Source organism: Eriocheir sinensis, chromosome 18, assembly GCF_024679095.1.
Source record: "Eriocheir sinensis breed Jianghai 21 chromosome 18, ASM2467909v1, whole genome shotgun sequence".
NCBI classification, from domain to species: Eukaryota; Metazoa; Arthropoda; class Malacostraca; order Decapoda; family Varunidae; genus Eriocheir; species Eriocheir sinensis.
This window is the reverse complement of record NC_066526.1, coordinates 17,142,142-17,202,141: the sequence shown is the minus strand read 5'-3', so window position 1 is coordinate 17,202,141 and position 60,000 is coordinate 17,142,142. Positions and strand designations below refer to the sequence as shown.

At 40.6% G+C, this 60,000-nt stretch overlaps 5 protein-coding genes across 19 annotated transcripts; 3 read left to right on the top strand and 2 right to left on the bottom strand.

The window, feature by feature from the left end:
* Positions 1–4,843: 4,843 nt before the first annotated feature.
* LOC127000387 (endonuclease G, mitochondrial-like) lies at positions 4,844–12,167 on the bottom strand. 5 transcript variants are annotated; one of them, XM_050864065.1, is made up of 8 exons: positions 12,021–12,167; positions 11,024–11,317; positions 10,012–10,205; positions 9,403–9,526; positions 8,789–8,901; positions 7,896–7,977; positions 7,380–7,478; positions 4,844–6,212 (listed from the first exon to the last, which is right to left on the bottom strand). In XM_050864065.1, exons 2-8 carry the CDS (start codon positions 11,252–11,254, stop codon positions 6,108–6,110), a joined length of 948 nt encoding a protein of 315 aa, XP_050720022.1. In that variant the 5' UTR covers positions 11,255–11,317; positions 12,021–12,167; the 3' UTR covers positions 4,844–6,107. The 5 variants fall into 5 exon arrangements, with proteins under 5 accessions (XP_050720022.1, XP_050720021.1, XP_050720023.1 ...); XM_050864064.1 differs by having other exon boundaries at positions 11,024–11,624; positions 12,021–12,164; XM_050864066.1 differs by having other exon boundaries at positions 11,024–11,276; positions 12,021–12,162.
* A 1,912-nt stretch (positions 12,168–14,079) lies between these two features.
* Positions 14,080–30,498, bottom strand: LOC127000386 (protein phtf-like). Of its 4 annotated transcripts, none has more exons than XM_050864058.1 (15): positions 30,260–30,498; positions 28,471–28,637; positions 28,105–28,313; positions 27,575–27,773; positions 26,455–26,563; positions 25,038–25,617; positions 23,362–23,556; positions 22,476–22,677; positions 21,898–22,020; positions 19,947–20,118; positions 19,611–19,760; positions 18,940–19,018; positions 18,364–18,509; positions 17,975–18,167; positions 14,080–17,402 (listed from the first exon to the last, which is right to left on the bottom strand). In XM_050864058.1, the coding sequence occupies exons 2-15, from the start codon at positions 28,634–28,636 to the stop codon at positions 17,253–17,255; spliced, it is 2,673 nt and encodes an 890-aa protein (XP_050720015.1). In that variant the 5' UTR covers position 28,637; positions 30,260–30,498; the 3' UTR covers positions 14,080–17,252. The 4 variants fall into 4 exon arrangements, with proteins under 4 accessions (XP_050720015.1, XP_050720018.1, XP_050720014.1 ...); XM_050864061.1 differs by lacking the exon at positions 30,260–30,498 and adding an exon at positions 29,320–29,809 and having other exon boundaries at positions 25,287–25,617; XM_050864057.1 differs by lacking the exon at positions 30,260–30,498 and adding an exon at positions 29,320–29,804.
* A 2,062-nt stretch (positions 30,499–32,560) lies between these two features.
* Positions 32,561–37,012, top strand: LOC127000384 (DNA-directed RNA polymerase I subunit RPA43-like). Of its 4 annotated transcripts, none has more exons than XM_050864051.1 (5): positions 32,614–32,957; positions 34,080–34,222; positions 35,122–35,329; positions 35,597–36,074; positions 36,327–37,012. In XM_050864051.1, exons 1-5 carry the CDS (start codon positions 32,776–32,778, stop codon positions 36,939–36,941), a joined length of 1,626 nt encoding a protein of 541 aa, XP_050720008.1. In that variant the 5' UTR covers positions 32,614–32,775; the 3' UTR covers positions 36,942–37,012. The 4 variants fall into 4 exon arrangements, with proteins under 4 accessions (XP_050720009.1, XP_050720006.1, XP_050720008.1 ...); XM_050864050.1 differs by having other exon boundaries at positions 32,617–32,957; positions 35,597–36,160; positions 36,413–37,012; XM_050864049.1 differs by having other exon boundaries at positions 32,610–32,957; positions 35,597–37,012.
* Positions 37,013–37,810: 798 nt separating this feature from the next.
* Positions 37,811–48,921, top strand: LOC127000385 (uncharacterized). Of its 3 annotated transcripts, none has more exons than XM_050864054.1 (5): positions 37,811–37,951; positions 39,215–39,374; positions 40,748–40,945; positions 43,130–43,336; positions 46,137–48,921. In XM_050864054.1, the coding sequence occupies exons 1-5, from the start codon at positions 37,854–37,856 to the stop codon at positions 46,599–46,601; spliced, it is 1,128 nt and encodes a 375-aa protein (XP_050720011.1). In that variant the 5' UTR covers positions 37,811–37,853; the 3' UTR covers positions 46,602–48,921. The 3 variants fall into 3 exon arrangements, with proteins under 3 accessions (XP_050720011.1, XP_050720012.1, XP_050720013.1); XM_050864055.1 differs by having other exon boundaries at positions 37,887–38,069; XM_050864056.1 differs by lacking the exon at positions 37,811–37,951 and adding an exon at positions 38,059–38,207.
* Positions 48,922–51,437: 2,516 nt separating this feature from the next.
* LOC127000383 (uncharacterized) lies at positions 51,438–56,927 on the top strand. Of its 3 annotated transcripts, none has more exons than XM_050864047.1 (3): positions 51,438–51,544; positions 51,962–52,069; positions 54,187–56,927. In XM_050864047.1, exons 2-3 carry the CDS (start codon positions 52,009–52,011, stop codon positions 56,139–56,141), a joined length of 2,016 nt encoding a protein of 671 aa, XP_050720004.1. In that variant the 5' UTR covers positions 51,438–51,544; positions 51,962–52,008; the 3' UTR covers positions 56,142–56,927. The 3 variants fall into 3 exon arrangements, with proteins under 3 accessions (XP_050720004.1, XP_050720003.1, XP_050720005.1); XM_050864046.1 differs by lacking the exon at positions 51,438–51,544 and adding an exon at positions 51,548–51,691; XM_050864048.1 differs by lacking the exon at positions 51,438–51,544 and adding an exon at positions 51,743–51,789.
* The last annotated feature ends 3,073 nt before the right edge of the window (positions 56,928–60,000 follow it).

Here is a 60,000-nt window from a genome sequence, read left to right as displayed (position 1 = left end):
TTACCCTTCCTCTCTGTTATTTCTTATCATCACTTGTAGACGCAGTATATGTATGATGCGCCGGTAAAACTAGAAAAGTACAACAGTATGTGAGACCTTGGAAAGGTTACTATTCTCGTGGGGGCAATATTGGAGGCGCGTAACGATTCTCCATATTTACCAATAAAAAATATAAACCCAAGCAGTCCCTTCGATGAGCATGTATTGCCAGAAGGTCAGTAGAACCATGGCCTTGGTATAACCCCATGTGTTAAGGACGGAATCTTTACATAGGTTGGAAAACAGTAAATTATACCACGATCTATAATATTTCCTGTTTTCCAACCTATGTAAAGATTCCATCCTTAACTTAACATGTGTCATTATGCTGGTCTACTGGCAATACAAACAGACATGGATATGAAAAATAAAACGAGACAGTGACAGAAACGTAAAAAGCATAAAACAGCCCTAACTAACTCTGCAACAAATTAAGTAACCTTACTGTAACGGTCCGAATGTGAGTGAGCGAGAGGGTATGCAAGTCAGTGAGTAACAGAGTGAGTAAGTGTAAGCGAGTGCGTGAATGAACGAGAATGTGAGTGAGTCAGTGAGTGACAGTAAGTAAGTGTGAGCGAGTGGGAGCGTGGATGAGTGAAAGAGTGAATGAGTGAAAGAGTGAATGGGTGGCTAAGGAATGTAAGTGCGTAAAAGGTTATGAGAAGATAACTCGGCGAGCGAATGAGCGAATATATGAACGAGAGTTACTGAAATCCCTCATCTCAAAGCCTCGAACCCCCCCAAGAAACCAATAACTAGTTAGGTAGGTAGGGTTTGATTGTAATGCCGAGAGGGAGTCACGTGAAGAAGGGGGAGGAGCTTAGCGAGGAGCAGAGGCGAGAAGGCGAGGGCAAGGAGACCCACAGGCCAGTGAGGAAGAGCACCAGAACCTTGGGAGACGTGAGGAGACAAGCACCACTGCAGCGAGAGACAAGCTTGGGAGACGTGAGGAGACGAGCACCCCTACAGCAAGGAGCGGCAGTGAGAAATCACAGAGAAGCGGGCTGGTCTGAGAGGTGTCCATCTCTCCACTCAGCCCCCCGAAGAACCACCCACGGCCTGCTGTGTGAGACGGACTACTGGATGGGAACTGGTGGGGTAACCTGCCCCTCGATTGCCCGAGTGGCCGTCCTACCACTCCCCTGGTGGCCGATATACCACTGCCCCAAGCTGCTCCCTACATCACGACGAGCGCCCGCCTCTTCACACCACCCGAGCTGCTCCCTCTCCACATCAAGCGGCGCCCATCTGTCCATCACCAGGACCGCCCCTTTCCCATCGTGGACGTCCCCTGCCGAGCCAGACGCTCACGCCAGCTCCTGCTTCTCCTCTTCCAGCAACCAGAGCTAAGCATTATGTGTATTCCCCCAAATCTCCCTTGTGCCCGTAGCTAGTTAGATTAGAGGCATACAGCCTGTCAGTCATTTTCTTGTACTCCGCTAACCTTTGAAAAATGAAACTAAATACATATTTATATACAACCTTACTGTGAGTGTTACCATTTGGAGCCTGTTTTGAGTTTACTAAACCCTTACACACGCCCTTCCCCCATAGTACATTATCACCATCCAGTTTCTTAACGCTGTCTCACAAGTGGTTCACACGGAAATCCTCCCACCTTCCATAATCAATCTCAAGTAACGCCCTTCTGGTCACAAACCTCGGAACGAGTGTTCACTTGTCCTGAGGCCTTACCATCCGGGACCAGCGCTCGGGAATGTAGACTACTACCACGCTACCACATACCATCCCAACCATAGTGGTCGTCAAAAAGGGATGTAGCGACACACAACAAGGAGACATGGATATGAAAAATAAAATGAGTGACAGAAACGTAGAAAGCCTAAAACAGCCCTAACTAACTCTGCAACAAATTAAGTAACCTTACCGTTTAACATTAAGTGCCATGATGGGCCAGGCGACGACCATTGTTACATCTGACGCTCGAGTCGACAAATCTCTGGACCTTGACCTGGAATAACTTCCACTCTGTGTTCTAGTGGCACAATAGTCTAGTCAACGCGGGGTTCGTGGCGGTGGCCGTAGCAAATTCAAACGCCGCGCCGTCAGCGTTGCCAGACTGCCCTACTCAGCCTGTTAATATTTACCGATTTCCGACCCAAAAAGTGTCTCCTGGGCCCCAACAACGATATTCATTTAGTTATCGTTAAAATCGTTAATCCTGATGTTTTGGCAATGGTTAAGGGCCAGACACCGGAAAATACAATATGCTGAGTACGACAATCTGGCACCGTTCCTTTGTTTACATGGGCTGCCATTTGACACTCCAAGATTTGACAGGGGGGGATGATAGTTGCCAAGCGCCTAATATGTATATTGATATTTCTACAAATTTAGCGTTACAAAAAAGTAGATCAACTCAGCCACTTTAAAGTGTTATATTTGGTTATTTTATATATAACTTTGTAAGTATAAGTAACTGTCCTACCTCAGTTTGCTTGCCAAATCTAACTTAAACTAGGATAGTCTCCCTCCCATTGAGTGTCACCTTGGCTCAACTCAACTTATGCGGTGCTGCTATTTTCAGGTGTCGATAACTCATTTCTGCCTCACTGTCTCCATTTACATCTATCACAGAGGTCATTTCCACTCCCCGCGTGACTTCTTGGGTCACTCATCACTGTTCTGAAGCCAAAGATGAAAATGTTGCAGGCTGATAAAAATTACCCTCGCGGACCCGCCTCCCCTACCCGCGCCGCCCTTCCTGATGCACGTGTTACCTTGCTTTGTGTTGCTGCTAAGGGAAAATATCGATTATCCATTTTTGCTTCACCTCATCATTCGTATTTATTGCACTGAGATCATTTCCACTCCCCGCGCAACGCCCTGGCTCACTCATCACTGTTCTGAGGTTAAAAATGAAAATGTTACAAGCCGATGAAAAAAGTATCCTCGCCTCCCTCCCCGGGGCACGTCACCCTGGCTTATGTGTTGCTGCAAGGAAAATATCGGTTATTCATTTCTGTATTACGTTATTCACTTGTATCCATCACTGAGATCATTTCCACTCCCCGGGCGATACCTTGGCTCACTCATCACTACTCTGAGGCCAAGGATGAAAATGTTACGAGCCGATGAAAAAGGTATCCTCGTCTCCCTCCCTGCACCCCATGTCCCTTTGGTTTTAGCGTTGCTGGTAGGAAAATATCGATCATTCATTTCTACCTCACGTTATCCATTCGTATCCATCACTGGGATCATTTCCACTTTCCGCGTGACGCCTTGGCTCACTCCTCAATCTTCCAAGGCCAAAGATGAAAATGTTGCAGACCGATTAAAATTGTATGCTCACCTCCCTTCGTGGAGCCTACATGTCGCTTTGGCTTATGTGTTGCTGTTTAGAAAATGTCGTTTATTCATTCTCCGTTCATACCTATTCATCATCGAGGCAGGTTTGTTTGTTTTTTTAACCATGGCACGATTTTACTTACCGGCTCAAAAATTCTACTTCTAAATATGTCTTACAGGACGATAACACCTCCCTCCCTTCCCGGCAGCAAGGTTAGGCAGCAGGTAACCTTGAAAAATCCACCTTTCCTCGCCTAAATCCACCTATCCTCGTCTAAATCCATATCCCCGCCGAAACATATGGCATCCCAGAGGTGACCCACGGTAAATTTCACTCCACGGTCCAGAGAGGTTGAAAAAAGCTACTTACCGGAACGAAGCCCCGAGACGTAGCCTGCTCTGAACACTGACACACACAGACTGATGCCCGTGATGACGTAGCGGATTTTTTTTACTACGTAGCTACAAAATATTAGTTCCTCTCCTTTTGCTTACACAGGCTAATTTCTTCCAGCCTTCCAGCATCAGTTACAATACACAAAATATGCCCCAGTGAAGACGTAATGAATCTTCTGAGGAATGTAATAGTTTTTCTTCTTAATACTGAAACTGAGTTAAATCCTTTGTACGTTTTTGATAGTGTAATAGTTTTTTCTTCTAAATACTGATACTGAGTTAAATCCTTTGTACGTTTTTACTGAGGGTTTTTTTCAGCTATGACTCGTTGCTATGCCCATGACTTTAGCTATGACTATGTTAAGCAACCTGTCTGCCTTAAGTAGCTTCAAAATAATAATTACTGTCCTATTGCTTACACAGGCAAATGGTTTCCTTCCAGCCACCTACAATCACAAACAGATGTATCATTTATAATACACAAAATTTCGTGTAGCTCAAGATATAATGCTGGTACAGGGTGTGAGGAGGCTGGAGAAGGGAGATGGGGGGAAGGCAGAGGGAAAGGAAGGAAGGAGAGGAGGAAGGAAGGAAGGATGGAGGGGAAGGAGGGAAGGAAGGAGGGCCTGTCAGTATCAGGTGGCGGTCAGGGGAGGGGAATCAGGTAGCCATTAGTTCTCTCCCTTCCACTGACCTCTCTCTCTCTCTCTCTCTCTCTCTCTCTCTCTCCTACTACTACTACTTCTTCTTTGAGTTTATGTCCATGGTGCCATAGTAGATGAGCACAGGCAGATATTATTTACAGTGGTGCTGTTACATATTTCTTGCTTGACTCGTGCTGCTCCCTGGTGCTGCTCTTACACACATAGCATTGAAATTCAGGTTTAGTGGTTAGCTAGACAGCATATGAGCAGTTTTTTGCCACTTTGTGCTGGCTTTGTTTGCTGGTGGCAGGACTCGAACCTTGGCCTCTAGATTCAACATGTCAGCCCAGTAGCCACTCAGCCATCATCTACTGTTACCTTTTCACACTTCCATGGCACTTTTTTTTTTTTTGACAGAGCTTAAGTGAATCATTAGTGAATTATATCCAACCACAGTCTTTTCAAATTATTTTTAATGATTATGGTATAAACCTTCAACAATATGTACATTTTTTTACATATCAGTTTCACTCTACAACAAGACTTTATACATGACACAGCCACACATACCGCATATTATATTTAGGCAGGTCAAATATTTTTTGGCTATATTTTAGGGGCTAAATGTAGAGCATCAACCTCTACACAGCTGCTATTTTTCTCATACTGAATTCATTACTCAATTGAACATTTCACTACCTTGGGGGAATTAACTTACATGGGAATTACTTTGACATGAGAATTCATAATACTTTAAATTGTATCTTAACACCTTGGACAAGTGAAGCCCTGCAACCCTGAAGACAGTGACCATATCTTACCAAGCACCACAAGCGACAATCTTTCTCTATTATGCAACACTTTGAACCTCCTTCAGATGCACTGACTTTTCCACATCTGCCAAGGACAGCACAAGATCATGTATTCCTAAGGGTGCTCTGTTGTACACAAGACTTTTCCAATGAATGACAAGACAACCTGAAGCTGTGTCCTTCAATTAATTTGGCTCTTGATAGTCATGGAGACTCATGCTCATTGGTTGTTTTAGTACTATTTTGCAGTATGTATTTTCACCACAGAAGTCAGCCTGTCTGAACACATAAATAGTGCTGAGCACTTCTTACTCCGTTGGTGTCATAAACATGTGTAACTGAAAAGGAGAGCTGTGGTTACAACGGCGGTCATGAACACAGTTTTATTGTGGTCGGTGTATGTGAAAGAGCTCAATGATGCCAATGGTTATTTGAAGGCATGAAATTGTGCCATCCATGGTGAACAGAAAAGTCTATGCTTTTAAAAAAAAAACTTGGAAAATATCAATACACATATTGACTGTGTCACAAGATGCATCCACAACTCTATATTGCACTTTGTGAAATGTTCACAGCTACAAATTATGCATGAGATAAAATCAAAATACAGTAGCATTCACTGGAAATGCAATATACCCATCACATTAAGACAATTCATCACATAAAATTCAATATCACCTGAGGAAAATCATGTCATCAGCCTCTTGTGCAAGATTTTAAGTGCAGCACGATGCAAACATACTTAAATATTTATACACATGTAGTTGTGCATACTGTCACATAAAAGCACCTCACACTACAGTATGTGGCTTCTGGAAAATTCTTTGACATTTTTGGGGGACCTTGCCGCTACCTGGACAAAAAAAGTAAAAAGAGAAATTTGCATGTAAATAGAAGAGCATCCACTTTAGAGCCAGCCCATCTTCTTGCCATTGATCTTCTTGAAACTCTTTTTGCTTAATTTGTCAAAGAAGAGGAGACCTGACGCTCGCTCCACCACCTCCGTCGGGACCTGCGGACAGAGACAGACAGACACAGGTAAATAAAAAATTGGACAGATAGAGGTACACAAAATAAAACTGCTGACAGCTACACTAGATATATTGCTAAAAAAAAAAATTCTTCATAAACAAACAGGCAGACAGGTAGAAATTAAAGAATAGAGGAACAGACTAAGAGATCACCTGGCATGACCTCAGAACATTTACAGCCGTAGAAAGTTACATAGACAAAGGTACAAGCCATGGATCATCTCTATTAAAACCTGAACAGAATGACAGGGAAACAGACAAGCACACTAAGCACAGGCAACAGATCACCTCACAAACACACTTCAAACTCTTCAAGAACGCAATATAAACGAACCTATCAATGTTAGCTCCAAACAGATGGACTTCACTCTCTTGTGACTACTACCATCATTTTAATATTGATGTATGCTAAGTTGTCCTTCATGGACTTTACTGTATTTAGATTTGAATTCTAGTGTCTCCCAGCATTTGGATGTCTTTTCAGGTGTTTTTTTATGTATCAAAACTCTGGTATTTGGCTGCATTACAAAGCCCAGTATGAAAAAAAAAGGTATCACTATCATTAGCAATAGTTTCACTTTTTAAATCCAACATGGTTCAAGTCTCACCTCATGAAAAAGAAAGTGAAACAGTTTCCCTTTCGAAATTACAAAAGTATCAAAATCTTAAAAAAAAAAATCAGAATGGAATTCCTCCTAAAATTAAGGGAAAGCAACAAAATTTTAAAATCAGTCAGTATTATGAAGGCCATGGCACAAACTATCCTTTACTGACTTTTATTATCAGCTCATAAAACTTCAACTGCTTAAAACTGTCTATTGTCTTTGTTGAATTACCTATATTATTCACTTCAGCTTACTTTTTTCTTGGCATACTTGAGCTTACTTTTTTCTTGGCATACTTGAGCCAAACTACTACTAAAAGAGAATATTTACATAAAAGTGGTTCACAGAAAGAGCAAAAGGTTCAAGGCCTGGCACAATGATAGTCGGAACTGATCTCAAGGGATGGCCAAGGAAGAGTTTGCAATATGGGTGAAAGTATTCAATGGATTCATATACTCTTGCAATCCTGTAACATATGAACCCAATTCTCACAGTATCCTACAGCAGCTGGCCACAGACTAGAGTAGAAGAGACAAAACTCACAAGGAAGGTGGAGAGGGGCGTGCTGTCATTTATCACGGCATTGGGAAGCATGAAGGTCTCCAGCTCTAGGTCACCTGTATGGGTCTCACTAACCACAACCTGTAAAAGAATTAAATATTTCACATGAAAACTACTTATTAGGTGGCAATGGCAAAAGAATGGATTATGGAGTGGATGAACAGGTGAAATGTTTTACCCTTAGATGGTTTGGACGAGCAACGAGAATAAATGACATGACTGCGTGGTTTTGTGCTAGTTATCAAATAAGATGGTGCTATTAATATTGCCTACTCTTTTTATATGAACAATCACATGGACAAAACTAAAATATATGAAAGAAATTGAAAGTCCAATAAATGTATTACTTCAATCATCCATTTTGCCTCAAAGAAGTGGGTTGGAGAGTCTCCGTGGTTCTAATTCAGTCACTAAATAAACATAACTAACACTGTTACAAAGTTAAAATGAGACAACTTAAAAATCACACACAAGTGTTACTCAGGTTATTAATTTTACCTTGAAGAAGTGTGTTGGGACAGCTACGTGGTTTTGGCCCAAGACTTGATACTTGACATACAGCTTCCCATCCTCCTCCTCCCTACAACCAACACAAGGGAAACACTCCACATTAGTAGTGAAGGGCTGACTGCACTGATGGCTTACGATACTTTCAGTGAACATTGTTGCTGCTAATCAACTAGTCCACTATGCCCCACTCCATCCCCCACCCTAAAACCAGAGTGGAGGTCAATAATATGATCTCAAATTTAACTTCAACCTCTTTTCACATTAGTTAATATGCTATAGCATAATTTGTAAATCTCCTATAACTAATACTAAAGGTGGAAGTGCAAGAGAACAACCCACCATAAAAAAACAGGGTGGTACAATACTTTAACCCGGTAGCAGCGATGGGCCACATTTGTGGCTTTACCATGTAGCAGTGACAGGCCAAATTTGTGCCATGATATAAACCCCAAAAAATAGATGATGCATAATCTGATCACAAATGCTTTGATATATATTATGAAATGGTTTGTGTGAGGGGTGATTTTTTTTCTCTTTTTTCTCGCTTGGAGGGACCATTAAGAAACACAATCCCCGCTGCTACCAGGTTAAAGACGTAACAGAAGAAATGCGAGGACTGTAGTATGCAAGGATAGAGTAAATGGATAGATGCAAATGGAGACTCTTCTGCCATGGACGCTGCCGAGAAATCTCCAGGTAGATATATGGATAGTAAACGATTTATGTGATCATGACATTGTTATAGTTTAGGTAATTTTCCATATCAGAGACAACAAAAACAGCCTCAGCCAATCTCAGCTGATCCCAGAAAGAGGGTGGGGCTTATGTGATTATAGCTGCTCTGCTCAGTGTATCAAGTTTCCTCATCCTCTAACCCCCACCTGGGCAGGTACAGCGGGCCGGTGCACACATAAACATTAGCATTGTTACGGGCGAGCTTCCTGCAATACGACTCCAACTCATTCCACTTGTCTCTGTTGAACCCCTTCCCTACCTGCAAAGAAGGTAGCCATCATATTACAATAATAATAATAATAATAATAATAATAATAATAATAATAATAATAATAATAATAATAGTGAGTAATAATAATAATACAAGCCTCTCTCACTCCTAAGAAGTTGATTATAAGTGACTGACCATACACTACCAATACCATAACATGGGGTTAGCAGTTATAAGTTCCTAACAACTCAAAAATAATTAATCAATCACAAAAACAACCCAATAAAACTATAGAGCATTTACTTTCAATATAATTATGTAAATGATATATAATGAAATTGTTTAAGGAAGATGAATGAAAAAAAAAATCCACTTTGCTTAGCTGTCATTATAATTATAAATGTAACAATAACAAGCCATGGACTGAACAAAAAATACTTTACAGAAACACTGGAAAAACATATAGATATATAAAATGAGTTTAGAGTACTTGCTTAAGCCCTTCCACACTATCAGTGCTGGGAACAGAGTTAGTGATGATGTCTGTACCTGGGGAGCCATGTTGGACAACAGGAAGGTTTCATGACAGTCTTTCTGAGACAGCTTGTGGTTGCCTGCTGCTGCCATGTGTCCTCGGTCAAAGCCACTGCCCTTGTAGTCACGGTTTTCAGACCTGATCAAGGAGAGTGAGTGATGAACAAACCAACACTGAGCTGAGTAACACCACTTAGCTATACACGGAGATAGTTTACATTAGTAATTATCCAGGAAATGTTATTTTTTCTTAGGATGGACAGTGGACACCTGTCTCATATAAAATCTTTACCCTATCAGATTATAGCCATCCCAAGCAGCAAATTAGAGCCACCTTCAACACAACTTACACAAATACAATTGTGAGACAAAATTTGGTAATGCAAAATATTAGGACCAAGTTGTTCTCAAACTTAGTCCTGACTCCTGATAGATCCTGTCCCTCCTTCCTCAGCCAAATGGAAAATCTTTACTATTTTAATGGGGTTATGTTACTATTTCAGTGAGGAAAGGTTTCTAATTTGGTAGAGTTGCATTACTGTACTATTTCTTAATTTTTTTGGCAGTCAGGGTTTGGTATTTTCTTAATGGATCCTATTATCTAGAATTGCACAGCTGCCACACCTGAAGTACTCATGTATGGACAAATCCTCATGGAAGTCACACTTGGCTCGGTCCACTTCAGGGTTCTTTGCTATACGATCGGCTGTCAAGTGCTCACAGACCCAGTAGGGCACCCGCGTCCTTGCGTCGTAGGATATAACATAGTCATCCCTGGCCCTCACGTTGGTCAGCCCAGGAAAGCCATACCGCATTATCTGGGAGATGTCAGACAGTCACCTGAGTTTGTCTGATGTACACTTTACCTTAGTCTTTATTATGACTGCAAATAAATTTAAGAGGCAAGTTGAAGACTTTTTATTTTGTAGTCTCTAACACTTGTATCCTACAGCAGTATGACCCTGAATCTGACTGACACACAGACTGGTCACTGAAATAGAAAATGGCAAACATTGTACAAGTTTTCACATTCTGCTGGGTGAGGCTGTTCACAGAGTACGTAGTGCTCGGTGATTGAGATTGATGTAGTGTAGCTATGTTAAGCAGCTCAGCAAAGTCAATGCATAGTCAACGTGTAGTAATTTACTCATTGACAGCAAAATCAGTAAAACAGTAGTATATCACCTGTTAATTAGTTAAGAGCTATAAAACTAACATAACCCCACCTAAACCTAATGGATAGTAGCTTATTATCATAAAAAATTATGGCAAGACCAAGACTATACATTGCTCCGTTTTCTGATTTCACCTGATCCAGACTGGAACAAGGAAACTTCCCTATTAAATTCATGGCAATGTCTGACATGGGGTCAGTGCAGGGTGCCAAAAGTTGTCTTGTCTCAGTTGTTCTACGCAACATCCTGATATCTTCAGGCATATCACACTGGTAAGTATGGCACACTAATTGAGTAATGTCTATGAAGCTTACAGTGACTAGGAGATAGTAAAGTGCCTGCTATGACAATAAACATTGTGACAACAAGGACGAGCAGCATAGTTGTTTTTTTAGTAACTGGGACAGGTTCACTTGGCACACTACACTGGAACAGCTGGGCCTCCAACACGCCTGCCTCACCTGGGTCACCCTGGGGGCGCTGGGGTCCTGCTGGGTCAACTCCGCCGGGGCCTGCATGCTGTACCCCTGCAGGGCCGCTGCCGAGACCCTTCCGAACACCGTACTGACCAGTCCATCAGCCTCCTGGGGCCTGCTGGAGCCCACCCACCAGCCGGTCCCAGCGGCAGCACCCAGAGCAGCCAGGAGGGAGCCATGGCGGAAGATTTTGGACATGACCACTCTGGCGGGCATAGTCACAGGATTCCTAGTGGTCCTGATGGGAAGGAGGTGGGGTCAGCGACAAGGACAAGGAGTCTGTGGGTGAGATATGGAAGGGGGTGGGTTCAGCGGAAAGGACAAGGAGTCTGTGGGTGGGGGTGGGGTCAGCAGCAGGGACAAGGGAGTCTGTGGGTGGGATATGGAAGGGAGCGAGGGGCAGAGGAAAGGGATGCTGTTGTAGGTGGAGTTGAAGGGTTGTTGTCGTATACCTGGCCGCCTTTCTCTGGAAGGCACAGGTAAGGCCAAGAATCTTAAACTGTGCTCCTTGGGTGGGTGGTGGACGGCCGCTGTGTTGGGGTACTTGGTCACCCAGTGGGAGGAGTGTTGAAGAGTCTTGTCACAGCTGAAGAGATGAATAATTGAAGAGCTGAAGAGTTGAAGAGCTGAAGAGTTGAAGTTAAAAGAGCTGAAGAGTTGAAGAGTTAAAAGAGCTGAAGAGCTGAAGAGTTGAATTAAAGAGCTTAAGAGTGGAAGAGCTCAATAGTTAAAGATCTAAAGAGTTGAAGAGCTTAAGAGTGGAAGAGCTCGAGTTAAAAAGAGCTGGAGTTGGAGTTGAATAATTGAAGAGCTTAAGAGTGGATGAGCTCAAGGGTTAAAGAGCTTAAGAGTTGAAGAGTTGATGAGCTTAAGAGTTGAAGAGCTGAAGAGTTGAAGAGTCTTGTCACAGTTTACGAGGATCCCTCAACCACCCTCTAGTAGGATCAGCTGATGCCTGATAGTTGTCTGGCTGACCACTGACCTAATGTTTATATCCTCGTATTGATATTTTCTAGCACTCAGATTCCAGCTGCTGACCAATAAACACGTGAACAAAAACTATCTAAACTGAAATTCATTATAATGGTAAGAATGTGCATGGCTGAGTATGACGTATACCTACTACCGTTTGCCGCCGGGGCTGTGACGAGCCCAATCACTTTTGGTTACATTTTGGAAAACTTGAAAATAACTAAAATGGCCGAGCCTAAGTACATTAGGTGAAAAAAAAAGAGTTGAGGGCATACTGCGTGACTTTAGTGCTTCTCTCCGTACCAGTGACCCTTGAGCCCGCGGGAAGAACCCATTCAACCCATTGCCGCGTGACGCAAGGCAGGTGTGAAATCGGGTACCATAATTTACCCTTTCCCAAGTATCCATTTATCGACCAACCCGAAAAAAAAGAGAAACCACACTGATATGTGGCAACGCTAACAACTACACCACGGAGCTATGATTGACACAAGCACAGCAATGAGTTCATAAATCATAATCACTTTTTAGACTTATTTTATATATACAATCTGAAAGAACAACAGCTATAGCAAACTTTTATTATTATTATTATTATTATTATTATTATTATTATTATTATTATTATTATTATTATTATTATTATTATTATTATTATACGTTCTGGGCCTACAGCGGCGGTAGGCTTTCTTTAGGGGCCCTGTGGCCTAGCCTACTTGGCAGATGTATTTCTGCCCTGAAAAATGTAAACTTTTAAGATTGACCAGAGCATATAGCTACAACCCCATCCATTATACACAATACATTCTTCACAATAGTAATCTTGAATCTGTGCACACACACAATACCTCGGTGTCCACCTCTCCACTAACTTGAAAGTCAACACTCACTTGACCACATCTGCCGCAGCCAACCGAACACTTGGGTTCCTGAGGAGAAATCTACATAAATGTACACCTGACATAAAACACACAGCGTATAACACACTTGTGAGAAAAACACTAAAATACTGCTCCACGTGGGATTCTTACACGCACAGAAACATTGATAGGTTAGAACAAATCAACACCAAGGCAGCTATAATAAGTTCATTACAAACAACTACACTTGAATGCCTGGCATCACAACACGAATCAAACAACAGATAAACAATTAAACATGTAACCTCTTCACATACGCAGACAAGCACACAGACACTTATGTACAAGATCACAAACACCCACATTGACATTGATCCACGTATACATAAACTTACACTTCGCAAACCGTAGTACTCGTAACACACACATCCATAAATACCAAACATATATCACACAAACACTGACGCATACAAGCATTCATACTTTCCACCCATTATATGCGTAACTGGAACATCCTCCCTCAACAAATTGTAGACTGCGATACAATAGACTCATTCAGAAAACAAATACACACTGTACTTGTCACCACGTAGGTACAGCACACCAACACTCAATTCACTTGATTCCCTCCTCTGCCCACTCGGCTCAATCCCTCTTCCCCTCAACAGCAAACCCAAAATATGCGCGCTATATGCACCTGCACAACTCAGGAAGACAGGAACCGCATTTTATCAAACTCCGGTGCTCATTATCAATAATTATCACAAGGAGGATTTTAAAAACATATTACTTCAAGCGACAAAACAGTAGACTTAGATGTATTAAAATAGCTAGCGACCACTCGCAACTCATGAGTATGGAACTGCTCCTAATCTGGAGATCGAGATCGCCCAGAAGTCAGGACCCGCACGTTAACCACTCAGCCACCGCCTAATGCTAAGTCATTTTACAGTCCACCTGTTCCCCCTTATTCACGGGGATTAGGGGACATGGAACCCAGCGAATAACGAATTTTCGCGAATGTTTAGCGCTGCCCCCGAAAAAGGCCTCTAGACAGCAAAAGATCACAGAGCAGTTTTGCACAAACTGTACCTAATATAGCAGTTTGTTACCTGAAAGCAGCATGAAATATAAGTAGCATTACTCATCAACTCTATGTACTATAAACAGTATATATTAATTTCAATAGGGAAAATTAAACCATGAAAATACCATTATAATTGTCACGTCTTTTACTTTAATAAATAATGTCAATGAATTACATAACAAAAAAAAACGTTGACAGCCTAGTCTTATCCAGTTCACTGCCGTGTCACACGAATAGATGTTGATAATGCAGACAGATACCTTAACTAATAAATAATGATACTGTTAGTGAGAGATTAACCCTAAAGTAGCTACACCACTTAACAACCACAGTACAGTAACTTGAGATGTAGATTCCAGTTTTCACTTAATCATCACACAATGAAAATAATCATCAGCAGAATAGTGAAAGCTGTAATTCTGCCATAAGTATCGATATGCTAAATACTTATCTTCTAGACAGTGAATACACATTATGGCACACAATAAGTGATACAGTGAGCAAAACAGATCATATGAATACATGAAACTGACTAGAATGAAAATGGCATTATGCAATAAGTTTATAAAAATGTAACCAGATTAAATATCACTGACAGAAAATGAGACCAGCTTTTATATCAACCTTGCACGTTAGGAAGCAAAAAGCTGGGGGAAAATCTCTTTAAACGAGAATCAGCAACACAGCTAACAAAAAGCCATCTGTAATGCAAATGAGAAACCAGAAGCACAAAGGGACACTATGCAGCTTATCTATTAAGGATGGCTGTCTCCTACCATCCGATGCCCAGTGAATGTTCACACTCGACCTGTGACACAAGATTGCTGAAAATGGTACCAATATATTTTTTCTATTTATAAATTTGTGTGAATTATCACATATTATGATCTTAAACATGCAGTATTATAAGTTCATGAATTTGTATTACATGATCATGAATGAACACATTATATTTCTACTTTATCTTGCTTCACAAAAAGAACTTCATCATCACAAACTAATTCTAAGTGACATCACACCACAGAAAGAGTTTACATCTATGACTTCCTGTGACCCAGTCAAGTGAAGGTAAGTGTTGTCAGTGTGTATGCCCAGCACTTTGTGTGCCCCATTTCAACCAGTACTCATATAAGAAATAACAACTGAAAAACTGAGATGAGTTATAAATATGAACCATTTTATGTCACAACAATTTTTATCAATCTAAAATCTGTCTCAACTTTATTTTCAAGGTAGCATGCTTAATCCCTGAACACTCCAGTGAGGTTTATAATCAAAATTTTCATTCTATTTTTACAAGAGTTCACTGTCATACATAATGTAAATTTTACAGGGTATTTTTTTCTTACGATGAGTCCTGATTGGGATGGTAAATACAAAGAGGTGAACATGACATGTTAAATGCTAATACAATACAGCCTACATCAAGGACAGTGGCCCTCGGAGAAAATAAAGGTCTGATAAAACACCTGCACCACCATGAATACACACACACACACACACACACACACACACATAGAGAGAGAGAGAAAAAAAAATAGAATTGAATAGGAAGCAGCCCCACTGCTTAAAAATACAGCTGACCTATAAAACTGGGTATTATAAATATTTTTACCCAGATATTTATTAAGTAGCTACTCCAATGGATATCTGGAAAGGTGGAACAAAAATTTAACTAACATTTTGAGAATAAGCTTCCTCCATCGAAATAAATCGTTAAGGCCATTAATGTATTACATTATGTTCACACTCCAATACATTGCATCTTTGCCAAGTGCTAAACATCCACCACACTGCAACACATGTTTCTAGCTTTATTGAACAAACCAACTGACACAGAAGTCACAGGCCCACCACCATTAATATCATGTTCAAGACTAACCTCCTATGAAAGACTTGCTCCTTCTTCTGCCTCAGGTTTAGTCAAATTAGTACTCGGTAACTTTACATATGAATCTGAACAAACACCAGCTGTTCAGCATTCAAACTTCAATTAATTTGTCTGATGATTGTCATGAGAATTTATAGTCCACAATAAAAACTCAATGAACTTCACAACCCCTGCCACCAAGGGCATCATAAATCATATGAAAATAACATATTTCAGACAAAAGTCTACCTTGAATAATAATAAAAAAAAGTATAAAACCAACACTGATGGCTAACTTAGCTGATTAATTTTAAATTATAGGGTATAAAAATTATCTTTGGACACAAGAGTATCACAAATTTCAATAAAAAATGTTATATTTAAACAAAAACTAAAAAGAATTAACACTCAGTAGAAAAATATATTGGAATAAATAAGTATTAGATAACAGTGTCAACAAATGAGTACACACACAAAATTCGTCCTAACCTTCACAACTGCAAACACCCACCAGGAAACAGATCTCAGCTGCCTCTATTAAACCCATAAAAGTCCCTCAGCAGCAATTTGGCACTGACCCACAAACTTTGGGGTCACTCTTAACCCTCCACAGAGTACTTAACACATGTGCCAAGCAGCCTTGATTTTTTACACGTTGACCCTTAAAGAGATGACTGAGGAGAGCTGTCAATATAAACTGTAATAGCTTGGTCATCACAGTCACCTCAGTGTCCAAGAAGAGGAAGTGTGCACCCAGCACAATGTCACAGATCACACAGAGCTGAAGCTCAAGACACCATGCTGTGTAGCCAGCACCCCAATTTGGCCTCAGTGAGATCATTTTCTAAGCATATTGATAAAAAATAACTCCAAACAATATCAATTCTAGGTACACAGGGATGTACATATCTTTACACTTTATCTCCCTTAAATCACCTTCAATCCCTTAGTCACCATACATGCATTCCCACTCATCCTGCAACTGACTCAGAGGTGTCATCACTTAATGTCTAAATGGACCAACATATTATCTTCCCACAATATCTTAACTCTAATTACCCTCATTTCCTTTATAACACAAATGATTATCTTTCTCCATCAAGTTGGCACATCTGTAAATAGCATTACTCACTTGTCTGCCCAAATGGACCTACAATTCTTCCTGACACCATTCCCACCCTCTGAGGACTCTCAGTCCCTAATCAGTTAAAGAAGTCCTATTTTTCTTCTGGTCATCACATAAACACCTGCACTCACTTATCAACCTCAAAGAACTTATAATTCATCCTCATACCAGTCCCACCTTCTAGCTATCCTCACTGGTCAGTCAGTCAAAGAATTTTGTCTCTCCAAACAGATAACTCAGAACTACCATCACCCACTTAACTGCCTTTTGGCTTCTGCACACCCTGAGATGCCACTTTATTACTTGAACTTGATCTTGTGCAGCTTAAGCTTGAACCCAAGTAGATCAGACAGCACTCCTGAGCAGGCTGAAAGGACCACCAGCCTAGTCACATTGTAGAGAAGTGGGTTAGCTGAGAGGCCCGAGATCTTGAAAGGTGACTCAAGCTCCTGGAAAAAAAAAGTTGCATTAATTAATTGAAACATATCTGCACATGCATGTACACATGCATACACATATACAAGTAATGACAATACATACAACAATGGATAACCATTCATAAAAAGAATAGAAAGCTTCAAAGTAAATAATGGCAAAGGACCTCCTCTTAATATACTTCTTCCAACTTGAGTAGAACAAACGTCAACTTGAGGACATGGCCAGGAGAACCAAAGAGAATGAACAGGCAATAAAAAAATATAAAAAAATAAAAATACTTGGCACCCCTTGCTCTGATGCTCTCTAAATGGATGTCTGTTACAGAAGGTGTGGATGGTACATCTGCATGTCTGTGCTGTAAAAAATATGTGTTTCATCATAACTGAATTCCCACTGGCAACAACATAGGGCCAGGAATATCAACCACACACTGCATAATGCATTGTTAGTATGGGTGCCAAAGTTTTTATTTTTTTATTTATTTATTTATTTTTTTTTTTTTTTTAGCCAGTAGTAGAATCAGGAATAAATTGAGTTAAGCAAGAATAACAGTTTTTGAGTGAAGGATGATATACTTTCCCACCTTTAGTAGAACAGACACCAGCTTGAGCACATTGTTGGCGAGAGTGAGCTCGTCCTTCTTCTGTGGCTTCTGTTCCATGTGGAGGTACATGTTGATCTGCTCCGTGATCAGCACAGACAGGCTCGAGTACTTCTTGTTGATCATGGCACCCAGGGTCATGAAACGCATCAGGTAAATCCCTATTGCAAAACACCTGCGGAAAGAATCGCTGTTAGGGTTGCTTACAGGGTTTCAACTAAACGGTCATGAAATTTTCCATCATGAGTACTTCATGTGAATAATGGCACCCAGAAGGAAAAAGATATTGATTGTCTTAGCCCACTACATTAATTTACTGCCACCCAAACTCCCTGCCTTACCCCAGTACTTCCTTTCTTCTCGCCACTCACCATAGGAAGAGTTCTATGCTGTACATGGAGTTCTGGAGCTTCTCGTCCTCCCTTAGCAGCTCAAAGCATAGGTACGAGACCAGCAGGAGTGTTATGGCAAAGGTGGCAGACACTATCACATCCACAGACCTCTGTGGACCACGTTTCTGGAATGGCATCCCGGCTCAGTAACTTTAGCCAATTCTGCTTATAGTATGAAATCAAGACTTATCATGGTTTTCTTTTGTCAAGGATTGAATGCAAAATACAAAAGAAATACCCTGCTTCATATAAAGAGAAGTGCATGCCAAAGATAAGATGAAAAAACAAGAAAAAAATGTTCAGTTCTTGATATTCCCCACAAGCTGAAAGTAGATGTTCATTGGTGGTCTTAAAAGTGAATCTTGCTTTTGTTTCCTTTAAATTTTGCCATAAGCAAACATTATTATTTTTTGTGTCTCCAACACTCTTTTGGCCACTCATTTCCACTTCCTTTAGATTAGCTGTCATTAGCAGACTTTTTTCATTTGTTTATTTTTGCCGTTTAGATGCTTCCTGTACTGTGAAAATAAAATAAAAAAATAAAAATAAACTCACCCTCAGGCAGGATCGGACAGACAGCCACGTCTTGATGTTGTGGACCTTGTTGAGGCGGAAGTGTGGTAAGTCATACTTTCTGAAGGACACAAACACATCCGTCAGCACTTTCCTCTAAAGCAACACTACCTTGAAACATAAATAAGTCAACACTACCTCTTACATACCAAACACACAAATAATCACCTACAATGCATCATATATACTACTCACCTTACATTATCATAATAAACAAGATTCATACACATTAACCAAGCAGCCACCAATAAAATTTCACATTTACAAACATTCACCAATCACATGCAACCTGTAGGAGAATGGGGATGGGCTTGTTGAGGACCGGTCACTGATATAGATAGACACTCAGAGGAGAGAGGATGGGGGTTATCTTGGGGGTCACCATGAACACAATATACCTCACTCATCAGACAAAACAGTCAAACATAATGGATCAATACAATCTTTCGAATATTAGACACTTAAAGTAACTCTTGGACTCTCACCTATGATGTACTCTTTTATGAAGGGAGTATTAAGACACTTCTCCATCCAAAATTGAGTCTCTTTTTCAGCTTGTTCTATTTTTTCTTTAAATGCATAGCACTTTTTTCTCCCCTTGAATTACTTCCTTTACTGTAAAAAATAGAGGAAAAAAACAAACATCGCTTCACCTGGCACGCCTGGCGGAGGTCAAGTAACAGAAGTGCTTGGCGTACAGGAACCGCTGTTTGAAGGTGCGCTCGGCCACGGACAACAGAAAGAAGAACCCAGCAGCCAATAGGAACCGGTTGATGCAGCTCAGCAGGATCACCGAGGATGCCCTGAGGTAAGTGTGTTGTGTGAACTGGAATGCCTGGCCAGTTGCTACATTGGTTAGCTCCCTGACTGACCTCACTTGATAAATGTTTAAAGAAAGAAACCATAAACAGGCTACACAGGGCCATTTAATTTACAGTCTGATAAAACAAATACAAATCACAAGCAGGTAAACAAGAAGCCTGACTCACCAGGTACTGTTCCCAAACAAGCCTGACAGGAGGGTGTGAAGGGCTTGGCAGAGAGCTTGAGGCCAGTCCTGCGAGTCCTGTGTCACCAGTGCATCAAGGAAGGTCACCAGTGCCCCATATTCAAGGCGACAAAGACTAGGCACCAAGGCAATGACAATGGCCATGGTGAGCCCTGTGGAAAAGAAACACAATGCAAGACCGAGGCATATTAGATGAGGTCAATGCTTAGAGGTATATGGTCGAATGGCACAACTGAAGATGACCATTAATTCATGTATCCTGTAAAATGCTAAAATAAGTAAACAATATTAACTGATAAGTATGCATGACTTGGTTTCAAAATTAGCAAAAAATATATATAACAAAATTTGAACTTTTTGGAAGACATGAAAAGGCATAGAACACTGCAGAGTAAGCAGAATCAATTTCTGCAGTTGCATCATTTTGTGTGCACATGTGTGGCAGTAGTGCTAAAGTGGCAAACTATTGGAACACTTAATCTCATAGGTCTCCTACAACCATGCAAAACACGCCATTCAAAAGCTCTTGAGTCAGGGACCTTACAAAAATAGTGCCAAAAATATCTGTCAGTTTTAAATTTTAAATTTACATAAGCACCACCTCATTGTCATAAAGTTCTAGTGTGTAAATAGTTATCAAGTCTTGTCAGCTATATGATAGGAAAAATAATAAAATAATAATTAATTAGGGATGACATATAACAAATAATAAAATAATAATTAACTAGAGATGACATATAACAAATAAAAATTAACTAGGGATGACACATAACAAATAATAATTAACTAGGGATGACATATAACAAATAATAATTAACTAGGGATGACATATAACAAATAATAAAATAATAATTAATTAGGGATGACATATAACAAATAATAAATAATAATTAACTAGGGATGACATATAACAAATAATAATTACCTAGGGATGACATATAACAAATAATAATTAACTAGGGATGACATATAACAAATAATAATTAACAGGGATGACATATAACAAATAATAATTAACAGGGATGACATATAACAAATAATAATTAACAGGGATGACATATAACAAATAATAATTAACTAGGGATGACATATAACAAATAATAATTAACAGGGATGACATATAACAAATAATAATTAACAGGGATGACATATAACAAATAATAATTAACAGGGATGACATATAACAAATAACAATTAACAGGGATGACATATAACAAATAATAATTTACTAGGGATGACATATAACAAATAACAATTAACAGGGATGACATATAACAAATAATAATTTACTAGGGAGGTCATATAACAAACGGATGGCTTCCAATTCTTGATCTTAAAATAAGTGAAAAAATAAAAGAAAATAATAAAACAATGAATGAGTGGATTGGAGGCTTAAGAGCCAGGAGAAGGTGATTAAAATCCAAGTATTATTGATTTTTTTTCTTTCTTTCAGGTGCTGCCAATAGCACCAGTAGGCTGTCTTGTGGGGCCTCTTCAATAACTCCAGCCTGTTAGTGGTGAAGGTTAATTTTATTTGTAGTGGCTGCCATATGTGACTTTTGTTTGGCCCATGCTGCCCCCCGGTGCTCCACTTGAATGGAGTCACTGAAGTTAGGGTTAATTGAAGAGCTGGGCAACATGTGGGTAACCTTCCACCACTTGCCGATGGTTTGAAAAATCAGCATGTTTTGGTGGGACTTGAACCTAGTCCACGCTAGGTCCTCAGGCTCACCACACCAGCACGCTGACCACTCGGCCACAGCCTCCCCATAAATGACATCAGAAAGGGCATCCAGCCTTAAACCACAAACTACAACTCCTCAAAACAGTAACACCTTATAAACATGGGTAAAAACAAAGAATAAAAATTAAATTCAAATGATGCTGTGCAGGATAAGAGCAACTACACCCAAACACTACAATGCTCTCACCAAACTGGAGGTAGTAAGTGGTGTGGTGCAGGCTGTCCACCTTGGAGATGACAGCCGAGGAGATGTCCAGCACTGACAGGTCCACCTTCTTCACCTCAACGCCCTCCCAGATCTTGCAGCTCACTTGGAGGGAAAAGAAGAAAATGTTAACAATTCTACTAAGTCTGTAATGGAGAGCTAATATACTGGACAGACTTGTGCAAAAGTTGAGCTCCCCAAAACTTAGGTATGTTTGCACTGGACTCTTTTTCTTCTTTAGAGCAAGGTAAAACAGCTCAAGGGAAATAAAATAAAAAAGCAACAAAAAAAGCCCACTAGGCACAGTTCAATTAAAAAGCAGAACATAATAAGAGGTCAAATAAGAAAAAGAGGTCAAGTCGTAGGGAGGGAGAAATACAGACAAAGGAAGGCTATTCCAGAGTATACCAGCAGAAGGGATAAAAGAATGAAGATGCTGGTTAACTTAATTTGTCCCTCTAGAAAAGTAGTACTATACATTCTAAAGCTTGCCCCTCCCATTTAACCTTAAAATGTCTAAAATTTTACTTTTACATAATCCTGCTATGGCCCCCACCCACCTTTAACAGACACATTGGGAGTTGCTGTGATGATGGCTGCTGGCGACCCTTGAATATTCCAGTCCAGTGTCTCAGGGCAGAGGAAGGATGGGGCTTGGGGGTCATCTTCCTCCTCCTGGTCATCCCAGCCACCTTCACTCTCACTGCTGTAGCTCAGGTCTTCGCTGTTGGTGGTGACGCCTGTCCACTCAAATGCTGGATGCTGTGGTGTTATAGTGAAAATTAATAGAGGGAAAAAAGGTGCTTAGTGGAAAAGTTTCTTGGGCAGTGTAGGGTCTGCACCCCTCAGCTGCTCCCAAAACAAAATGAGGAATTACAGGGCCCTCCTAAAATGCTTTGCTCCCCCTACTGATTTTGAAAGAAATTACTGTTCCCTTTCTTGCCACAGCCTCAGTTTGCTATTGCACCAAGGATGCATCCCCCAAACCTTCCCTGTATAAAAAGAGATACTACTGATGCGAATAGAGTTTGAAATCCCTTAGTTATCCTTTTCCTATACATTACTCATTTCAATAGTCACTCCTCCCCCTTCAGCTATATAGTTTACCAAGGCTCTAGCAGCAAAGGGAAAGGTGAGTATGGACTCGCTGTGTTGCCAGATCTACCGAAATATCATGAGATTTACTGAAATTTTGATGATGAACATCAAATAAATAATCAATCAAATGATATATATATATTATTTATTTCAAATTTAAAAATATAAAAATAAATATATATATATAATTTTTTTAATTTAATTTTATCTATATATATATCACAAGAACCATAATATATATATAAAAAGTCGTCTGCAATTTTTACCTACCTACTGAATTTTTTAGCAATAATCTACTGAAATTTCCTCTGCACCAACTGGCAACACTGGGAGTTACTTTGGCATTACCTTCCTCTTGGAGTACTGGGATGTGGGACTCTGTTCACCATCACTCTCACAGGAGGAGTTACAGGAGCTCCTCTCAACAGCCATAGGAAACTTCTGGGGCGAGCAGTGGCGGTGGTTATGATGGTGGTGGTGGTGGTAGTTATGGTGGTGGTGGTGATGGTGGTGGTGGTGGCTGGTAACACTGGCCTCAGGCAGCTGTAGGAGTAGCAGGGGTGGGGTAGGATGTGTTCAGCAATTTGCACACACCATACCCAAAAGTTTTACTCACATCAGAAAAAAAAATCCCAGAAAACTTAGCTGAGGTTTAAAAGTAATATATATTGAATGGCAAATGCAAAAGAGGCCTCAAAATTCTCTAGTTCAAAAGAATGTCTCTTTGGCTCATTGGTAAAGTGTTTGCCTTCCCACCTTCTACGAGTGGATTCAAACCCATGGCCAGGGAAGTGGAAAGGCTAAAACTTTACCAAAAAAGCCAGACATTCACTTGACTCGGGGGATTTTGAGGCCATAACAATACTTGCTTGATCATTCCACTAAAAATTCTTTCCTCCAATAATACTAGCCCATTTTCTGTATCTAAGCTCCCTTCTGCTTCATCATTACATTAAACTTTCTATCCTTTGACAATACCAGTTCAGTTTCATACCTCAACTCAATTTCCAGGCTTTCTTCTTCCTCATATGAGCACTTATTGGAATGGTGTATACAGACTGGCAAACATACCCTAACGCCAAGCAGGACAGTTATATGGTTAGAATCATGTCACAGACACCATTAACAGTAAAAACAAACAAGCACGAGGAGGGTAATGGCTTTCCGTTAACGAATCACCAGTCAGACAATCATTATCATCATTATGTTATCTCACGTTTTGTGTAGCCAGGATGGAAAAGTCAAAATGTCCTCTGTTAACCCAGTAGCAGTGACAGGCCAAATATGTGGCTTTACCGTGTAGCAGCGACGGGCCAAACTTGTGCCATGATATAAACCCCAAAAAATAGATGATGCAAAAACTGATCTCAAATGCACTGATTTATATTATGAAATGGTTTGCGTGAGTGATTTTTTCTCATTTTTCTCGCTTAGAGGGGCCTTGAAGAAACATGATCCCCGCAGCTACTGGGTTAAAAGCAGGTTAAGAACACTGCACAAAAAAGGGTAGAAAATGTTTAGCTTAAAAATATTCAGGATCCACATCCATATTCAACCTTGGTGCCATTATTCCCTGTATTTTAGAAACTTTATATGGTAAAGATCCATTAGTCTGAATCCTGCTAGTCTGAAAACCCAGAGTCCAAATTCATGAAAGCAGGAAGTTGAGTCAAAAGAAAATATTGTTGGCATTCTGGAGTCTAGGAAATTAACAAGAGATACAAATTTATCAAGCCTGAGTTTTGGATAGCCTCCCTGCTGCTATTCTGATAGTCTTTTACTACTATATAATTTTTCATCTCAAACATGAAACTACCTCATTCACCGCATTCATTAGGAAACACTGGAAAATGGATGTGAGGCATAACAATGAAGTGGTCTCAGATTAAAATATTTAGCAATTTGTATTTTTATAATTGTAGTTGTTTATACTTACATCTCAGCTTCTGAGATGAGTACTAACTGGAATGGTGCACACAAACTAACAAACACACCGTCATCATTTCAACCGAGTCTTCCCTCACCTGGACGGAGCCACAGCAGGGGCATGGAGGCTGTGGAGGGCCATGGCACCTGCTCATGGCCTTCCACCTCTCAGCAAAAGGGTCAATTTCACCCTTCCCACCACTGTCAAGCTCACACCCTTTCCTGCAGTGGCTCCTGTGCCTCACACTGGGCAGCGGCAGCCTCAGGTGGTTGTCAGTGAGTGTCCTATCCTCCCCTGGAGTCCCTCTGGATCCCTCAAGACCACTGTCCCCCTCGTCACCACCTACAAGCGTTGGTGATGAGGTGACAGTCTGTGTGTCATCATTATCTGACTGGCTGGTGCAGCTTGGATGTGGTGAAGACTTATTGGAGAGGCTGGTGAAGAACTTGCCATCCTCCACCCCTTCTGTGTGGATATCTGGGCTTCGGTCTGAGGAGGATGTGGTGGCGCCCTGCTCCTCCCCCTCTGCCTCTCGCTCTCCTCCTCTAGGCTTGAAAATGATGATCTGTGGCCGCCCCTCAGGGCTGGACGAGTAGCAGGAAGACACACAGTTCTCCGAGGCTGAGCGAGGACGTAGAGGGTGGTGCTCCATTCCCCGTGGCTCCTCAGAGTGGGATCTAAACACAAATATTGGTTACTTCAGGAAGTTTGGGAACAAAATTAAGGGTCAATGTCAAGATAGTAAAGATTATGATTTAGGCTTCATCTTTGTGTTTATTTTGGTTATTTCAGTAGATTCTTAAGCACTGATAACCACAAATGTTGACACAATAAAGAGGATCATGATTTAACTTAATAATGTAAATTTTACTTTTGTTTACTTATTTATTTATTATTTTTTTATGTTCAGCCTATAGCACCAGTAGATTTTCGTGATGGGGGGGCAGTTGGTTGGCTTCAGCCCATTAGCGGCACAGGCAAGTATTCTTTATAGTTGTGCCATTCTGGCTTGGCTGGTTACTTCAGAGAATCAGAAACACAAATAAGTAAAAATGTTAAGGTACCAAAGAGTCTTGATAATGACAAAAAAACTTATTTAGTATTCATTTTATCTCATTAAATGTGAACAGTTTTCCTCATTATCTGATAACATTCAACCCGGATTCACCCTTACTAATCAATGAATAATAATATTACTCATAAGTCATTAGCAATTACTTTAGTTTAGATTTACCTGAGGCTTGCCTTCATTATCATCTGACCATCTTTAAACTGAACCCACTGCAACTGACAAGCAAGTAATTCTCAAAACTTAATTTAGGTACAAAGGCAGCTCACCCAACAAGACAACTTACGTAACATGTTAATGAAGAAAAACGATGCCGAAAGTTCTTTAAACATCTAATTTCTAAACACCAAAAAATCTAGTTCAAATACAAATATAACACAATGAGCAACACTAAGCAGCTCACTCAGGCCAACTATATTTAATGTATATATAAGGATTGTCATACCTGAAGTTCTTTAGAGATCTAGTTTTGACTGGCGTTGAATTTTTCTTGATAAAGCCACCAGTCAACTTAACCACGTCTCTCTTCCAGCAGTCACACACCACACTTTTGCCTTAGGAGGAATGGAGAATGATGAAGTGAATAAAAGTGCATAGAATAATTAATAAATCACCAGCAGCGGCAGCAGCGTTTTTTTTTTTTTTTTTTTTTTTTTTTTTTTTTACGCCGTGGCCTATGGCGCCGGTAGGCTTCTTCCCGGTGGGTCCTGATGGTCAGCCCATGGCTTCTTTCCGGTGGGTCCTGATGGTCGGCCCATGGCTTCTTTCCGGTGGGGCCTGATGGTCGGCCCAGCCCGTTCTGGCGCAGGCAAGTGTTTATAGTGGCGCCATCTTGCATTGGCTCATGCTGCCCTCCCAGAGCTCATCTTTAATCCTAGAATCTAGTGTCTGGGTTGATAGGTGGTCTTCTGGACAGCATGTGGGTAGGTTTAAGCTACTCGGCGGCGGCTGAAAAATCCCAGCTTGATGGCACCGGGCGGGGATTGAACTCGCGTCATCCTGAACGCGGCGCTGTCACGCTATCCATTCAGCCACCGCCTCCCGACTACAAAAAGTAGGCATCTCTTGAACATTTCCACTAAATTTGGTTTTGTGCCTCTAGTTTCCAGTTTGAATGTAAATGTTCTATACCTATACCTCATAATTTCATCACACCGACTGCTGACCAGCATTCCCTTTGGTCTCTCTGCATCAGCTATTTCTCAGTCTGTCACTCTTTTTGTCCATGTCTTATCCTTACTCCTGCATTCATATCAGTAATCCAACAGAATTAATATAATATGATATGAGGGTATGCATGTGTAAATGCAATCTTGTAAAATAGCAAGTGAAAACTTCAAGAGGAATTTTTTATAATGGTAAATTGCATGGGGTCTCTGTGATATATTGTTCATATATGATTACAATCCTGCTCATTGTGGGAAATGAAGTTTGAAAGATAATCAAACATACATGCACGGACGCACACATACACAGATACAAATACAGATATGGAGACAAGACCACACAAGCGTAAGCCCAGGCCCTGTAAAACTACAACTAGGTAAATACACACACAAACACACCTCTTCCCGCCATGGCCACACTCCTCCTCACGAGCCTGGCTGTCCTCCGTCCCGTCCCACAGCGCACCCCAAGACACCTGGTGCTGTGGGTCGGGGAGGTGGGGCCTCCAGGGTGGCGGGTACACACTATTTGGGAGTGTATGATACTCAAGACCACCGCCACCATCGCTGGAAGGACAGCCTCGGACATTGGTTGCTCCTAAGGATGAGAACCAGTGGTATTAGGGGTGAGAAAGGGAGACATATGTCCACAAATCCACACACACCATTCCATTTAGTACTCATACAGGCACTATTCATAAAAATGGATTTAATATGAAACTGGAATAATGTCAAAATAAGGTTTAACTGCCAATCTATATTTTAGTAGTATTTCATTCATTTGATGCATGTAACATTTTCTAATAATTGTAAAAATGAGCAAGATAGGGCATAGAGGATTAATTTAGTATGTTTATCATGTTGTATACACTCCCTTCCTTTTTTCCTCAAGTCCTCATCCCTGCCTCTTCACCCTTCTGCTACACCACCTTCATGTGTTCATCATTGCGGCAGGCCACCACCACCGCCCCACAGTACACGATGGAGCAGTACACGAACAGCACCACCAGGAAGCCGCAAAAGGAGATTTCACGCACCCACCACCGGGAACACAGTGGCAGTAGGGCAATGCGTGCAATGCCATGGAGACCTGCCAACCACAACCCAGAGTGTGGTTTGGCCTTGGGAAAGGTCGAGCCTGGGAAAGAATAAGTTATTCAGAATATTCTCTTAACAAAGGAGACATCTTGGGGGTAAACTACAATCAAAAGTAAGTGAGTATGGCTAAGATGAGAAAACTTAGCAGAAAGAACATGCATAAATCCCTACATACATACACACACAAGCACACTCACCCCTCACTAAGTCAACATCAATGAACTCTGTCTTGGGGTTGGCAGTCTTGCGGGGAGTGTAAGAGAGCCCCTGGAGGATGCGTTGCTCCACCGTTGTCTCCCAGGACTGTTTATCATACAGGCTGATGCGCCCTTGGTACCAGCCGAGAGCGGACTCCAGCACCATCCTGCCACAACCACAGGAGGAGTTAATGAGGATCATTTTATGGTGCATGTGTCTTGCTTTACTGCAGCCACTACCATACAGGCTCATGGCACAAGCCGAGAGCATACTCCAGCACCATTCTGCCATAGGTGTTTAGGGTGGCTTATGAGGCTGTGTATTACGTGCCCTGGTGCAGCTACTCTTATTGAACTGGCCAATGCAAACTTAGTACCTACCAGCAAAGAGTCCACTCCAGCACCAGGAGGGTCAACACTCAATAGTAAACATGAATAGCTTAGATGCAGCTACTTATTATCATTAGGTGATGTGAAAAGATAAGGAAATACAGTAGTTGCAAGTTTTAACGTGTTCTTCCTGCCCTGAGAAAATGATGAAATAGAGTACTTGAAAGAATGATATTAAAACTATGAAATATCTGAATAAGGATACTGTATAACTATCCTTTCTTCTTTGTCTGTGCAACTCCTGTCTTAAGGTAATATGAAAGTGGCTTTGAAGAAGAACTATTAACTGTGAGACCTTTAAAGAGACCTAAATAAGGATACAGGAATCTCCCCTATTGTGTACTTGAAATGGGAAGGATAACTATAAACTAACAGCCACAAACACTCCCCTCACAAAATAGTTGCATTATTCAGCATGTAACACAGTTGAATATCCTTGAAATTCTTATAGTGACTCACATTACGATGGGCGGCACGACACCCCTGGCCACCTCAGCCCACCTTGCCTTCTTCAGCATCTTCCTGTTGCTAATAAACTTAAATGTATGAGATGAAGGGAACAGCTAATACGCTTTGCTTTCCTTGTGGTCGCAGCGTACGAAGGTTATCTTGAAAGTGATCATGGCTTAATCAAGTTAAGGAGTTAAGCTATCTCGCTCTGATAAGATAATGATAGGGAACAATAGTATGTCTTCAGGTGCTTCATTGATTATTGATAAAGTGACTGCCAGACATTTTACTAAGAGAAAGGAAGTTATACCAAATATCTCCCTATCTGATTGTGATGGTGATAAGGAAAGCTAATCACAAGACAGACAGATTGCTGAAGGAAGGAGAAAAATAGAGCTATGTAGTGTCATGCCAAATCTAATATGGGAGGTCAAGGATAATCAGTTTAATAGAAAAGCATAGTATTTGGCATTCGGTAAGAAAGTCCTATTGGTATGTCTTGATGATATGCAGTAATCCAAGTCACAAGAATACAAATGAGAGATTGACATAAAAATTCAGACCACATTCAGAGAGAGAGAGAGAGAGAGAGAGAGAGAGACAAGGTCACAAATGAGTCACAAGGTTACAAATGAGAGAGAGAGAGAGAGAGAGAGAGAGAGAGAGAGAGAGAGAGAGAGAGAGAATTTCCGAGTTGATCTTTATAGTCCCTTCAACTTAATTCTGCCATAGGTGTGTCAGGGTTACAAACTGTGACTTGGCTATAATATTTGTAACCTTTCATCTACTCCTACTGTACTGTTCTTAACAATAACATCAACAATCTTAACACTAATCCCATGTTTAATGACTTCAGGGGGGGAAAGGTGTCCATCGTTGGCTGCCGCACCCGGGCGAGTGTCACATTGATGCCACTTAACCACCCGTGCCTCGTAAACCAGAGTATCACCTGTGTAATCCTGGGAGGAGGCCGTGTGGGAATAAAACTACATGAACCAAGGCATTATCTTGGTTTCCCAGGAGCCATCTCTGCCAGATCCTGGGATTGGGTCTTGGTCTTGGCCTTGGTTGCCGCAGCGTTGCCAAGGGATTCTTCTGCTTTCTATCTTCTTTTTCTTTTTCTTTTTCTTTTTTTCTTTTTTTTACCTGTTCCGCTTTGTATCGCTTGTCCTCCTTGATTCTTCTTCACACTTATATACTTCACCCTGAATTTTTCTGTACACTTTAATTGCTTAGCCCCTTTTCACATGGGGCCATTTAGCAGAGCTTTTCAGCGGCGCTGCTGGCAAATCTTGAATGAAAAGTTGAACGTGTGGGCAAAGGAATCCAAAGTGTGTGGAGAAGAACAGAGTGGCTTCAGGAAAGGATTAAGAGGATGGCTGAAAAATGTACGTGTTGCTCCTTTAGGAATTATAATAAACAGAAATAAGAAGCACTTAACGCGTGTCGTTGACGCTGTTAACGCGTGTCGGTGGCGCTGTTAATGCGTGTCAGTGGCGCTGTTAATGCGTGTCGGTGGCGCTGTTAACGCGTGTCGGTGGCGCTGTTAACGCGTGTCAGTGGCGCTGTTAATGCGTGTCGGTGGCGCTGTTAACGCGTGTCGGTGGCGCTGTTAACGCGTGTCAGTGGCGCTGTTAATGCGTGTCGGTGGCGCTGTTAACGCGTGTCGGTGGCGCTGTTAACGCGTGTCAGTGGCGCTGTTAATGCGTGTCGGTGGCGCTGTTAACGCGTGTCGGTGGCGCTGTTAACGCGTGTCGGTGGCGCTGTTAACGCGCGTGTCGGTGGCGCTGTTAATGCGTATCGGTGGCGCTGTTAACGCGTGTCGGTGGCGCTGTTAACGCGCGTGTCGGTGGCGCTGTTAACGCGCGTGTCGGTGGCGCTGTTAACGCGTGTCGGTGGCGCTGTTAACGCTTGTCGGTGGCGCTGTAAACGGGCGTGTCGGTGGCGCTGTTAACGCGCGTGTCGGTGGCGCTGTTAATGCGTGTCGGTGGCGCTGTTAATGCGTGTCGGTGGCGCTGTTAACGCGCGTGTCGGTGGCGCTGTTAATGCGTGTCGGTGGCGCTGTTAATGCGTGTCGGTGGCGCTGTTAATGCGTGTCGGTGGCGCTGTTAACGCGCGTGTCGGTGGCGCTGTTAATGCGTGTCGGTGGCGCTGTTAACGCGCGTGTCGGTGGCGCTGTTAATGCGTGTCGGTGGCGCTGCTAATGCGTGTCGGTGGCGCTGTTAATGCGTGTCGGTGGCGCTGTTAACGCGTGTCGGTGGCGCTGTTAACGCGTGTCGGTGGCGCTGTTAACGCGCGTGTCGGTGGCGCTGTTAACGCGCGTGTCGAAGGCGCTGTTAACTCGTGTCGGTGATGCTGTTAACGCGTGTCGGTGGAGCTGTTAATAACGCGTGTCGGTGCATGGCGCTGTTATTAACGCGTGTCGGTGGCGCTGTTAACGCGCGTGTCGGTGGCGCTGTTAACGCGGGTGTCGAAGGCGCTGTTAACTCGTGTCGGTGGCGCTGTTAACGCGCGTGTCGGTGGCGCTGTTGACTCGTGTCGGTGATGCTGTTAACGCGTGTCGGTGGAGCTGTTAATAACGCGTGTCGGTGCATGGCGCTGTTATTAACGCGTGTCGGTGGCGCTGTTAACGCGTGTTGGTGGCGCTGTTATTAACGCGTGTCGGTGGCGCTGTTAACGCGTGTCGGTGGCGCTGTTAACGCGTGTTGGTGGCGCTGTTATTAACGCGTGTCGGTGGCGCTGTTAACGCGTGTCGGTGGCGCTGTTAACGCGTGTCGGTGGCGCCGTTAACGCGCTTCACTTAACTTAATTATAAGTGCTTCTCCGCAGTGCTAAAACTGAGTCAAACGTTAGCAGCGCTAAAGTCACGCCACGCACGCGGTGCTAAAAAAGAGTAGCTTTGGTGCATCTACATGTCAAAGCTCCCATTGAAAGCGCTACATTTTGTGGTCGCAACCGACGGCGAAGGCAACCACTCAAAAGCGTCTGCAGCGCTACTTTTTGTGGTCGTGACTGCGTGTGAAAGTCTCCATTCATCTCAAGTATTTAGCAGTATACTTCCCTCCTTTGCACACTCGATCGGCTCCCCTTTCCCCCAACAGCCAACCAAAATATGCGTGTTATGCATTATTAAATTTATCAAGCTCAAGATCAAGACCCCCGGCACGCTGCTATAAGTGGCCCCATGTGAAAATATAATAAGGGCCTTGCTTACACAGACTTTTGCTTTCCAATTTTCTTTTCCTTTGTTTTCTTCGCTTCGGCCTACTTTGGTCTTTTTTCATTTTCATTTTCTGTCCCTTTGCCCATTTACTACTGTTACACTCAGCTGATCAACCAAGGCCTCCCCGCCGTGCCTGGCAACACTGTAGCCTCCCAGACCAGGCCACCACAACAACACATGGCGCCCACAACACTGTGACCCCGGGTATATTTAGCTGTGTCTTCCTGCGTCCTGCCGCCACCATGAAGATAACGCCCGTGACGTGCACCCTGGAGGAGGCGAAGGCGCAGGTGGGGCAGGAGGGGGCGTGCCTGAGCGAGGAGCAGCGCGAGATAACCGTCCTCGTGCACCCCAAGTACACCCGAGACCAAGTGACCGGGGTGAGGAAGGAGCTGGACGCCCTCTCCAGCCGTTACAACAAGGAGTGAGTGCTCTTATGAGGTGGAAATTAATGACTTAGGGGTCAAAATTCAGAAGTACTAAGGCGAACATTAAGACGAAAGATATTGACCAATTTCCACTTTTTAATTATATAATGTAGACATATCTCCCTATCTGATTGTGATGTGGAAAACTAATTATAAGAGGTAAATATAGAGACTCACTATGCACCTCCAATATTGCCCCCACGAGAATAATAACCTCTCCAAGGTCTCACATACTGTTGTACTTCTCCAGTTTTACTGGTGCATCATACATGTGGGGGGGTCCTGGTAAGGAGGGGGGTCGAGGGGGGCGAAGCCCCCTTGTTAGAGGTTAGGTTATGTAAAGTTGGTTATGTAAGTTAAGTAAAGTTTGGTTGGAGTAATTTAAATATGCTCCCCCACCCAAAAACCCTGATTTCCTACAGGTTCCCCAGGATTGTTAGGGGAAGGGGATTAGGCCTTTTTCTTTACCTTTAAGTACCTGCGCCTTCATATTATAGTTGAGGGGCGAAATTTATTTTGTCCCTTAACTATAATATGGAGGTGTAATATCGTATTTTGGAGTATCGGAGTCAATCTCCACAATTACCTTATAAGAGTTCTAGCAACACCTGGGTTACCATCAGGTAGGTTAATGTGTTGTTCTCTTAGATTGTAATTTGATCCTATTCCTCTGGTTGATCTGGAGACCAAGATGGCCTAACAATGTACTCCCATCCAGCTCTTGATAATGACCATTAGCCTAGCAGTGGTCAGTGAATAAAGGTGATGTCATGTACTGTAATTATTTGCTGAGGTGCTCGGCAGTTAAGTTGTACATTGTTAAGAAGTACTAGATTATAACAAGATTTAATGATTTCCAATTGAGACATACCAGGTTAATGATGAAATTAAATGATTAAATTTAATTTGTTAGGTGAATATAATGTCAATCACTAGAATGAGATTGGTCATTTTCTATTGTATTATCTAACCTTTTTTTGTGTGCTTAAGTGGTACAGCATGGAACATTTGTTCATTTTAGGGCATCGGAAGCTTATTATAATAACTACTACTATTATTACTTCTACGATTAACCACCCAATCCTTGTTATATTAACATCTTTCCCCATTACCCTAAGGTTGGGCGGGGTAGTGGTGGCTTACGAGAAGCTGCGGTTAACATCACCAAGTGGCTGGTTGTTCGACACAAATCCGTTCATCCATCTAAGGGTGTCAGCGCACTTTTTTGTGTTTTGTCCAGCTGCTGGGAAAACACTTAAGGGTACAGTGAATGATGCTTTTGTTTATATTATGTTATTATAACTCATTTGTTGTTATTCTCTAATTGTGGAGTATGATTAGACCTATTTAACCAAAATGAATAATCTATTTGGAATTTTCTGTTCTCTTTTCATAGATGCAAGAAATTGTGTGTATATGTAAAAGGCGATATAAGTAAAGTACTGAGAATTAGCCAGCAGGACAGAACTCGCAGTAATGGATTTGAATTAGAAAAGTATAGATTTAGGAGAGATATAGGCAAGCATTGGTTTAGTAATAGGGTGGTGGGGGAATGGAATAGACTCAGCAATCACATAGTTAGTGCAGGGACGATAGCTTGTTTTAAGAGTAGACTGGATAGCTACATGGACAAGGACGACAGGTGGCAGTAAGGTGGTAGGGTACTGGTGCGTGCCTAGTACCGCCAGTATAACGAGGATCAAGCCTCTACCTGTAACCCCTGTAACTACACCTCACCCATCGTGAGTAGTGGGGGGATTCTGGAGCTGCCCTGTGTAGGCCACCTGGCCTCTTGCAGTTTCCCTATGTTCTTATGTTCTTATGTATGTGTGTGTATGTTTCTTGGTCTTGCTCCTGTACCAGAATATTATCCATGAGATTCCACACCTGCCTTCTATAGCTTCAATAACACCTAAGCCATAACAGACTATTTATATTAATCTTATCCTCATATATATATATATATATATATATATATATATATATATATATATATATATATATATATATATATATATATATATATATATATATATTTACCGGATATATATATATATATATATATATAGATATATATATATATATATATATATATATATATATATATATATATATATATATATATATATATATATATGAAATAACCTTTCTGCTCCACAGCTATTGTACGCAAGAAGTCCCCGCACCACCTGGGTTGTCTGGCTCATGGCTCCTTCAACATCTCAGTGCCACGGCCAGCCAAGGAGTCGGTGGAGGATTGGGCAGGCACCCTGGCTGCTGAGGGTGACACTCTTACCCTCACAGTGCTCTTTACCTCCCTCACCAGCTACCTCATGCCCTTCATTCGTGCTTCCATCCACCCAGACTGGTGAGAGAGAAATAATGGAAATCATCTTTTGTTTGATGTTTTATGAACCAAAATGTATAAGAAAAATGTTCATAAATAAAGAAAAAAATGAAATGTAATAACTTCAGTAATTATGACAATAGCTACTTGAGTGTTGTTAAACAGAACCCCCACCAATAATACTATGGCAACTATTATTACTCTGGTGCTATTACTACTACTATTACACTACTGAGCCTACTACTTTAATAATACTATAACTAATCCTACTTGTATCATCACCAACAGTGCCAAGGAACTGCAGGAGAGACCAGAGACAGCAGCAGTAGCAGAAGAAGAGGCAACTACGTCAGGATCTACAGAAAATGACAGAGCTCATCTACCAAACACTAGAACCGTTTTTGATGACGATAGCGGAATCAGCAGCAATGAGGCAGATGAAAATGGCAAAACACAAGAGAAGATAAGTGAAGAAACTAAGGAGGAAGAGGAAGAGGAAAATGTTAGTAGAAAGAGGAAAAAGAGAGATAATGATAGTGAGGAGGAGGAGGACAGTGGGATAAAAAAGAAGAAGAAGAAAAGGAAGAAATTTGATGACGTAACTAGAGAGATAGCTGAGGAGGATGGAAAGGAAAATGAAATAAGAGGGAAGAAAAGAAAGAGAAATGAGGAAGAGGATGAAGGGGAGGAAGAAAACAAGAAAAGGAAGAAGAAAAAGAAGAGGGAAAGTGATTGCTATTCAGAAGCAATAAAGATAGATAGAGAGGTGGAAGAAGAAACCATCTCAGATAACATTACTCCATCAAAGAAGAAGAAAAAAGATAAAAAGAGGAAAAGTTTAGAAGCAGCAAGGTCTGTAGAAGGAGAGGAAGAAACAGGCATTGAAATAGGAAAGAATAATAAAGAAGGAGTAGTAAGTGAAACAATAAATCCCATTAATAAAATAAAAATGGAAAGACTGAGTTCAGATGAAGCAGAGGAGAAAGGAAAGAAGGGGATGAAGAAGATAGATAGAGAGGTGGAAGAAGAAACCATCTCAAATAACATTACCCCATCAAAGAAGAAGAAAAAAGATAAAAAGAGGAAAAGTTTAGAAGCACCAAGGTCTATAGAAGGAGAGGAAGAAGCAAGCATTGAAATAGGAAAGAATAATAAAGAAGGAGTAGCAAGTGAAACAATAAATCCCATGAATAAAATAAAAATGGAAAGACTGAGTTCAGATGAAGCAGAGGAGAAAGGAAAGAAGAAAAAGAAAAAGAAGAAACAGCAGCAAGAAGAGGCAGGAGATGAGTGGATTAGTGAAATAGTAAGAAATATAAAACAAGAAAAAATAGATGAGAATGAAAGGAGGAAGGAAAGTTTAGATAATGGAGAAAAGGAAAATGTGGAAATGGCTGCGAGAATAAAGAAAGAAAGGAATCAGTCAAATAAAGAGGAGGCAACAGAAGCTACAATGAATGTGCCTACGCCCATCAAGAAGAAAAAGAAGCAGAAAATGAGGATGAAAGAGGAAAAAATGAGCTCAGACGAAGGAAGAAGTCCTAATAAACTGATAACTCCACTTTTCATCATAAAACGAGAGAAAAGGATGCCAGAACACAAGATAAAGGCAGAGACTAAGGAGAGGGGTTAGTGGTGTGTGTGGTAAATAAATAATAAAAATTGTAAGCATACATGTGATTATTATTATTATTGTTATCATTATTATTTTTTTTATTATCCTACTGACCTACTCAGTCTGCAGAAAATAAATAAAATATGAAGCTATAGGAATTGAATTGTAACACTGTGGATGGGGTGATGTGGTTATCAAAGTCCCAAGATATTTGACGGAGAATTGTAGAATATTAAAAATAGATGCTGCAAGTCTGTAAAAATCTGTGAAAAGTTATGTAAGGATGGTTTAGCTTTAGGTGGATGAACAGCCCTGAAAAAGAATTATATTTTTATTTTTTTATTACAACAAAGGAGACAGCTCAAGGGCACACAAAAAAGAAAATACCAGAAAAGTGGAGGAGCTTGAGACAATTTATCCACATTTTATTGTCTTATTGTCCAGGGGGAGGTACCGCCCCCTCCCTTGTTGTGCTTTCCTTCCTACCATTGTATCATTTTAGTTTCATGGTGCTACCTACACATGTAATAATAGCTGTATAATCACACACTGTCCTGCCTGGGGGTTGGGATGGCATGTTCCTCCCTTCTCCCTTGTTGTTTACCTGCAACAATAAACTATCAATCAATCAATCGTTGAATGGACAAGCATGTTCTATACAATGACAGATGATGCTGAAATGGATGATGAGTAGCCGTGCGCACCTCGTCACCATAGTAGCATGCAATCCCTTGAAGACTATAGACACCAGTGAGCACAGCGTTGGCAGATTGTCGTACTCTGTCTCTTATGTTTGCCGATTTCCAACCCAAAACTGCTTTCATCACCCAAATAACTACCTTCATATATGGTTATCCTTTAAATGGTTAATTATTGGTGTCTCTTAGCAACAGTAATGGGCCAGAAAACGGTAAATACGAGGAATCTGGCATGGTGAATGAGCATCGCCGGGGGGAGCACCAGAACGTACGTCGCCTTGTCGGGGACATCCGGACACTTATAGGCTCGGGCCACAACAACACGGGAAGGTCAGCCATGTAAACAAACCAGCCGCTAAAACACTGAAGAAGAGGAAGCCGTGTTGAATCAGTCACCCACTGGACCACCGTGGACGCCTTCCCCCGCCCCCCCGTGGCCCCGGTGGAGGTGGGTGAGCCGCGGCACCTGAGTCATCGCGCCGCGCCGCCCCATGACTACTATGGGTGCCTGACGTAGCTCCAGAAATTACGACGCAGCGGCTTACTTACCTTTGCCCTTTTGATCGTAACGCCCTAAGTACTTGTGGTAATTGTGCACAGCCCCTCAGCGTCCCTTTCTCGTGTCTCAGAGAATATTTACCGCCCTCCGTCACCGTGCTCCCTAGTTCCTAGTGTTGCCGGTGCCTGCACTGCCTGGGTCACAGGCACAATGTCATGGGTCATACTTAGTGACACTGATACGATTAATATCGACGAGAAGGCAGTCACCTCTGGCGAAGTTAATGCTTACAATATGGATTATTTTTTGGTCCCTGAATGCGGTGAAGTAACAAATGATGGTATTATTCTAGTGTTTGCCCACACTCACCCCTCGCAACCAAAATTGGCTAGGGGGCCTTGGAGATCTGTGGGAGCGAAGCCTCTCTGTTACAGGGGTCGAAGGCGGCAAAGCCCCCCTGTTAGGTAGGCTACATTAGGTAAAGTTAGGTTAGATTAATTTTGATCTATTCGGCATGTGGTGTGGGGCGGTTGAAATACGCAATGTGGGGAGGGAGAAGGCAGCAGCAGGCGTGGGTCCACCACATGGGTCGGTGGTATCGGGTGGGAATGGGGCGACATTGTGACATTGTGGCATTAGTGATCCTAAAAAAAAATACTATCCATTATAAAGAGCATCATAATTTGTCCTAAAATAAGCAGTCATTGTCTTGATGTTAGTAGGTTACCTTCTCATAAATAATCCCCATTGGTACATCAAGATGTCAGTAATTTCATGTAATGTTATAAGATATTACGAAATGTCAGTGAAATGATGGAAATTATGTGATACCACAAGGTAATATATATTAATAGGTTACTATACAGCGAAAGGTTACTATCTGTAGAAACAATGCTGTTGTTGTAGAGGGATTAGACTGCTATTACATAGGTTAAAGTGTGGTTGTGTGGATAAGTTAGGTTGATACGACATTCACTCCCATTTGAAAATTACACTTGGTGGGAAGGTGTCCATGAAGGATATGCATTGAGAATTTCGTTGATAGCTTTCTGGCAGTCTCTTAGACATTTATATTCCATGATTCTCTCTTTCAGAAACCAAGCCACCACCATGGCAGACCCTGACAGAAACCCATTGAGAAAGCAATTGTCCAAGACGTCTTTAGAGAAGAGTCTGCAGATGATCCCTCCCCCTCAGCAAGCACCCATCACTATTTACCCCGGTCCCTCAGCTGGCATGGCTAACCTCTCTAAAGTATGTGTACGGTAGTTATATATTCTAGATAATAGGACTACATTGGGATAATATTCACGAAAGCGTAGCCTCCTCCGGTGGCGGCCGAGGTGGTGTTCCAACTGGTGTTGCGAGAAATACCTCCCCGCAGAAATAAGCCGCATATACATGGTAGGGAGGTGCAGCCCCCCCCTGGTTAGGAGGTTATGTAAAGTTTGGTTGGAGTAGTTTAAATACGCTCCCCCACCCAAAACGCTCGATTTCCCATGGGTGTCCAAGTTGAACTTCTCTGTGAGCTATTTTGCGGCTACGGCGGCGGGTCCACAAAAGTGACGAAAGGCATTGAAAAGTCAATCATTAGTGATTTCCGGAGAAAAATACTATCCATGATAAACAGCATCATATTTTGTCCAGAAATAAGCAGTCAGCATCTCGAAAATAGTAGGCTACACTTTCGTGAATATTCCCCCTACATTGTTCTGAGACTTAGCCTTGTCAAGTATGAGAAAATTAATTAAGGTAATAATAATGATGGTGATTTTGATTGCCTAGTGGCCAATGTCTGACAGTTATGTGGACATATCTTGCCATAGTAGAAATTTCATAACATCTAGGAAATGAAAAGCTTTGTTGATCTGTGAAGTCCTTCAAAGTCAATGACTATGAGCAGTTAAGTGAACAGATCCAAAGGTGGGTATCCTGCAGTTTAAGTCTATTAATCGCTAATCCACTAACAGCGGATTAACAAATTAATTGCGGAATAGCGTTAGCGAAAAATTTGAAAAATTAGCGGAATGCCAAAATTATAGTCATCTAACGCAAACTTTAAAAAAACACCAACAAAATTTACGGGAAATTCAAGGATATGACTGATGATAACTATGAGAAATTGGTGTTTATCAATGGAAACATGCACCTCTTGAAGGGGAAGTGACTGTGTCAGAGGGAGGAGGAGGAGGACAACAATGACTAATGACTGTAATGAGGATTCTGTATTTTGCTGTTTTAAAACTTCTGTTATATATAAAAATATATAAAATAAATAAATATATAAACTGTAAGGTAATTTTATTGGAAATTGTTTTTAACTACCAATAAAAGGTTAGCGGACTAAAAAAATGGTTAGCGGACTGTTGTGGACTTCATTAGTGAACTAAAAAAAATTATTAGCGTTAGCATTAGTGGATTTGCGATAGCGGAGCGGTGAAGCCAGAAAATTTGTGGATTAGCAATTAGTGGAATGCCCAACAAAGTTAGCGGAATTGCGAATTGCGGACTAACAAAAAATTAGCGGATGCCCACCTCTGAACAGATCTATCCATACTAGACATTATTTCATACATCTACGATGGATATCATATGTTCATTCTCTCAGTTAATGACTTTTCTTTTAGGCTGACTTAGAAATCGCTCAGCGTTTGGAAAACCTTCGCAAGCACCAGGCAGATGAATTGCCAACCGAGGAGGAGATGGCCTCGAGACTGGCAAACCTCAAGGGTCTTCCACCTGACCACTACACCAAGCCTTCCATGCAACACCAGCGACCGGATACCAGGACTGATGGGCAGAAGGCTAATGATCTCATCACTCAGGTATATCTGGGCTTGCTCTGTAACGGGGGCTCAAATATATACTGCAGCCACTAAATAGAGTTTCTTGCAACAATTATTTCAGTAAGGTATTTCATAGTGTATTGGCCAGCAGCTTGCATCTCCGGAGTCGCATGTGTCTCTTTCAGCACTCTTGTGTGGCTCCCAAATCTTCATAAATTGTTATTTACCTATTCAGAACAAGGGCATCATACACTGAAAAACTATGCTACACAACTTTAGATTGTTATATTTCACTTTGGAAAGCTCTTGAGAGATCAGAGGGGTACATCTATATATTCAGTTTGTTATTTAAAAGTATCCTCTTACTATGAGATAGATTTCTGTTTCTTAAGAGACAAATCTTTGCATTGCAGCTTATTGAGAATGTAATCTTTTCCATGAAGCATAAAAAATTACTTCCTTAGCCTTAATGGGTGCCAACCCCAGACAAGATTGGGATCTGTAGATTTTGTCTGTTGGTTCCAGTAGCAATTAATACTGAGTCTGTTAAGGGGAGAGTCCGGTTTGGATCGGTGTTGCCATATCTGGTAAATGTGCATGAATCACTCTGATTTTTATGTTGTGAAGTATTGGCAACATGTACATCAATATTAGACATTCATCCCCATTCTAGTCCCCAACCCCGCCATGCAATTGCAATTGCAACTAAAACTTAAGAGTGTTATTCTGGCGTTATTATTGGCCCCACAACCTTCATTTTTCTGTGGCTAAGACACGTTATGATATGAAATGTTTCTACATTGTTAGATTTTTTATTTCGGCTTTTGTTTTTGTTTTATGATTTTTTCAAAATCTGTTTTTTTTTTTTTTTTTTTTTGCTTTTTTTTACCAAAAAATATTAATAGAAAAGTACAGCTCACATATATAAATAAACAGCGACGTACATTGGATGAAGAAGTATTCCTCTGCTTTTTAGTTTTTGTTTCATTGAAATCAAGCTAAAACTGGCTCCAAAATAGATTTTAGAAGGGGTATAACTTATGTTTTGAGATACGGGCTGTTAAAGTTTATTGATCGATCTCGATCCCGTTATAACACACTAGGAAGTTTTTCAGGTTTACTATGTGTTTTATTTTATTATCTACAATCTGATAATACAATCAGATGTATTTCTAAACATATCAGGCTCCTATTCCCCCCCTGCCCTTCCTAAAGGCAAGGTATTATCTCGTCAAACGAGGGGTGTCAGAGTTGCCCACACTCCTTGTTGTAGCTAGGTTTGATGGTATAGGTTAGAAGCCACCAGATACATAGTGTGCTGATGTTTCCTCTTTCTTCTTTGTTTTTGGCTTTTGCTGGGCTTGGTGGTGCTTCTTTCTTTCTTCATCTTGTACTGTGAGGGATCTTCTTATAGTGCTATCCATATTTTCATTTCCTTTCTCAATATTTTCTAGAAGATCTTCTCTAATTGTGAGTAATGAGGCCTTTTCTTCTTCATTTCCTTTTCTTTGTTCTGTGTGAGATGTGCTGGGCTGTGGTGTGGGAGTGGCAGTGGTGGGTGTGGCAGGCTGCGGTGTGGCGGTGGCGAGGGTGGTGGTGGTGGCGGGTGACGCGAGGATGTGGACTGGAGCATCTGAGGTGTCAGGTCCAATACGCTGTCTTTTTGTTCTTTGTGCTTCCAAACTTATATTCTAGGCGTCCTTCCTCTGCTTATTCTTCTTAGACACCCGTCCCATGGTTGAGAGCAGGTAAAAAGCAGGATGTAGTGGCTAAATTACGTGCTGTGTAGCATAGAGTGACAGGCGGGTCGCGAGAGACGCAGCGACAACCTCTCTCTTTGCTAGCTACACAAGCACTGAGTCTGGCTGTCACTGCCTGCTACCACAACACACACTCGCTTTCAGTGTTGCCATATCATGTTCACCAAAAAAAGTTAAGATTTTTGCCTTTTTTTTTCGTAGTTTTTGGGTAAAAGAAACTGACTCTACTGATGTAAACAAACACACGTGGTTGAGTACGGGACCTTTAAATGGCATTTAAACAGAAACTATTGCGCATTTCACCATAAATCTTTGTGAAATAATAGCTAACGTGTATACCTACCACATTTTTTTTTTTTTTCACAAAAAGTCATTTTTTTCGGTCTCCAACCCGGGCGCTCCCCTTAAGTCACTAGTACACAGTAATAGTTTTGTAATGTTATCCAGTAATCTTTATTATCAGGCAATGGATGAAGTATCCTTGGATGCAAGAGCTCCTAGTGCCACTGATGAGCTGGAGGCCCGACTGGCACGACTCCGAGGGGAAGAATCGCAGCCCAGCCAGGCCAGAGGTGCTGTTGCCTTGCCACCTGCTGCCTATGCCATGTCACCTCTTGCTGGGGCTGATGCCTCATTAGGGGAAGACCTGGATGACATGAGCATGGATGAAGTGAGTCAGGTTATATGTGGCAGGACATGTTCACTAATTTCTACACACCATCTCAATCAGCGTTCATCATATACCAGGAAAAGACCTACCATATTTGACAGTTTATAAGACACTTTTTTTTTTTTTTTAAATGTCCCAGAATATCACCCTGCATCTTTTAAGGCCAAGGGTCAGCTTTGGGTTTCTGTCTAGTGGAGTTTTATTGCTGCAGTGGGCCCTTAAGTTTAACCGCAAACATCTCCGCAAGTGTAAACAAGGCGGCGATCGCCTCTACACCAACGACGGCAACTCTTTTCTAAACTAACAATGTATAACAGTAATACTTACCAGTGCTGCATTTAACCCATTCACTACGGCCGGGCGAAAACAGCGCCCTGCTTCGTATCCGGGCTGGCTGCGCACGCCAAATTTCAAAAGTCGCTACTGAATATAACAAGTTTTAAGCCATAAACTCAAAATAATCATCATGTATTATATATAAAAATATGCAAAATTATATGGTGCACATAAAGAAACATGAATTAATTGATAATTTTAAGATGTATGCATAAATATACAGAGAAATTTGCATTATGAATAGATGACATGTGTCTGCTGAATTGTATTTCCTTATATTAGTTGTGATAAAGAAATATATTTTTGGAGGAAAGTGGAGGAGAGGGAAGGGAAGGACACACTCCTCCCTTCTCCTTTGTTGTGAAAAATCAACAATAAACTTATCAATCAAATCAATCTTAGCGCGAAGCCAAATTTCAAATGTCACTATTGAATATAACAAGTTTTCAGCAATAAACTCAACATAATCATCACATATTATATATCAGAACATGCAGAATTAAATGGTGCACGTAAAGAAACTCACTACAGCCGGGCCAAAACAGTGCCCTGTGCCGTATCCGAGATCGCCATGCGTGCCAAATTTCAAATGTCGCTATTGAATATAACAAGTTTTCAGCCATAAACTCAACATAATCATCACATATTATATATGAAAACATGCAGAATTAAATGGTGCACGTAAAGAAACACTATGGCCGGACCAAATCAGCGCCCTGTGCCATATCCAGGATCGTCGTGTGCGCCAAATTTCAAATGTCGCTATTGAGTATAACAAGTTTTCAGCCATAAACTCAACATGATCATTATGTATTATATATGAAAACATGCAGAATTAAATGGTGCACATAAAGAAGCATAAATTAATTGATAATTTTGAGATGTAAGCATAAATTTAAAGATAAAATAACTCATATATTGGCTAAAGCGAGCCAGGACGCAGTATGCACGTCCTCGGATATGGTACGGGGCACGCAAGGACGCAGTATACTCATCCTCGTGTTGAAGGGGTTAAATGTAAGATATTGGGATTTAATAACGATCTGAATGCATATGAAACTTTAAAAATGACCTGATAGTGGGGAGGGCTACAAAGGTCAGGCCAAAACCATTCATCTGACATTTGTAGTTTAAACACATTTATTTATTTATTTTTTTAAATGCTTGTCCAAATTAAATTGTGTCTTATAAGCCATCAAATACGGTAACTATCCTGAAAAAGGAGCTGAGGTATATAAATGAAATATTGTAAATGTAAGTGCTTATCAGTGTTTATTTTGACAGTAGTTTATTTTCATCCACCAGTCCTGTTTTTCAGTAGGCTTTTAGAGTAATTTTTCTCCTCATATAAGAACTAATTGGAATGTGTACAAGCTGGTGAACATATCCTTATCTGCATCACTTCCCTAATTTTTCAGGGAGCTCATTAACTTTTGTTTTATAATTTTGAGTTATTTACAGGATTCTGACAAAATTGCTCTATTCCATAGGCTTAGAAATTCCTTGCTTGAAATATTAGAGTGAGAAAATTGTTATTGTATTTTTTTTTTAAGTAAAAGAAGCATCTCAAGGGCAAAAAATAATACAAATGAAAAAAAAGCCTGCTAAACACTGCCCCTATAAAAAAGAGTTCAGAGGAGTCGCCAAAAGAGAGGTCAATTTCGGGAGGAGAGGTGTCTCGATACTTTTCTGTTGAAAGAGTTCAAGTCGTAGGCTGGAGGAAATACAGATGAAGGAAGATTGTTCCAGAGTTTACCAGTGAAAGGGATGAAAGAATGAAGATGCTGGTTAACTCTTGCATAAATGATTTGGACAGTATAGGGATGAGCTTGAGTAGAAAGCCGAGGAGGCATACAGTTAACAATTTTAAAAGAGCAGTCAGGATGAAAATATTGATAGAAGATAGAGAGGTAACATGGCAGCAAAATTTAAGAGGTAGCAGACTGTCAGCAAAAGGAGAGAAGTTGATGAGATGAAGAGCCTTAGACCAAATCCAAGAGAGCTGTGTGTGTGGAGCCCCCCCCATATGAGATGCACACTCCATATGAGGGAGGACGAGGCCCCTGTATATGGATAGCATCTGGGAGGAGGAAAAGAACTGGCGGAGATGACACAGAACGTCAAACCTCGACGAAACTGATTTAGTGAGAGAGGAGATCTATGAAGTTTCCAGTTGAGATTCTGAGTTAAGGGTAGACCGAGGATGTTTATTGTAGAAGGTGACAGCTGAGTGTTGCCGAAGAATTTATTATCATAACAAGCTTGTAATCAAACTTAAGAAAGGCAACTAAGTAATAACAGCAAATCAGTAAAAACAGACCAGTGACCACTTGAAAAAGAAGCATTAGAGAAAGGGTAAAATTAGTTTTGACAAGAGTTTGGAAGCTGTTAAAACCTATAAGACAACTATGTATTTTCAATTTTTCTTACTTTTGTCCAGTTCATTGATAGCTTTTCTTTGCAGGTAGAAGCTCTCATGAAAGCAGCTGAAAAAGAAACCCAGGCAAGTGCAGCGATGGCCTTAGGAGAGATGCAAGCTGACCCTGAACTGGCAGGAGCAGTGGCCCAGGCAACGAGAAGGAAAGAAAAGGCTCGCCAAAAAAAGTCCAAGGGGTCCAAGGGAAAGAAGGGTGACTCCTCTGATGATGAACGGCACAGCAAAAGTTACGATAGTGATATAGACATTGAAATAGAGGGAGGGAAAGCTATTGATGCAGTGACAGAACAAGAGGAAGTGCAGCGAATCATAGACATGTACACCAAGCGGGCACAGCTGAAGAAAGAAAAGAAGAGGAAAAAGAAGGAAGCTGCTGCAGCTGCCCAAGGCGGTGCTGTTGGTGGAGAAGATTCTGATTCTGACATCGAGGTTAGTTCAGACTCAGACTTGTCATCGGACAGTGAAAAGTTTAGTGATGAACTTAGTGAATGAAGGAACTTGTCTGCTTCTAAGTAGGTTAAGTGTTGAGAGGTTTAAGCTTCTAACTGGATATTTTGCTCCGAGGAGTTTGATTGATCTTGCCTAAGGAGTCATACTGCAGAGCTAAGTGTTGGACTGTTTTAACAGTTACACATGAAAATAAATAAATATATAGAGGATACTTTACAGTAAGCTTGTCCACTCATTTAAAAATAGCTATATATTTTTATGTACCATTGTGCATTGTATTTTTGTGACTTGGTACTAAGTAGTGAAAATAGCTATTTGATCCTTAACAGTTATCATATATTTTATTGTCGGCATGCTACTTAATATTCTCTGGCACTGCAAAGTATTGTTCAGCTATAATGTACTAGGCTTTTCTAATGTTAAAAACATATATAAAAAACAAAGTAATGGTAACCCAATTAGCAATACTATCATCACACATAACCAAGTCTTGTTTTCTTCAAGGTCAAAGGGCCTTTTGGATGATACATGCATGTGTATTCTCTCAATCAAGTGTTGGATGTTTCATGGGGACAAATTCTGTATTAAAGTGTCAGATTTAATTATGAAATATGATTTTGATTTAGTTAGTATGTGATATATGATTGAATAGTGATATTGATTAACTAGAATAAATGAAAATATAACATTGGGTAAAAGGTTGAAGGACAGTTTATGTAAAAAATATTAAGTGCAGTTTTTCACTGCCTTTGCTATGATTCTCCTGAATGAATGAATGAATGAATGAATGAGATATAGTAACAAAAAAATGAATATATAATGGTGCTCTGCAGCTCTGGCAAGGACCTTTTTGATGGTTAGGCCATAGTGAGCCTTCAGCCACAGGTTCTATTCTGAGCTTGAGTCAAGAGTGATAATTCTTCACACTTTTGGTGTTCAGCATGTGCTTGACTTAATGCCACTGTGTTACCAACACAAGAACTCTGTACTTTGTTGTAAGAAAGTGAAGATCATTCTGCCTCTGCTTCTGCCAGAAAGACAAACGTTTTGTTGCACTCCCGAGCTCCAGAGACTGTTTGCCTTGGCTTGAAAAGGCCGCGTTGTCACTATGCCTAAGTAAATGTAATATTGCCCATGATCTTTCTCTTTCATCATTGAACCTCTTAAGCATCCAGCTTTAAACCCTCTGGGATTACTTAAGGCTTTATCCAAGTAAATTTACAGGGATGGGATAACCAAGCCAAAGGCCTCAAAGCTCTAGTTCTTCATTGCTTCAATCCTTTGTGACACTCCTCAGAGGACCAGAATGTGAAGGCAACAAAGAGGAGGAGCTCTGTCCTCGTTATCCATCCCACCAAAACTTGTCCACATGTCATCATGAAAGTTACATTAGTTTATATAAAGTTCTAAATGCATCCTCATGACACTCATCACCACTCCCACCTCATCACAGTCATCTGCATTACTGCCACACCATGTGCCTACCATTAAGTTGCCTGGTTCTTCCATCCGTCGGTTCACCTTTTGCGTGGGTAATAATGAGTGTTAGGTTTTCTCTTAGATTTTATTGATGGTAAGATATCACAGCAGGCAATAATGTTGTGCAACTTTGTGGTCCAACTTGAGTTAGTAGCCATCAAGTCTAGGCATTCCATCCCAATGCTTCAGTCCTCAGCACCCTATCATGTGTGTCTGTGTCTTTCTTATTTTAAGGTTAATTTGTTTGTTATTTTTTAATTCCATGATTACCTTAATGTGTAATGAGCTTATTAAGTGAACCTGTTGTCAGCCTGTGCTTTATGCTGCACTCCTCTTGACAAAGGATCAATTAGAACGTTGGAGTACAGTGGACAACAAGGAAATGGCCAAGGAGACTATTCAGTGTCCTTGAGAATGACCCACCCAGTGTGACTGCTATGGTCTTTCATGCCACTGCTCAACATCTTGCCAGTGTGTTCTTACCTTACATTTTTAGTTGTTAACTTACCAATGTTGCATAAGGTTTCCTGTTTAGCCTTGCTCATTCTTTGAATAGCATAAATAATCTTGTTTCTCTGTTATGCAAAATGTTCAGTAAATTACTGTCAACTGGAGGTATCCAGTAAGTTTAAGCTTTACAGAAAGGAATATATATTGGTAGGAGAAATATGAGTAAAGCATCAGTGTTACATTTAAGATGTTCATTTGTGACTTGAAATAATTCATAAAATAACCTGCATTCTCCCTGCCTTGCATAATCTCACATCCTCTTCATTGATTAAAGAAGGTGGTACCAATGAGGGCATGTGGCCACAAAAAAAAATAAACCTGTACAAATGGTTCAGCAACCATTTTTCTTCTATCATTAAACAGTGATTCCTTCTTTATGGCATCAGTTAATTAATAGCAAATTCCTATTCTGACCTTTACCTAATATAAATGTTTCATCAACCATCTTTCTTCTATCATTAAAATGTGACTCAGTCTTCATGTCATCAGTATAGAGCAAAGTCTTGTTCTGAGCTTCACCTACAACAAATGTTTCACCAAACTCATTCATATCATCATTAGACACTAACTATTCTCCATCATCTCATCAGTATAGAGCAAAGTCTCATTCTGAGCTTTACCCACTACAAATGTTTTGTCATTCATCTTCATTACATCATTAGACATTGAATCATCCTTCCTTAAGTCACTAGCAACACTAGCAACACCCAGGTCATTTTATGTTTTTTGTTGAGATGACACATGTGGCATTCATAACTTTTTGGTAATTGACATTTGACTCCTTGGGTAACATGATACAACTGTCATCAATATTAGTATAATTGAAAAGAACGGTGGATTGGTTGCTAATGGAGGCAAGACTTTCATTACTTGTGATGGAACTTAAGGTTTCATTATCACTGCCAAATACCGGACTGTCACTGAAGAGGCTGGTGGACTGGTTGCTGATGGAGACTGGACTTTCATTACTTGTGATGGACTGTAGCCTTTTGTCATCACTGGCACCATTATCTGTGCCAACTATCATACTGTTGCTGAAGAAAATGGTTGATTGGTTATCACTTGTATCCAAGCCTGTGCTTTAATTACTTTTGATAGAACTTGGGTTTTCATTACCACTGGCATCATTATCAGTACTGGCACCTTCATCAGTCCCACATGTCATGCTGAGACTGAAGAGAATGGTAGACTGGTTATCACTTCCATCACAGGCTGGGGTTTTATTATTTTTAAAGACTTTAACAGGCTTTTATTATCAGTGGTATCATCATCATCATCAGTACCAAATATCATCTGAAGTCAAAATAGTAGATTGGTTATTACTTTTGTCAAAGGCTTTGGTTTCGTTACTTTTGATAGACCTTGGGCCTTTAATGTAATGTGTTCCTATTATTTTTGATGTTTCATAAGATGTAAAGTAATTCCTTGTCATCTTTAAGTGAGTATTCTAGGTTTGTAACAACAATATAAACTTATTAATCAATCAATCAGTATTTTTGTTGAGTATGAATATTGATTATTCTGTTTTAGAGAGCTTTATTATTTATGTGCCTAGTATTTTGCTTTTGTAAGTAGGTGAAGCGATCAAAAGGTTTAAATGTATGTCATATTGTGTATAGTAGAATAATTTGAGAAGCTGAATTGGTGCAAAGAAATCTGATCTTTAACCTATGTCGGGAAAATATTTTCTTTATAAGACACGGACTTTCAGAAATCTACCCGAGTAAAAGGATATTCATGAGGTGGAATATTTAGCTATTAAGCTATTAATATGTATATAGGCTACAGGTGATATATACCTAATAATTTTCTTGTGTGAATCATTTTAGTATTTTTCTACAGTTCAGAAATGGTACATAGTATGGCTCATGAACACTCATTGAATTTCTGTACATATTCATCAATCAAATGCATACACTGAGGATCCAAAGTGTATTTTTCCTCTACCCATCTTCATTTACAATACCAAGTCATCCGATACGCTTTATGTGCGGGTAACTATCATGCGGCGGCGCGCTGGCCTCTGCTCTGGGAACTTGGTGCACGTGACACCGGGTGGGCACGGGAAATTAAGACATAACAACTGAATGGCTCACATAAAAGTACCTGTTACCCGGGTTTGGAGAAGAGGACGGCTGAGCGAGGCGTAACAGCTTGTCCGTATACCCGCAGGGCTACGCCCAAGGAGTCTAGCAGACTCTAGCTAGAAAGGATATTTCACTCTAGAATCCTTGCCTACGCCCAAGGTTTCTTCATTGGGTCCCATCACGATCGATCATACCTATATAAGGAAGTTTTTAAACTCGTAGACACGACGCCAAACAAGTCAATGAGATTGCCTACACTTGCTGAAAAGGCCGCCATAAAAGTAATTTGAACTCATGCTTGGAGTGATGTAATTTGTCGTTTCCATTGAGGCGAATCCTTTCCGGATCACGTGTTCCGGTGATTTGAATTATTCCATTCCATTTGAGCACGGACATTATCATAGTTATATATAAAAAAACCCGATAGAGTTATATATAAAAAACGGAGTAATATATATATATATATATATATATATATATATATATATATATATATATATATATATATATATATATATATATATATATATATATATATTATTCCGTTTTTTTTGTTTCTATCGTTTTTTTTTATAATTCTATGATAGTATCCGTGCTCAAATGAAATGGAATAATTCAAGTCACCTATATACTTAACCTTGATCTTCATGTCACAGGTGAGGAGCTTTCTCACAAGTTAGCTGTTATGAAAAAAAAAGAAGTGCAGGATGGATAGAAACATGAAACAAGATGCTATTCCCTGAATCCTGCATGGCACATTTTTTCCGAAGAACTCCTTCACTGCTTCAATCACTCGTCCACTCGTCTCTCAACCAGCCCCGAGGTGTTGGCGGGGCAGGACCCGAGTCTCGGCGTGTGTTCCGAGCCTTGAGGTGCTTCGCTCGGCGGAGTGCAGCTGGCAGGCGGCAGGTACGCTGAGTGTTTTACTTTGTCATAATACGATGTAATTCTGTAGATGTGGATGTATCACTGAGTGGTAGGCCCGCTGGGGTCAGATTCTGAACGAAGACTTGAGAAGTAAAGGAAGAACTGAATGTACGAGTGTGGTGATGAAAGGTACGTGAGGTCACGGGTCAAGATTCCCAGAGTGAGGTGGTGTGGACATCAATACGAGGTGGACCAGGTTACCGGCAGTGGGTTGAAGTGCCTGACAAGTTAGTGATAACGGTGCAGTAGGGACTCGAGAGAGGTAGACTAGTGAAGTGGAACGAGCTATTACACATCGAGAGGCAGTGTGAGAGCCACCATAAGGTGAACGAGGCTGATGGACGTATTTTGTTTTCCACAGGGGAACTACGGTATTTATTTTTTTAATTTTTTTTTTAGGGTTATTCCTAAACGTCCGGACCAAAGGTAAGGGACCACCCGGCACGATGCCCGGCCTGCACCACCCCAGACACCAAGGTCCACACAGCCGCACACAGGGGCCAGGCGGTAAGATTTTTAAGCCTTTTTAGTTTAGCTGGAAATATAACTTGATTGTGATGATAACACGTCATTCGATTGTAAAAAGACTTGTCCATGATGATGTTAGGATGCATGGCACTAAGCTTGTCAGTCTCGTAACCAAACGATGGTGGGTGCAAACAGTATAATAGCTCTCATTAGGATTTTGTGTGATGTAATGGATGTTGGGATGCAGGACACTGCAAGCATAAATCTGTCTCCTAATTCAAATAGAGAGGGAAAATATTAAAACATTCACACATTTGATTAGCAATTAAGGTGACTGGATTATTCATTTTCCCATCATTATATGTACCAGTGTAGGTATTGTGTAGCCATAAAATTGCTTTATAACACACATGTGTTCTCCCTTCTATCCATCTATTTACTGTGATGTATATTCCTTCCTTAGACCTCTCCCCTAGGGGTGAGCGTCCCCATTTGCTGCTCCTTGCTGTGTCTTTGGTACCAAGAAATACAATGCTCAACCTCCTGGCTCTTGCAAAATTATTATCAGAAGGAGATATCTATTGGTGTTCCTAGGACCAGAGCTATTGGGACCAATATATAGCTCAAAGTCAACTTTTTCAGTGCCACTAGTAGTATTAAAGTCGCCCAAGATCATGTGTAAGAATATAAAAACAAGGAGTCTGTAAGAGGCTGGTTGGCCTATGCTAGGCAGCTCCTGTAAACCTAACCCCACCTAACCTCACCATCCATGAAGTTCTTACCAGGATTTCTTACAGCCAGTTATCTAATCTTTTTTTTGATTTATCAAATTAGCAGTCACAACATGACTGCTAAGCCTGTTCTACTCATCCACCACTCTAGCTATTAGTAAACAAATTCTTGCCTGTTTTTCTTGAATCTGAATTTTTCCATTTAAACCCATTGCTACATATCCTATCTGGTTCTCTTGCCACCAAAATTATATTAATACCAACCTAATTAAAGCTCTTCATCCATTGGTAACTTAAATCAAGTCTCCTTGCATCCTTTACCTTTCTAGAGTGCAAACTTAAGTCTATCCTCATATGGGAAGTTTCTTAACCCATGAATCAGTTTTGTCATCCTCCTCTGTTGTTCATGTGTGTGGCAAGGACATTGATATCTTGAAGAATTTTGCATACCTTGGTGGTTTAGTTCAGAACAAAGGTGGGTCTTGCCATTAAGCCTGGCTTGGGCCATGGTGGTATGGAGTTGCTTAGCATGAGTAGATAGCATTGCTGATACCTGTCCGGATCGAAGGACAAAGATTCAAATCTTTAAGTTGACTGTGCTCCCTGTCTTTCTGTATGGCTTTGAGACATGAACACTTAAATAGTGACTTGGAGAGGTGGATTGAGGCCTTTGGTAATAAGTGTCCAAGCAGAATCATGGGATACTGCTGGAATGACTGTCAAACTGGAGATTACTTCATGAGACTGATTTGGCATAAAATTATATGAACTAACTAATGCTAAATATAGCTTGATATGACTTTAATGCTTCTATTGCTTATGCTTAAGAATGAGAAAGTTTTTTTTGAGTGACTACCTGCCCTCCCTCCTGGACCATTATGGTGTAGGAAACTTCTAGTGAGAAAAATTGTCTTGTCCAGTGTAATATACTGTAACCTTTTATGATCTCAACATTCCTTTACTCAGGCAGTATAGGCAGGCCAGCACCCCTTGAGTCAAGCTGAGAATGCTCAGCTCATCCCATAATTTGATTACAAAAAAAATTATATGCAGCAGCAACACACAGTGAATAGATAATACTACTTGATGTTTTAGTTTTGCTCATTCTTATATTAAGAGATCAAAGATTTTTCAGTATGCAAAACCAGTCAGACTTGCATGGTAAATACAGGCTGTATGCTACAGAATACCACTCTTCCTGCAATGGCAAATATATAGTCCTGCTGTCCTGATGTGCAATTTACTTAGCTGAAGCCCATTCCCAGCTCCCCCTAGAATCAGTTTCTGAACCCAGGTTATGAAGTGCTGGGTTAATAAGATCTGGGAATGTATGATGATAGTCAATAAATTATATAAGAGGCTTTAGATACTGACATTTAAGTAGAATGGTATGAAAATAAATGGCTTAACACAACAATTTTTCAGGCCGCCTGCTGCCTAGGACTCCAGTAGCCGGCCAACTTGTCTCTGGTGATGAGGAAAACCCACGGCCCATCACAGGTAATAAAAGTCCAGCCTCTGTCAGCATTAACCTTAGCCAGTCTACCATTGTCTTCAGCAACACCATGGTATCTGACAGTAGTGATGAAGAAAGCAGCCCAGGGTCCAACACAGGCAATGAAAACCTAGCCTGTGATAGGAGTGATAACAAGTCTACTATTGTCTTCAGTCCCAGGATGATATCTGATACTGATGAAGATGATGATGCCACTGATGATGAACACCCAATGTCTATCAAAAGTAATGAAAGCCCAGCCTGTGATTGGAGTGATAGGAGTGATAATCAGTCTATAATCAGTCCCAACATGACATTTGGCACCAATAAAGATGCCAGCAATGATGAAACGCTAAGGTCTGCTGCAAATAATAAAAGCCCAGCCTGTGATGGAAGTGATAACCAGTCTACTATTCTCTTCAGTCTCAGCATGATATGTGGGACTGATAAAGATGCCAGCTCTGATAATGATGCCAGTGGTAATGAAAGCCCAAGGTCTATCAAAAGTAACAAAACCTCAGCCTTTGATACAAGTGATAACCAATCTACCATTCTCTTCAGCAACAGTATGATAGTTGGCACAGATAATGGTGCCAGTGATGACAAAAGGCTACAGTCCATCACAAGTAATGAAAGTCCAGTCTCCATCAGCAACCAGTCCACCAGCCTCTTCAGTGACAGTCCGGTATTTGGCAGTGATAATGAAACCTTAAGTTCCATCACAAGTAATGAAAGTCTTGCCTCCATTAGCAACCAATCCACCGTCCTTTTCAATGATACTAATATTGATGACAGTTGTATCATGTTACCCAAGGAATCAAACGTCAATTACCAAAAAGCTATGAATGCCACATGTGTCATCTCCACAAAAAACATAAATGACCTGGATGTGGCAAGCACTGATGTAAGGAAGGATGAGTCAATGACTAATGATGTAAAGAAGATGAATGACAACACAATTGTAGTGGGTAAAGCTCAGAATGAGACTTTGGTATTAGTTGATGAGATGATGGAGAATAAGTTAGTGTCTAATGATGTAATGAATGAGTTTGGTGAAACATTTGTTGTAGGTGAAGCTCAGAATAAGACATTGCTCTATACTGGTGACATGAAGAATGAGTCACATTTTAAAGATAGAAGACTCTATACCTATGACATGAAGAATGAGTCACATTTTAATGATAGAAGAAAGATGATTGATGAAACATTTTTATCAAGTAAAGGTCAGAATAGGAATTTGCTATTGACTGGTGCCATGAAAAAGGAATTAGTGTTTAATGATAGAAGAAAATTTTTTGATGAAACATTCTTAGTAGCTGAAGCTCAGAATATGACACTGAGGAATAGTGAGGCAGCTTGTAATGATGAAATGAATGATTTGAGTGAGACATTTATAGTGAGTGGAGTTCAGAACGAGACATTTCAGATTGCTAAAGGTGGTGATTATATGATGAGAGACAGACCGATTGATAGGAGAGTGAAAAATGTTAGAGCAAAGAGAAACACAAAAGAAAATGGAAATAAAAACACCAGAGTGGTAAATAAGCATGGTAAAAATGTAGAGGAAGAAGAGGATGATAAGAAAAGGGAAGAGGTGAAGCACATGCGCTGCCTGAGGAGTTCTTGTAATAGTCAGAAAAACACTGAAGTGGCAGGTACGTCCATTTATGTAAAGGAAGATAATGGTGATATTAGGGAAATGGAAAAGGTAAAGGAAAGTGCCCAGCATGTAGAAACAAGAGGTGCAAGGCGAAAAGAATGGAAAGTGAGAGCAATACAAACTAAGTCTCCCACTGATGATGAGGTAGAGCCACTTGTGCAAGTTTCAAGAGGAAGAAAGTGTAAAGCCAGGGCCATAGCAGCAATATCAGCCATGTTAAAATGATTCCTTATTGTCACATGAGGTATTTGTTGTGGTTGCTCAGTGTGAAATTTTGCTTACTTTAATATATGCTGGTCTACTGAAGAATTTGATTTATGTAAAATAAGCGTGTATTAAGTAAAATTATTTGATTGAATATTTTTGTGTATATGTAGATAAAGTTTTGATTTTTCTTTTGTTCCCTATGAGTATACTATGATGATTAATAAAAATGTTGTTCTCTTTTGTGTGAGCTTTTGTTGGTGATAGTATCTGCTTAGCTTGAGGTGTAGCTGTGTAATTTGAAGTGCAGGTTAATACTTTATATATAGGTTTAAAAAAAAAGTATAATCTAGCACGAATAGAAGTTTATGTTTTGTGAGAATAGCGTGATGCTTTGGAGTTAATGTTAACCAAAAAAACAGTATGAGTCATGTTATCCATACTGAAGTTTGAACAGTTATTCCATATTTATGAAGAAAAAATAATCACATGATGTAAAACTTTATTTCCACAGAGGCCTTGCTTTTATGTTTTGCTTCCATCATTGATTAGAGTTCGTCAGATACCCCTTCAACTGGTGTAAATGAGAGTTGACCATCTACACAAGATTCACTAACTTTAATGCTAGTTTTCATGACTGATGAGATGGTTGTATAAATTTCACTTCCTGGCAGTATTATCTAGTCATTATGATGCATCAATGCCAAATGCTTTGAGGTGTAATATACTATACTGATTACAGTCGAGTGGAGAATCATGTAAATTACTGCAATAAAGTACAGAATAAATTTATATCGAAGTCGCAAATGAGATAATTTTGTTATATCCTGTTGGTATTTGGACAGTTATATGAGAGAAATGAGAGCCAGAGTGGGGGAGCTAGGTGCAAGGCTGAAAGTGAGAGGTACATAGGAGTCATTGGTGGCAAGCCTGTTTGCAGATGAAACTATTGTTGGCAGAGAATAAGGGGACACTGCAGATGATAGTGGATGAGTTTGACAGGGTGTGTGTGAGAAGAAAGCTGAAAGTGAATGCAGGAAAGAGTAAGGTTATGGTATTTGAAAGGGCAAGATAGCAGACCATTGATTTTGCATAGCTGTACAGAGTTTAGAGCAGGGAGCACAACAAAATGTAGGATAAGGCAGGGGGAAGAGAGAATGGAGGAGGTGATGAGTTTAAATATTTAGGGACAGTTTTATGTCAGCATGGAAATATGGAAGGTGAGGTGCGGGAAAGAGCAGTGAAGGGCAGACAGGTAGTATGTGCATTGGAGAGAGTTATTAGAGGGAGGAGTGTGAGCATGGAGGGAAAGAGGGGAATAAGGGACTGTATTATCCTGCCAACTCTTGTCATATGTGTCTGAAAATTATTTATATAATAGGTGCATATGGTGTTTCAGGATGGGGAGGAGAAAGTAATGAAAATGTGTAAGAGAGGTTTAGTATGGGTGTGACAGTGAAAGGAGTGGATTGTGGAGTGGTCGAATGGGTGAAGCGTGGTACACCAGCAAAGATGAAATGGTTGGGTCACGTGATGAGAATGAATTTGTGAAGAGAGTGTATGAGGGAAGGATTGAGGGAGGGGGTGTCGAGAAGACCAACTGTGAAGTGGATCAATAGGATGAACGAGTATTGGAGCGAGAGAGTTGGAAGTAGCAGGATTGAGTGTGCTGAGAGGGAGTGCCAGAACTGGGAGAGATGGAAACACTTATGCCACAATCTCCCCCTGGAGGGAAGTTCCCTCAAGGGAGCAGGGCGTTGGAGAATTGATAGTTAGATAGACTTCGCTGTTGTAAAAGATAAATGTAAATAAATTTTTTTCTTTTTTCCCTCTACTCCGTTTTACATTGTCTCTAGACCTATGTAGAGTCAGGGGTTGACACTTGTGGGGGCTGTGGCTTGGGGCTAAGACCACATGCCCTCTGGTGTTCCAAAGCAGCACTGGGGTTCAAGCTGCCTTGCCCCAGCTCACTTCCAAGGCTTTATGCTCTCATTTCTGTCCTCATCTGTTGCTTGTTAACTCTTGGGCTTCATCACCTTTACACTTTTTGAGTTACTGTGCTTGAGTAAATCTGAGTGTTAAAAATATTGATGGGAAGTGATTCTTTTAATAATAGTAAACATCATCAAGTTGAACATTTTCCACATTCAGTGTGAAGAATGAAAGTGGCCTCCATGACCAAAAATTGCCTTTAATGTATTGTAATCTTTATTCACTTAAGGCGTATGCACTTTCCTGATAATAATTGTGGCTACCTGTGTTTATTCGCTTGCAAATCTGAGGTGAATGTATCAGGGCTGGTTTTAGAGGGTAGCATGGGGACAGCAGTGCCCCACCAAAGCTTTGAATTGCCCCCCCAAATGCAAACTATCAGTGTATGAAACAGGTCTGCAAATGACTATGAGCATTCTCTTTATAAATGTACTAATGGAGGAAAAAGATAAATGACCCCCCCAGACACACCTTTGTGCCCCATCAATATATGCAGCTGTCCCTCCCATTGAAGTAGTCTAGAACCAGCACTGGAAAGTAGGAATAAAAAGCAAAAGCAAATATTTCTGAGTATGTTGGTGAATGTCTAGTCAGTGCATGGTTGCTGTGGGGCTTCACATATATTTTTGTAGATCCCTCATGGCTGGAGTTGAGTCTGTTAAGTTGGAGGCTGAATTCACCATCTTGTCTGCAGGTAAAATATTTCTGTCTGAACAATGTTAAAAAATGATAGCTGACAGTACGTGTTCTAATTACAAGGCAGCCCAGAGACACTATTGTTCTGATTTTGTTTTATTATTGTTGTTGTTTTTAATATTATGATTGTTGTTATAACATTATTATTATTATTATTATTATTATTATTATTATTATTATTATTATTATTATTATTATTATTATTATTATTATTATTATTATTATTATTGTTCTTATTCTTATTCTTATTCTTATTATTGTTGTTATTTTTATTATTATTATTATTATTATTATTATTATTATTATTATTATTATTATTATTATTATTATTATTATTATTATTATTATTATTATTATTATTATTATTATTACTGTTAATAATAGTGATACTACTACTACTACCACCACTACTATTACTACCACCACTACTACCACTACTACTACTACTACTACTACTACTACTACTACTACTACTACTACTACTGATAATGAAGTAATGATAATGATATTATTATTATTATTATTATTATTATTATTATTATTATTATTATTATTATTATTATTATTATTATTATTATTATTATTATTATTATTATTTTCATAATCTTCATTCATCATTACATATCCCCTCAGATGACTCAGGCAGAAGGTCCCCAAGGACAACCAGTGGGCATGACGGACGCCTCGGCAGGAAGTGAACACACAGGTAAGGGGCGCCACACCGGCATGCCCGCCAACGTCGCCTCAGAGCAAGGGGCAGTGGTTCGGCTCGTAGGCAGATTCAGTGGTAAACCAGGGCCCTGTGATAAACCAGACTGATAAATGTGCCGGGTGGTTGTCGGTGCGGCTGGCGGGTAGTTAAGGGATTCAGTTATCAAATTCAGAGCCGTATTTAAAGGGGAAGGGGTTGTCATTATTCGGAGTCCAATCCCGTTAAATGATTGGTATAGTTATTATGATTACATTATGTCAACTGCCCAGGAAGATCAGTCATTGAGCTAATAAAGAAGTCTCTCTCACACACACACACACACACACACACACACACACTGCAAAACCAACCGTGCCAGCATATTCATGAAAGCCCAAGTTGTTCCTTGGGGTGGCCGTATCGCACCTTCCGCATTGTTCATTTCTTTTATCTTTTTCATTAGAGAAAGTGGGAGTAAAAAGAGCACCTGCTTACCCCTTC

What these genes read in the sequence shown, in the direction of transcription:
- LOC127000385 (XM_050864054.1), top strand. Translation starts at nt 37,854, where the DNA reads ATGGTGAATGAGCATCGCCGGGGGGAGCACCAGAACGTACGTCGCCTT. An exon ending in CTAATGATCTCATCACTCAG is followed by an intron (nt 40,946 to 43,129) that starts GTATATCTGGGC and finishes CTTTATTATCAG; the next exon opens with GCAATGGATGAAGTATCCTT. An exon ending in ATGACATGAGCATGGATGAA is followed by an intron (nt 43,337 to 46,136) that starts GTGAGTCAGGTT and finishes TTTTCTTTGCAG; the next exon opens with GTAGAAGCTCTCATGAAAGC.
- LOC127000387 (XM_050864065.1), bottom strand. Translation starts at nt 11,254, where the DNA reads ATGCCCGCCAGAGTGGTCATGTCCAAAATCTTCCGCCATGGCTCCCTC. An exon ending in GGCCCGCTGTACCTGCCCAG is followed by an intron (nt 7,978 to 8,788) that starts GTGGGGGTTAGA and finishes TGTTGGTTGTAG; the next exon opens with GGAGGAGGAGGATGGGAAGC. An exon ending in CGCCCCTCTCCACCTTCCTT is followed by an intron (nt 6,213 to 7,379) that starts GTGAGTTTTGTC and finishes CTCTGTCCGCAG; the next exon opens with GTCCCGACGGAGGTGGTGGA.
- LOC127000383 (XM_050864046.1), top strand. An exon ending in CCGCACACAGGGGCCAGGCG is followed by an intron (nt 52,070 to 54,186) that starts GTAAGATTTTTA and finishes ACAATTTTTCAG; the next exon opens with GCCGCCTGCTGCCTAGGACT.
- LOC127000384 (XM_050864049.1), top strand. Translation starts at nt 32,776, where the DNA reads ATGAAGATAACGCCCGTGACGTGCACCCTGGAGGAGGCGAAGGCGCAG. An exon ending in TCCAGCCGTTACAACAAGGA is followed by an intron (nt 32,958 to 34,079) that starts GTGAGTGCTCTT and finishes CATTACCCTAAG; the next exon opens with GTTGGGCGGGGTAGTGGTGG. An exon ending in TGCTGGGAAAACACTTAAGG is followed by an intron (nt 34,223 to 35,121) that starts GTACAGTGAATG and finishes TCTGCTCCACAG; the next exon opens with CTATTGTACGCAAGAAGTCC.
- LOC127000386 (XM_050864057.1), bottom strand. Translation starts at nt 29,378, where the DNA reads ATGCTGAAGAAGGCAAGGTGGGCTGAGGTGGCCAGGGGTGTCGTGCCG. An exon ending in TCCCAATGTGTCTGTTAAAG is followed by an intron (nt 22,021 to 22,475) that starts GTGGGTGGGGGC and finishes TTTCCCTCCAAG; the next exon opens with TGAGCTGCAAGATCTGGGAG. An exon ending in ACCTCCGCCAGGCGTGCCAG is followed by an intron (nt 19,019 to 19,610) that starts GTGAAGCGATGT and finishes TGTGTCCTTCAG; the next exon opens with AAAGTATGACTTACCACACT.